This window comes from Dipodomys spectabilis, unplaced genomic scaffold, assembly GCF_019054845.1.
Source record: "Dipodomys spectabilis isolate Male_0828 unplaced genomic scaffold, ASM1905484v1 ptg000008l, whole genome shotgun sequence".
NCBI classification, from domain to species: domain Eukaryota; kingdom Metazoa; phylum Chordata; class Mammalia; order Rodentia; family Heteromyidae; genus Dipodomys; species Dipodomys spectabilis.
Window position 1 is genome coordinate 1,263,368 of NW_024870685.1, and position 72,089 is coordinate 1,335,456.

The 72,089-nt window shown below is 39.0% G+C and overlaps 1 pseudogene; it reads right to left on the minus strand.

Annotated features, from left to right (window-relative positions):
• Positions 1-29,866: 29,866 nt before the first annotated feature.
• On the minus strand, positions 29,867-31,417 carry LOC122124730 (annotated as a pseudogene).
• Positions 31,418-72,089: the final 40,672 nt, after the last annotated feature.

Sequence of the window (72,089 nt, forward strand, 5' to 3'; positions counted from 1 at the left end):
GCTTACAATTACATGGGCAAGATAATGAGTGCATTTCTTATCAAGCATTGTTGCCTCCTCCTTTGTTGCCGCTTACTATCCCTTCCCATCTCACACCCCACCCCAAAGTTGTAAAGTTCATTTTCGACATAACATCCTGTACATCTCATTGTTGCCATGGGTCCAACTGTATCTTTATTTAAACAATTTGATCGTACTCTACCATCTTGAGCCACAGGTCCACTTGTATTTTTCCAGTGTTTAATTGGAAATAATAATCTCTCAGACTGTCATGCCCAGACTGGCTTTAAACTTTGATCCTCAGATCTCAGCCTTTTGAATAGCAAGGATTATATGCACAATCCATCAGCAATCTGCCAGGATAAAAACTTATACAAATTGGCTATTTGAAATGATGGATGCCCTAACAATATAAAAGCACATATCAATATTTAAAACTGTTTTTCATTTTAGCACTTGCATGCATAGGTTGTTATGCAATGATGTGTGTATGAAAGATTGTAGTTCCGGGAAGATGGCAGAGGAGAAGCTGGAATCTGAACAAGCTTTCCCATAGAAAGCAGTTTTAGAGTTCCAGTGAACAGTCCTAAGCCAGAGAATCACACCAAGTGTGCAATCACAGGACAGAGAGTTAGGCAAGAGAGGGGAAGCCAAGGCAAGGAGACACATCTGAGCACTTGTCAGCCACCGCCACGGCGGCTGCAGCGGTCGCAGTGGCGACCGCAGGGCACCATACCTGAGCCACAGAGAGTCCGGGACAAAGGAGCCAGACGCAGCAGGCGAGCAGATTCTACTCAACACCAGCAAGAACCGACAAGGAGCAGACATCTTCATCCTGCAGTTTGCAGACCAGAGACGACCCAGGAACCAAGACTCGGCATGAGTAGAAACCCGACGTCCTCACTCTTTCTCAGGGAGCAGAGGAGGGAAGGCCATCCCTCCCCTCCCAGTACTGGAGATCTCCATCTTGGATACCGACAAAGCTCTGAGGAGCTGCTAGCTCCAACTCAGGCCTTGGAATAAAACGAGTCATTTAGCAGATCACAAGAACTTAACGGCAGCGTGACTTGCCAGACTCAGCTCCATCCAGGGAAAGGTCACCCAGCTCAGGTGCCAGCCATAGGAGTGGCTTTCCTCACTGGGTAATCAGAGCCAGAGGCTGCCCCTCCCTCTAGCAGCCTCGATAACCAATTGAAAAACAGAAACCCTGAGAATGGCTCCAGGCTGGGCTCTGTGAGTTTTTCTCAAAATAGCCCCAGGGAAAAGCTACTGTTTGTTGAAAGCCCTCAACTCTACCCAGAACCTAGCCTCATCACTGCATCCCTCTTTTTTGTGATTCTCAAAGCAGATCACCCTCCCATTAAACTAACCTGGGAGGGGGACCTCAAAATCTTGGGTAAAGCAGAGCATTTTTCTGCCTGTTCGAACAATCTGACTTAAGAAACCAATCAAGCCACAGGACCTCAAGCAGACCAGAGACTCCAACAAGAGATTGGTTACAAACACAAGGGAGATACAGGATTTTTCCCACCCCTCCCAAAAAAAAAATCAAAAAAGAAATCAAAGAACTTCTTTTTTTCTTCTTCTTCTTTTTCTTTCTTTTTTTTTTTTTTTTGGTACCTTATATATAAAAAAATTTTTTTTCTTTTCTAAAACTTTTATTAATCTTTAATTTTTGCCTTTTTTGAAAAAAAATTGTTTTCCAGTAACTTTTTTTTTTCCTCTTATAATTTTTATTTTAGGGATACGTGAATGTGCATTTTTCTTTCTTTCTTGTCTTCTTTCTTTTCTTCTTTTCTTTTTTTAATCATTTTTTTGTTTTTTGTTTAGCTCTACTGAACTTCTGATCTTTTTTTCTCCCTTTCTTATCCTTTTCACCTTTTCCTCTCTTTCGTTCTTCTTTATGTGACTTAACTCTTGTCCTGCACATCCTCAGATAAACCCGTAGTTAATTAGTAGACCCGATACCCCATTGTGTACACACTTAATCCACAAGTTTATTACTCAATTCAAAACCTCTGAGACTTAAATTCCTTAATAGCAGTACTACCTCTTTATACCTATATAATATTTTAAGCATTTTTATTTTTACATTTTTCACATCTACTCTAAGTCCCTACCATTCTCTCAATATCTTCACGTTCTTCTCTAAATAGATTGTTTTCGAAACGCCATAGTATTATTAATTTTTACTTTTCTATTTTTTCTGGTCTCTTTTCTTTTCCCTTTCCCTTTCTTCATTTTTTCTCTCTCTCTACTTTCATCCTATCCAACCTATTTCCTGCATTGAGATTAGGACTTAGTTAACTCTCCCTGTGCCTCCCCACACCAATCTATTCCTACTTTTTACCCACATCTCTCCCTAACTCTAATATTTTCTGGTTTTCCAAATTCTTCTCTGCGGTTCGAAGCCCATTTACATATAGTTGTATGATGTTGAATAGATGTATATGTTGAACTAGATTGTATCTGTAGACTATTGACTGTAAAAATTCAGACTTTGGTTGATGGTTGCCTTCAGATAGTGTTCTAGCACAAAACTGGTCCTATTTTCATCTCAAACGGGCAGAGTAAGCCGGAAAAAAACACAAGAAAATGGCAAATGCGGGTATCTCATTTCACAATCTTGATAATCAGGGGACAGAACATATAATGAATAATCCAGAGGAGAGTACCCAAATAGCTCTACAAACACTGCTGGTAAATATGATAAATGAAAAGATAGAAAACATACAAAGGACTCTGTATGGGAGTGATAGGGAGAGAGAGGAGGCAATCCAAAAATTTATACAATAATATAATAAGCGTGAGGAAGCTACTCAAAAACTGATAGAGGATTTGCATGAACAGCTTGAGAATACTCAAAGAGAAAGGCAGGAATGGCGTGAGCATGCTGAGAACACTCAAAGAGAACTGCAGGAATCCCATGAACGGGAGGAAGCTAATCAAAGAGTAATGCAGGAATTGAGAGAGCAGGAAGAGAATACACAAAGATCACTAAAGGCATTCATGGAATCCATTAACCAAGAGCTGAAGGAAGCCAGGGAGCCCGCAAAGGGAATGCTGAATGGAACCCAACAGAAGGAATGGGAGTCCAAATAAACCATAACCAATCAACTAAGTGATTTGAGAATAAATACTGAACACCAAATTAAGGAAGTAAAGAAATTCATACAAGATGTGAAACAGAGCTTCAACAAAGAATTTGAAGCCATCAAAGCTGACCAATTAGAAGGAAAAGAGATAAAAAAAAATGTAGAAAGTCTTGACAGCAGGTTAGACCATGCAGAAGATCGAATCTCGGGGATTGAAGACAGCCTAGATATTATAGAGAAAGAACATACAACCATCTAAGACAAGTCCAGGAAATATGATAGATCTATCCATCACTTGGAAGACACCATCAGAAGGCCTAATCTAAGGATAACGGTTGTAGAGGAGCACCTAGAAACAGAAGTTAATGGTCTAGGAAATTTGTTTAACAGGATCCTAGCAGAGAACTTCCTAAACAATACAAAAAGATAGGCCTATTCAGAAACAAGAAGCTTTTAGAACCCCAAATAGACCAGACCAGAATAGGACATCCCACCATCACATTATAATCCACACAGGATCAACTCAAACCAAGGAAAAGATTCTTAAAGCTGTCAAGGAGAAAAGATTATTCACTTATAAAGGGAAACCAATTAGAATCACCTCAGATTTCTCAGCAGAGACAATCAAAGCAAGTAGAGCCTGGAATGATGTATGCCAGGCCCTAAAAACAAACAACTATCAACCAAGAATACTGTACCCAGCTAAATTCTGCTTCAAAACTGAAGGCCAAATAAGAAGTTTCCATAGCAAAGAAAAATTGAAACAATACATCTCCACCAAACGAGCCCTACAAAAGATTCTTAAAGATGTCCTACACATAGAAAACCAACAAGACCATAATAAAGGTCAAGAAACTGCACCCAAACTGAGAATCCAAGAACCATAAGAAGAACCCAGTTTTCGCAACCCCCCAAGAAGGTGGATAACATGGCAGGAACTCCCAAATACCTCTAAGTCATCTCTTAACATTAACGGACTGAACTCTCCAATTAAGCGACATAGACTGTCTAGTTGGATTAAAAAACAAGACCCTTCTATCTGCTGCCTGCAGGAGTCACATCTTGCCCGTAAAAACAAACATAGTTTCAATCTTAAAGGCTGGAACAAAATCTACCAAGCAAACGGCCGCCATAAACAGGCAGGAGTTGCAATCCTAATATCAGATAAAATAGACTTCAAATTAAAATTCGTGAGAAGTGATAAATAAAGTCGCTACATACTAATTAAGGGATCTCTCCTTCAGGAGGATATTACAATTCTAAGTATCTATTCGCCAAACAATGGGGCACCCACATTTATCCAAGAAACAGTACTTTCCCTCAATTCCCATATAGATCCAAAGACATTAAATTTGGGGGATTTTAACACACCACTCTCCCCACTAGATAGATCAACTCGGCAAAAACTCAACAGAGAAATCGCAGATCTAAACAGCTGCATAGAACAAGTAGACTTAATAGACATCTACCGAACATTTCACGCAGCAACATCAAAATACAAGTTTTTCTCAGCAGCACATGGAACATTTTCTAAAATAGACTACATTTTAGTCCACAAAGCAAACTTGTCTAAATTCAGAAACATTGAAGTTATACCTTGCATTCGCTCTGACCACAAGGGAATAAAATTAGAACTCAACATCAAAAGCCACCAAAGAAAATCCGGTATTATATGGAGGCTGAACAACACACTGCTGAATCATGAGTGGGTCATGGAAGAGATTAGAAAGGAAATTCAAATGTTCATGCTATTCAACAAAAATGAACACACAAATTACCAGCTCCTTTGGGACACAGCAAAGGCACTGAGTACTCTGAGTACTCAGAGGCAAGTTGATAGCTCTGAGCTCCTACATCAACAAATTAGAGAGATCTGAAACCAACAATTTAATGACACATCTAAACCTCCTTGAAAAAGAGCAGCAAGATAAACCCCAATCCAATAGACGGAAAGAAATAATTAAAATTAAATCAGAATTAAATGAATTAGAATCCAAAAAAACTATATAAAGAATCAACAAAACAAAGAGTTGGTTCTTCGAAAAACTTAACAAAATTGACAGACCCTTAGCAAATCTTATCAGAAAAAGAAGAGAACACACCCAAATTAATAAACTCAGAGATGAGAATGGAAACATCACCACGGAAACAACCAAGATTCAGAACATTATAAGGGAATACTTGTCAAAACTTTATGCTAATACGTTTGAGAACTTGAAAGAAATGGACCTTTTCCTAGCAAATATTGACATGCCAAAACTAAACCAAGATGAGTTAAACCATCTTAACAGGCCCATATCAAGCATTGAAATAGAAACAGCAATAAGAGACCTCCCAGCGAATAAAAGTCCAGGACCAGATGGTTTTACAGCGGAACTTTACAAGGCCTTCAAAGCAGAGCTCACACCAATACTCCTCCAAATCTTCAATGAAATTGACAGAGAAAGGTCACTATCGAACACATTCTATGAAGGCATCATAACCCTCATCCCAAAACCAGGCAAGGACTCATCAAAGAAAGAGAACAATAGTCCCATTTCTTTGATGAACATTGATGCAAAACTTCTCAACAAAATTTTGGCTAATCGACTTCAACAATTCATCCAAAAAATAATACACCACGATCAAACACGATTCATTTCAGGGATGCAAAGCTGGTTCAATATACGCAAATTAATTACTATTATTCATCACATCAACAGGAGCAAGAATAAGAACCATGTGGTTATCTCAATAGATGCAGAAAAAGCATTCGACAAGATCCAACACCTCTTTATGATGAAGGTTTTGGAAAAACTAGGAATCCATGGAACATTCCTCAATACAATAAAGGCTGTATATGACAAACCTACAGCCAGCGTTATACTTAATGGTGAAAAACTAAAGAAATTTCCTCTTAACTCAGGAACAAGACATGGATGTCCACTCTCTCCACTTCTCTTCAATCTAGTATTAGAATGCCTAGCTACAGCAATAAGACAAGATGCAGCCGGGTCTGGTGGCTCACGCCTGTAATCCTAGCTACTCAGGAGGCTGAGATCTGAGGATGGCAGTTCAAAGCTAGCCCTGGCAGGAAAGACCATGAGACTCCTATCTCCAATAAACCACCAGAAAACTAGAAGTGGCGCTGTAGCTTAAGTGGTAGAGCGCTCACCTTGAGCTGAAGAGCTGAGGGACAGCGCCCAGGCCCAGATTTCTAGCCACACGACTGACAAAAAAAAAAAAAAAGACAAGACGCAGACATAAAGGAGATCCAAATATGAAAAGAATAAATAAAACTCTCCCTCTTTGCAGACGACATGATCTTGTATTTAAAGAATCCCTTAGAATCCACTCCCAAATTACTCAAGGTGATTCAAAACTTTGGCAAAGTAGCAGTATATAAAATTAACCCCCAAGAAACAATGGCTTTTCTGTATGCCAACAATGAGAAAAGTGTGGCTGAAATTAGGAAAGAAACTCCATAGTATTAGTCCCACAACAAATAAAATACCTAGGAATTAACTTATCCAAAGAAGTGAAGGACCTCTAGGATGAAAACTTTAAAATCTTGAAAATGGAAATCAACACAGGACTTAAAAAATGGCAAAACCTCCCATCTCCTAGATTGGAAACATTAACATCGTGAAAATGGCAATACTTCCCAAGGCTATCTACAAATTCAACACGATACCTATCAAAATTCCAACCTCATTCTTCAAGGAAATAGAAAAGGCAATCCAAAAATTCATATGGGACAATAAAAGACCCCGAATAGCAAAAACGCTCCTCAACGGAAAGAACACTGCTGGAGGAATATCAATACCAAATTTCAAACTCTACTATAAAGCTATAGTAATCAAAACAGCGTGGTATTGGCATAAGAATAGACCTCAGGACCAATGGAATAGAATTGGAAACCCAGAAAAGAACCTACAGACCTATAGCCATCTAATCTGCGATAAGGGAGCTAAAACAAAAGAATGGAAGAAAGACAGCTTCTTCAGTAAATGGTGCTGGCAAAATTGGTTAACTACTTGTAGAAAACTAAAGCTAGATCCTTATATATCCACCTGCACCAGAATTAACTCCAAATGGATTAAAGACCTCGAAGTCAAAGCAGACTCTGTGAAAACTTTACAGGATGGAATAAGAGAAACCCTAGGTCTGCTTGGCTCAGGCCGAAATTTTCTGAATAGAGAGCCGGAAACACAACAAATCAAAGAAAGGTTGGACAAACGGGATTGCATAAAGTTGCAGAGCTTCTGCATGGCAAAGGACATAGCTAGCAAGATCAATATAAAGCCCGCGGACTGGGAGAAGATCGGCACTAGCCAAATAACGGACAATGGCCTCATATCTAAAATATACTTGGAACTCAAAAAATTAAATCCCCCAACAACAAATCCTCAAAAAAACAACTGCCCAATAAATAAGTGGGCTAAAGACTTGAAGAGAAACTTATCTGAAGAAGAAAGAAGGATGGCCAATAGACACATGAAGAAATGCTCAACATCCGTAGCCATAAAAGAAATGCAAATCAAAACAACATTGAGATATCACCTCACTCCAGTTAGAATGGCAAAAATCAAGACCTCTAACACCAACAGATGCTGGAGGGGATGTGGAGAGAAAGGAACCTTACTTCATTGTTGGTGGGAGTGTAAACTTGTTCAACCACTTTGGAAAGCAGTATGGAGGTTCCTGAAAAGACTTCACATAGAGCTCCCCTATGACCCAGCAATCCCACTTTTGGGCATTTTCCCAAACGTTTACAAACAAGAACACACTAAAGCTACCAGCACAACTATTTTTATTGCAGCATTATTTACCATAGCTAAGGTATGGAACCAACCCATATACCCCTCAGTGTATGAATGGATCAAGAAAATGTGGTATATATACACAATGGAATTCTATGCCTCCATCAGAAAGAATGACATTGCCCCATTTGTTAGGAAATGGAAAGGCTTGGAAAAAATTATATTAAGTGAAGTAATCCTGGCCCAAAGAAATATAGGTCCCATGGTTTCCCTTATTTGCAATATCTAGTATATGTATGGGTCAAGAGGAAAAGGTCAGATAATTTGATGTTATGAAAATGAACCCTTAGATATGTATTTTAATGTTTTTTTCTTTCATGCATGTGTTTCTAATGCATTTATAAGATTATTTCTTTGTTGCTTTGTATGTCCCTCCCCCACAGTATAACCCCTGCTTCCACTATATTTGATATCAGTATAACTTGTGGAGGAGATGGGGAAAAACAAGTCGTTTAAGGATACAGGTATACCTGTTGCATCAATGAGAAGTACAAGTTTTCATGTCGAAAACGAGCTTTACAAGGTTGGTGCGGGGGTGGGGGTGGGGAAGGGTTGGGTGGGATGGGAATGTGGAGGCTGGAAGGGATGTGAAGGGTAAACAAAGGAGGAGGCTGCAATGCTTGATAAGAAATGTATGCATTATCCTGCCCATGTAATTGTAACCCCTCTGTACAGTATGTTCACAAATAAAATAAAAAAAAAAAGAAATCTGAGGTGATTCTGACTGGTTTCCCTTTATAGATGGTTAATCTTTTTCCTTGACAGCTTTAACGATCTTTTTGTCGGTCTGAATTGATCTTGTATGGATTATAATGTGACAGTGGGATGGCCTCTTCTGGTCTGGTTTACCTGGAGTTCTAAAAGCTTCTTGTATCTGAATAGGCCTATCTTTTTGCATGTTTGGGAAGTTCTTTGCTAGGTTCCTCTTAAAAAAAATGTCCTAGACCTTTAATTTCTGTCTAAAGGTGCTCCTCTACAACCATTATGCTTATGATGGTGTCTTCCAAATGTTGAATAGATCTATCATATATCTTGGATTTGTCTTCGATGGTTGTAGGTTCTTAATCTATAATATCTAGGCTGTCTTCAATCCCCAAGATTCGATGTTCTGGATGGTCTCACCTACAGTCAAAAATTTCTACTTTTTTTTGTCTATTCCTTCTAATTGGTCGCCTTTGATGGCTTCAAGTTCTTTGCTGGAGCTTTGTTATAGAACTTGTATGAACCATTTTACGTCCTTAATTTGGTGTTCAGTGTTTATTCTCAAATCACTTAGTTGATTGGTTATGGTTTCCTTGGACTCCTATTCATTCTGTTGGGTTCCATTCAGCATTCCCTTTGTAGTCTCCCTGACTTCTTTGAGCTCTCTGTTTATGGATTCCATGGATGCCTCTATTGATCTTCGTCTATTCTCGTCCCACTCTCTCAATTCCTGTATTACTCTGATTAGCTTCCTCACATGCGCCCAATTCCTGTAGTTCTCTTTAAGTGTTCTCAGCATGCTCACTCCATTCCTGATTTTCTCTTTGTCTGTTCTCAGCCTGCTCACACAATTCCTTTATTTCTCTTTTAGTCTTTTCAATCTGCTCATGTAATTCCTGTATCAGTCTTTGAGTAACATCCTAACGCTAATGAGATTCCTGTATTGATCTATGGCTTGCCTTCTCTTTCTCCGTATCATGCTCTCACTGAGTCCTTTGCAGGTTTTCAATCTTTTCATTTACCATGTTTACCAGTAATATTTGTAGAGTTTTTTTTGTAGATTATTCATTATCTATTCTGCTCCCTGATTATAATGAGTGGGAGTTGAGCTCCCCGGACTTGCCATTTTTCTTGTGTTTTTTTCCAGCTTGTTCTGCCCATTTGGGATAAGAGTAACACCAGCTTTGTGGTAGAACACTATTTTAAGGCAACCATCAACCAATGTCCTTAGTTGCACAGTCAAAATTCTGCAGATACAATCTAATTCAACAGATACAATCTATTCAATATCAAACAGTTATGTATTAATGGTCCACAAACAGCAAAGAAGAATTTGGCAGAAATTAGGGAGAAATGTGGGTAAAAATAGGATTAGAGATGTGAAAGGTAAAGGGAGAGTGAAATTAACCAAGTACTTATCTCAAAGAGGAAAATGGATTGGACAGGATGATAGTAGAGAGAAAACAAGAAGAAAAAGAAAAAAAAAGACAAGAAAAAATTGGGAAAAAAAAATTAAAATTAAAAAGTGAAACACTTAAAATTATGCAATTTTAAAGAAGTAGTATTCTGAGAACAGGGATAGGAAGAGAGGAGGTGAGGGATAGAAAGGAGACATGAAAAACTAAAAAATAAAAAATGTTTAAAGTATTTTGTAGGTATAAAGAGGTAATACTGCTACTAAGGAATTTACTTCTAAGAGGTTTTGAATTGAGTAATAAATTTTTGGATTAAGTGTGTACACAACATGGGATAAGGTCTAATAATCAATGTCGGGTATATCTGGGGATGAGTAGAACAGCAATTAAGTCATTCAAAAAAGAACGAAAGAGAAGAAAAAATGAAAACAATGAGAAAGAAAGAAAAAAGGATAAAAAATTCAGTAGAGCTAAAAGTAGCACACACAGATATACACCTAAAGTCTAAAATAAAAGTTATGAGAGGAAGAAAAAAGAGATTAATAGAGAACAATTTTTTCATACAATTAAAAAGTAAATTTTTTTTTTAAAATTTAAAAAGTTAAAAAAAAGGTACAAAAGATTTCTTTGATTTTTTGGGGGGATGGGAAGATCCTATATCCCCTTTTGTCCATAGCCAGTATCCTGTTGGAGTCTCTGGTCTGCTTGTGGTGTTTGGTTTTCCTGTGGCTTGATTGGTTACATAAGTCAGTTTGTTTGGACAGGCAGAAAAATGCACTGCTTTACCCAGGATTTTGTGATCCTCATCCCAGGCTAATTCAGTGGAAGGGAGATCTGCTTTGAGTATCACAAAAGAGGGAGATGGCTATTTCCTGTAGTTTGGAGATTCTGTGATGAGGCTATGTTCTGGGTAGAGTTGAGGCCTTTCAGCAAACAGTAGCTTTTCCCTGAGGGGCTAACTTCTGAGACACTCACAGAGCCTAGCCTGAAGCCTTTCTCAAGGTTTATGTTTACTGAATTTCAATTGATTGTCTGTAGGGAGTGACAGCCCCTGGCTCTCTTTACCCAGTGAAGAAAGTCCCTCCCACAGAGAAAGAGTTTTCTCTGCTTGGTCTGTGTGAATTTTTCCTGGGTGGAGCTGAGCCTGGCAGGGCTGGTTAGGTTCCTGTGACCTGCTAAATGACTCTTTTGTTTTCTTCCAAGGCTGAGTTGGACCTAGCTGCTCAGCCAGGCCTTTCTCAGTATCAAAGATGGAGATCTCCAGTAGTGGGGGGCGGAGAGGTGGCCTTCCCTCCTCTGCTCCTTGAGAAGGAGTGAGAATGTTAGTGTTTTTCTCAAGATAGTCTTGGTTCCTGGGTCTTCTCTGGTCTGCAATCTGCAGGATGAAGATATCTGCCCCTTGTCAGTTCTTGCTGGTATTGAATAGAATTCACTCACCTGCTGCCTCTGGCGCCTTTGTCCCGGACCCTTTGTGTTGTAGGTATGGCAGCTACAGCCGTTGCTGCAGCTGCCTCCAGAGCAGCAGCCATGGCCTCTGGCAAGTGCTCAAATCTGTCTCCTTGTCTGGATTTTCCCTCTCTGGCCAAACTCTCTGTACTGTAATGGCACACTTGGTGAAATTCTCTGGCCTACGAGTGTTCACTAGAACACTAAAAATGCTTCCTATGTGAGAGCTTGTTTATCCTCCAGGTTCTCCTCCCCCATCTTCCCAGAACTCCTTAAGTGTGTTTCTTAAAAATAGAAATATTTTTAAATTCGCATGCATACTTCTCATTAGACAGTTCAGATGATGTTAACTGAATTGTTGTCAGATTTATTTGTGTATATGTGAGATTGTCTTTGAATATGAAGTTTGGGCCTGGATGCTGTCCTCTGTCCCCACCCCTCCTTTTGTTTTTGCTTGCTCAAGGTTGGCACCTTCTCACTTGAGCCACATCTTCCAGCTTTTTGGTTTTCAGTTGGAGGTAAGAGTCTCTTTTTTGCCTGCCTGACCTGGTTTTCAACCATGATCCTCAGATTTCAGCCTTCAGGTGATCTATTGAGTGTTTTCCTCTCCTCTTTTGTGAAAATACACACCCACCTGGCATCAAAGGTAAAAGAACAAATAAAAGTTGTTATAATACTCCCAACCCAAAGAATATACCTGATATACTTGATTTAAGTGTTAAGATATAAAATTTGGATTTGTGGAAAGACTGAGTCTCTTTAGTGTCATTTTGGGAAAAGTGAATCAAATATTCATAGCATTCCTAGATAAAGGGAATAAAGTAAACCTCTTTTCATGAGGAGTATTAATGAGAAGAAGAGTAGTTTTTGTCATTACTGTAGCTTACTTGAAACAGTTTCAAAGTACAGATGCTCAAGTATATTTTCTGTGTAATAATCACTGAATTCTAAAATTATTTGTTTTCCTTAGCATTTTCTGTTTGTCCTCATCTGCTGTCTCATTTGAGACATACACCTTTTACAAGGGCCTTCTGTAGTCAGTTTACATTTTATAAATAAATAATTTTAGGTTTTTAAGAATAAGAAAAGCTAATAATAATAATAATAATTTTCTGATGTCCTTCACATTTCTCCACATTTCATTATATTGGTTTCATATGCTATCAGTATATTTATAGGCTATGAATTATGATTTTGGTTTCAGTTTTTGTGCTGGTATTGGGGTTGAAATCAGTACATTGGTCTGTCACTAATGCCAGCATTGATGGCTCACATTCCTGTGATTCAGGCTAATCAGGAGGCTGAGATCTGAGGATAAAGGTTCAAATCCATCTTGGTCAGGAGAGATTTTCTTGCTCTTGTCTTCAATTAATGACTAAAAAGCCAAAAGTTGAGTGTGGCTCAAGTGGTAGAGCACCAGGATTGAGCAAATAAGCTAAAGTGTAGTAATGTGTAGTTCCTAAAGGATAGTTCCCAAGTCCTGATTTTAAGTACCAGTACCAACACACAAGCGCACACAAGCACACAAGCACACACACACACACACACACACACACACACACACACACACACACACACACACACACACACACACATGTTTTCTTTGTCCCCAAAGAACTATGGTTCTCTTTATGTGCCCCTGAAATCCACTTTGCTTTATTTTTCATTCAGTTGGTGATGTTTCCACAGGGAGAGCAAAGAAATGGCTGTTACCTGAGTCTTGGCTGTCTGTGCTTTTGCTGGAATGACCGAGGTCTGCCTTATTGAGCATTGAGTCCCAGAGAAAACTCCATGAAGCACATGGAGGGAAACATATGAGAAGACATTCATTCAGGTAATTCTTCAGTCTATCTTTCTCCTGCCAAGGGTTTTTCTCTCTCTGTAGGGTGAGTTCCTTTTTTTTCCACGTAAAGCTGAACATTGTATAGCTTTCTATGAGTGCCCACATGCAAATAAGGCTTTTGTAAAATATCAGCCATTGAAAACTTGCTCTTTTTTCTCCTCTCACAATTAGTGAGTTTCTTGGCAGCCTTCATTGTTCTGAGAAAAATGGAATGATCTAGAAATTGTCATGGGATGTTTATAGATGTAAGTCAGAATTTATAGTTCTTTTGCTCTAGTGAATTGAGCAACATCTATGTGAATTTATAGACAGCCTTTAGGGAACTTATTTATATGGTATAGATGAAGTTTTGGATATGATATCTCTATGGAAGTCCAAAGATATCTTTAAGTACTTTGTCCAAATTAAACAGAAATTGAAAACCCTTTAAAGTTTTTTTGTTTTAATCAGAGTCTTCTATTAATTTGGGTTGTAGGATTTTAAGTGCTGGAATCAATTAATTTTCATTTGTAGGAAAAGTGGCAGAAAGGAATATACCTGAAGATACAGTATAAGTTTTCCCTTTTGATGAGTGACGAAGTTTAAGTTTGATTTCAGATAAAGTATTGTGAGAAGTATCAATACACAAATCTAGTTTCTGAGATTAATTAGATTAAATTAGTAGGAAAGGTACTTTGTTTGCAGTAACAATTACAATATGCTATATTGAAAAGTGTGTGACCAACATGTTTGTGTAGTTGTGTAGTTAGATATCATTAAGGTGGTGTTATAGATTTTAATAAATTTCTTCAAGCACAAGAAAAAGTGTGAGAGATGTTAGAGTTTTACACAGAGTAGAGAAAATACCAAATGGTCTTCAATAATTGCTCTCATTTTTCCATTCTTTTTTGTGTATGTGCTGGTATTGGAGTTTCAACTTAGGGGCTTGTGTTTTACTTAGCTTTTCCCTTAAGGCTGGTGCCATACTACTTAATCCATACTACCATTTCCAGTGTTTTTGCTTTTAATTGGCAATATGAATAACACAGATATTGCTGCTTGCTGCTTGAGATCTCTTCGAATCTGGATTCTCAGATCTCTGCCTCCTATGTAGCTGGGATTACAGGTGTGAGGCACCAGTACTCTGAGAAATGCATTCATTTAGTCATGATATGTGGCAAATTACCACAAATGTATTTGTTTTTCCATTAAATACCAACAATAGTAGGACATAATTTTGGTAGCTTGGGTGTAGTTTGTCTCTAGCAGCTGCTCACTTTCTACCATGGGCCACCAGGCTATAGTCTCTCATGGTATGTATGGATCTCTTCCAAGCTTAAGGGATGCCTGGTATGCTTTAGGTTCTGTGGTATTCTGAGAGATGCATTCATTTAGTCATGATATGTGGCAAATTACCACAAATGAATTTGTTTGTCCATTAAATACCAACAATAGTAGGACATAAGTTTGGTAGCTTGGGTGTAGTTTGTCTCTAGCAGCTGCTCACTTTCTACCAGGGGCCACCAGGCTATAGTCTCTCATGGAATGTAGGGATCTCTTCCAAGCTTAAGGGATGCCTGGTATGCTTTAGGTTCTGTGGTTGTGAGTCTGTGTTTCTGGTCCCCTATCATACAACCACTTTTGTCAGCTCCTAGACACCTCCGTACTTTATTGACAAACATATTCTCCTTACTGTTTGATTCATTCTGTTGGCGTCACTGACTTCTAGAAAGGCCTTATTTTGCACTCACTCCTTGGAAGTAACTCACACCCAAATCTTGTGGGAACTAATTACATTTGTAGAATCTCTTTAATTTTGTTGTCTAGCAGGGCATATTGTGGGGTTAGATCCTTCCCAGACTGGAAGATAAAAGATATCCCAAGGTTCTGACTTGTTGTGTATCACCTGATACACATAAAAACCTATTTATTAGCTGGGCAGCGGTGGCTCATTCCTGTTATCCTAGCTACTCTGGAGGATGAGATCTGAGGCTCCCGGTTCAAAGCCAGCCATGGCAACAAAGGCTGAGAGACTATTATCTCCCATAAACCACTTAGAAAACTGGAAATGGCACTGTGGCTCAAGTGGTGGAGCACTCGTCTTGAGCTGAAGAGCTGATGGACAGCGCCCAGGCCCAGAGTTGAAGCCCCACGGCTTAAAACCTACGTAGAAAAAGCTATTTAGTATTCTAAGTGTCCTCAATTTCAGACACTGCTAATGTTGAGTTATTCTTTGATTTTTAGCCAATGAAGTGTGAAATTTAAGAAAAGGAAAGATAGTTCCTTTGGTGGAGTGGAAAACAATTCAGCAGTTATAGGGAATGAAAGGCAGTTAGGAGTAAAACTGAGGATAGATTCAAGAGCAGTGGCAGTGACTTTAGAGATGGGACAGAGGTAAACATGACAGATATATTTTAAAAAGAGATTATGTGGCTGGAATGTGGTTTAGTGGTAGAGTGTTTGTCCAGCATGCATGAATCTCTGGGTTTAATTACTTAGTACCACATAAAAAGAAAAAGCCATAAGTGGCACTGTGGCTCAAGTCATAGGGTGCTAGCCTTGTGCAAAGAAGAAGCTCAGTGACAGTGCCCAGGCCCTGAGTTCCTGCCCCAGGATTGTCAAAAAATAAAAAGAGAGAATATGTTAATAATGGATGAGAGAGGGATGCAGAGAACAAATTCATCACTGAATTTTTCCTCTATTTCAAAATCAAGACATCATTGCAGAGACAATAATGGAGCATAAAGATGGTCCAGAGAGAACATATCTTATGAAGAAATACAAGAGTTTTACTGCAACTTTCCTGTACAGATAATCCATTAGACATAATTGTGACTTTAAATAGCACAAGAGCTCATTGTAATAGCACAAGTGTAATCTGTAGATTTTGTATGGGTGCTGGTCCTTTACCTTGATAAGAGCTTAGGTGCTATTCCTATTTTTTCCTCGAGAATATTACTCTATTACTTAAGCCACAGCTCTTCTTCTGATATATTTGGTGATTAAGTGGACATAAGCCTGCCATGGACTTTTCTTGACTCACCTGGTTTAACAGTGTTATCTCAAAATCTCAGCATTCTGAAGAGCTAGGATTACAGTTGTGAGCCACTAGCACGCAGAGAACAATTTCTTTTTCAGTGAAAGGAATTAGAATGCAGAATCATCAGGAAGATTCACCCTCAGTACAAAATAAATCATCAAGACCAGTTCACGAATACACACACACACAAGCACACAAACAAACACACATAAGCTTCTCAGGGGTCTGTATCTCTTTCCCCGAAGGAATAGTATATTCTAAGGGTTAAATTGTGGTGTCACAGGCTCTAATCCCAGATATTGAGAGTTAGAGGTATACGAGGATGGAGTAATGAAGGTGGCTTGAGTGAAGTTAGCACAAGACTATATGAAAAGCCAACTGAAAAAGAAAAAAAAATGGTTGGGGGAATGCAGGCACAAATGGTAACGTATTTGCCTAGTAAGTGTAAGGCTTTCAGTTTATTCCTCAGTTCCATGAAAAAGCCAAAAAGAATAGCATCTCAGTCCATTTTGTCATGGTTTAACAAAATCATTGAAGCTGTATACTTCATACGGAAAAAAGGTCTATTTCAATCACAATAATAGTGGATGCAATGTCTAAATAGCATGCCAACACATGGGCTATGGCCCCCTAGGTGCATCATATCACAGAGGACCTTGGCATCATGGCATGTGCTAGAATGACGATGATGTTAGTCCCTTCAGAGTTGATGAGATGACATTAATCTATTTATGACTGCAACCTCTCTTAAAGGTTTCACCTCCTGACACTGCTACATTGAGAAGTTAAGCTTCAGTGTGAGCTTTGATGGTGACAGACCATCAACAGGCTTCTGACAGAGGCAGGTGCGACCATTGGAAACCGAAGTCATTCATAAACTAGGCACCGTGGACAACTGCTTCAATCTCTTTGATTCTGATATTTTCTGTATTTGGGGCCATGTCACAGCTAGGATCCATCGAGTTCATGTCTGTTCCATGTGCCAGCTTGTTATGCTGAGTGTGATATATGCTGTTAAACAATAGGGAGAACAAGGACGGAGATGGACACAAAAATAGAGGTTTGGCATTCTTCATGACACTTAATTAACATTAATAGATTTTATAGGTAAGTCATTAGAAAGCTCTGTCATTATACAATACTTACATAGTGTCATGTAATACCTACTGTATGACATGGAAAGATACCTTGTAGAGCAGCCTGTTTACACATAATACAGACAATCCTATGAACACAAAGGATGGGGAAAATATAAGTTCTGGCCATAGCAAATAATCTCCTTCATACTGTCTTGTTCATTGAAAATCTCCTTTTCCTAAGAGCTTGAGGATAATTCACTGTGTTCCCCCATCTTTTGCTAGGATGGCAAAAAGTAAATCTACCTAAATTTATCTAAGAAAATAACAACCACAGAGCAATAACCAAAAGGAAATACTCAAACCCAAACAAAACATAGCCCCCCTCCAAATAAAAAAAAAATACCACACACTCAAAATTATCAATGAGTCCAGCAGGTCACCAGGAAATCCCAGCACTTTAATGGACTGCAGAGACCACTCACAATGGCTGCAATGGACCAATCACAGGTTGGCATGAACCCACTGGCTCTTTTAGTCTTGAGCCTGTAGGACTGTTGCCAAGGTTTCTACAGGTATGCGAGGTGCACAGAATGATGCCATTGCTACAGCCATGGCAGTGTTGCAGGAACTACAAGGGCATCAGCCAATGCCTTCTGTCCTTGGTGGCTGCCAGGTCCTAGTGTTTGATCCCAAAATTTTGTCCTTCAATACTATCCATGCCCTCATGTGTGATCCTGTTAGAACGCTGGTCATGTGCAGGAGCCAAACATACACCAGTGACTTCCATTCAACATATGTGGAGGTCTTGGAACTTGCTCCAACAATTTAAAAACAAAGTGAATTCTTATGTATTTTTAGGTGCAGAGGTTACATGACAAAGGGTCCAATTGGAAATTTTCACTAAAGTGGATCCAAATTTTTTTTAACTTGACAATAAAGAGAAAATTCAAAGAAGTAGTTAAGGCATATGAGGTGTCCGTATTTGTTGAATTATAACCCCCTTACACAACTGCTTAAAATAACATTAAAGTCTTTATTTGTTATGGACTTTATGTATTGTTGGAAATATACAATAGATCATTTTTGGTCTTTAAAAATCGTAATATCAGAGCCGGGCACTGGTGGCTCACGTCTGCAATCCTAGCTACTCAGGAGGCTGACACCTGAAGATCACGGTTCAAAGCCAGAACATGCAGAAAAGTCCGTGAGACTCTTTTCTCCAATAACCCACCAAAAAACCAGAAGTGGCACTGTGGATCAAGTGGTAGAGTGTTCTCCTTGAGCTGAAGAGCTGAGGGATAGTTCCTAAGCCCAGAGTTCAAGCCCCATGACCAACAAGAAAATAAATAAATAAAAAGTTATAATATCAATATGCACTTTGGTGTTTTCTTAATGGAATCCAAGATTAGCCCCATAGCTCTTGAGAGGAACTAAAACAATAACACACGTTTGAATAATAACATATAACAATAACATGCGTTTGAAAGAAGGCAGGAAGGATCAGCCTACTGCAAAGTGACTATTGCCAGGATGAATCCCCTATAGAAATACTTTTTTTCCTTTTCAGTATTTACTAATAAAATCCATCCTTGTATTAATGGCAATACATTACTACTTTAATATAAATTAAGCACGTTCTCTATTCAACTCAGTAAATTTTGACAACTATTTAATTATGTAATCCTGAGTCCCTTATAAAGTCAATAAGTTGGCACTTTTGTCATTTACCTTAAAATGCAACGTAACTAAGACCAAGAAAGTTTTATAGTTAGGTGAGTCATGAAAGCAGCTGTTTTCTCATTTAAAAATTAAATCCAGTAGGATACTTCATGGAATCCAAAATCTGAACAGCTGCTCTAACTTTTGGATTTTAAAGACCTCATCAATTTACTCAAGATATTCAAGGTCTTTTTCTTTAAATCTAGAATGATTGATGTTAAAAGAATAGTGGTATCACTTCAGAATCATCTGATACTCTAGCAAAATGCCTTATGCCATACAGCTCCATGAAATGGGTTATTAACATCTATAAGAGTGAGAGAAAAGAAAGCATCATCCTTTCCAAAGACAGATTCTTAACAGATAGTTTACATCTGCATTCTTGAAATCCATAAGGCAGTGTGCTGATATGCTCAAAGTGAAGAACAAAGGTTGGAGTAGGGGACTTATGTAATAGAACTCCTGCCTAGAATATTGGAGGTAATCAGCTTGAACTCTCCTACGGCCAAATCCATCAGTATTCCTTTAGACAAAGAGTTATAGCTGTGTATTTCAATTTCATTGTGATGTTATAAAAAATTCCTTAAGCCTTAAGAAAGCCCCCATTTGACCACAGGTGTGCATTGTAGGAAAAACGATAAATCAATAAAAGCAAATTCAAATAGTCTGAAACACTTACAAAAGTTCTGGACATCATTTTCTCTTGGGCTGCTGCTGTGCAGGCCTAATATTTGATCTGAAGTGAAACTTGGAATTACAAAAGTTAAAACCCAAAGTCTAGTAACCTCTAAATGGCATGTGTAACTCCTTAGTTCTCATACCTGACACTGTGACTTAGTGGGAAAGGCAGAGAGCAGATTCCCAGCTATTGCAGACTTCTTCCATAGTGAACAATGAGCTACCAACTTCAGTCATGTGGTTCCAGCACAGACTTGGTTCAGGTCTTTGAACCTGAGTGTAGAAGTTTGACTCTCCATAGTGTGAATTGGAAATTTGGCTTCTTAGTAAGATAGGTTTGGAGGACCTTGGGTAACTGTGGGCTAGTCTATTTTTAATAGCTTCTCCTTTGTGCACATTTGGTTTAGATGCAGAGATACATAACTAACTAGTAGGAGTGGTCACCCTAGGGTAGAGCAAGACAGCCACAGGAGAGGGACAGAGATCAAACTCATGCCGTCTGCCATTTTATGCTGCTTGAATTGACATGTTCTGCATGAATTTTAGTAATTCAAGAATAAAAACTATGGGTTGGGAAAGTGGCTCAGTGGTAGAGTGCTTGCCTTGCATGCATGAGGCCCTGGATTCCATTCCTCAGCAGCATATAAGCAGAAAAGTGCCCGAAAGTGGATCTGTGGCTCAAGTGGTAGAGCTCTAGCCTTGAGGTGAAGAGCTGAGGGACATCGTCCAGGCCCGGAGTTCAAGCCCACGACTTCCCCCTCCAAAAAAAGAATAAAAATTAACATTACATATAGATTTTTTAATTGCCTCTTTGCTTCTGACAAAAATTTAAAGTAAAAATGAATTTAAATGGAAAGGCAGTATGGTAAGAGCAGGGAAAAGTAATGGAGCAATGATCGTGGACAGCTCCTGAAGTCCAATCAGGAGGCTTTATTTACAAACAATGGGAAATAAAATGAAACTATGTAACAACAGAGGGCCTGCCTGCCTTTTCTCAGCAACAATGCATCCCTGTCTGCTTTCCTTAGCAACAGCCCTGTCTTTCCTCATTTATGCCAGAGCCAAAGGACTCAGTATACCATGACTAAGGGAGGATGTTAGAGCTGTCTTTGTAAGATGAAAATGAACAAGCCCTGGATCCCTGGATATGTCTGGAAACCTAGAAAGCCTCTGGAGCCTTAAACTTTTAGGCCTTTAGATACCAGTCTTCCACAGAAATTAAACATTTAGAGAGAAAGCCAAGATGTGCTCTGAAGTATGTAGATTCCCTTACTCAAAGAACATAAAGACCTACCAATGACACAATCCTCCCTGCAAACAACAGCCCTTCCTGGTGAGGCTCAGGGATTAGAAGGCACATTAATCTTTTCTACCTGCCAGAAACCAGCCCACACCCTGAGGGCACCATGACAGCAGGAAAGGAGGGCTCATCCCTGTCACAAACCAAGGATGAAGCTCAGAGGAACACACATAATCTCATAATGTACTCAGACCTCCTAAAATTCCAACACCTTCCAGAAGGTGTTGGATCAAAAAGATCAAGCTGTCATGCCCAGCTCTAAAGCCCAAACTTCCCACCCAGTGTGAGCCCAATTGAGTGACATACAAGCCAAGTACGGCTCTCTGATAAATTTCCTAAAACCATTAGACTCCATGCCAGCATGATGTTACTTGTCTTCTGGTGACAAAGCTTCGGGATCTTTCAAGAGAAAAGCTGTCATGACCTTAACTCCACCTGCCATGGGCAGTTCAGCAAGCTTTACTCTTTTGCTCCCTCAGCGACTGTTTAATTTTGGGATAATCTCACCAACACAGTCTCCTAATACCACTGTCCCCAAGGGGAGACCCCCCATCCAACCAAACAGTCAAACAAACTGGAGGTGTTCTCTTTGGGCAGGACAGACCAGCCTATTTCCAGGGGCTCCCCTTCCCCCCAGATGCCTTGGAAGGGGCATCTGCTCCCTCCAGCAGCAGGCCTGCCATTCCTCCCAGACCTGCACTGACCATAGCAGCTTCTAGACAGCTGGACACTGCATGTCCAAGTTAGGAGAGGTGCTGTCCAAAGTTCTATGATTCAGGAGATGCTAGGCAGTTTTTTTGTGCTGGCAGGTGTGCCAGGTTGAGGACTCTGCAAAGCCAACCAGCAAGGTTTCACCTACCAGCCTGCCCAGTGTGCAGCTGGCCAAGCCTGGTGTCTGATTGGGCTCATGTTTCCCTAGATCTGCAGAGTTAGGGAACCTTCAGATTCCCCCTGCCAGAGCCAGCATTGAATTGCCCACAAAGAGCGCCAACTGCTCCTCGTCCATCTACTGCTGTCTTTAGCAGTTTCCCCCCACTTGCATGGGACTCTCTGGTGCAACCAGTCTTAGTGGAATATGTCTGGGTAGCAAGCACGCATCACTTTTCATTTGTAAGCCAGCAGACTACTAATACAGGCTCATCATCTGCCCCGTGCCAACCTGGACAGCCCTGTCCCTCCCAGCTTCATTGCCCACCCTGTGTTTAGGGGCCCCCGAGCTCAGGTTCTGCTCCCGAACCTGCCCATATATTCTGAAAAGAGCCCAGAGAAATACTTGGCCTTTTTTGTGCCCGAGAAGTCAGGCCACAGTGAGGCTTATTCAACCCCTGCCTTGCTCCAAGCATATCCTCCAACAGAAGAACACCCCCAGGCTCCACTGCAGACTTCTGATAGGTAAAACAAGAGGCTGTGCTTGTGCTGTCCACAGTCACTAGCCAGCAGTCCTGTCAAAGGGGCATCTGCTAAGGCCTCCCAAGTGGATACAGGGGCTCTGACATCAAGACAGAGGCAGGCAGGTGCATCCATGCAGGTTGACTTTGGAACAGCTCCTCTTCCAGGTGCAGACCTCGTGGCCTTTGAATCAGATCATGACATTGCAAAAGATCACAGCACACACTAGAAGAACCCAATAAGAAATGACCCTGTGCTCAAAAACCTGACAGAGGCAGGAAATCAGAGAGAGAGAGAGAAAGAGAAAGAGAGAGAGAGAGGCTAGCTGTGCTTTGATGCTGTTTCAATATCCTTGCCAAGAAAAGCATATTTTTATCTAGAAATAAAGAGGAAAACTTCGAACTCTAATATAGATCAATTAAACTTCCTACCATAAACAATCACAAAAGTGGAAGCTGTGTGATAATAAATATATGTATATAAATGTATATGTAATATAAATATGTAGGTATGTATATGTATATTCAAATATACAATTTGAATATATATGTATAACGTATATATGTTTAAAGTACAGAGGGAAAAAAGTAATACATAGTATTTGAACGAATAATAACCAATACTTTCCCAATTTTGATTGAAAGCATGAACCCTTCTATGCAGGAATCTAGCAGCTCAAAAAGTCAATTAACATAATTACCCAGGTCCACACTAAGACACATTTTAATTAAATAAAGACAGAAAACCTCCCAAAGCACAGACACAACTCATCACACCCAAGTGATCTTCAATGTTATTATGAAAACTTTCTCATGAGAAAATAGGTTAACTATTAGACAGCAAGGGAAACAATTTAAGGTGCTAAAAGGACATATTGAAAACCCACCTTTCTAACAAATATACTTGTTCCAAATGTAAGAGATGAGCTAAGTACCTACCGATGGCTAAGGCCTATAATCCTAACTACTCAGGAAGGTGAATTGTGAGGATTGTGGCTCAAATCCAGCCTGGAACTTGTCTCTCAGGAGGAAGTTGTAGGACACAGGTGTCCTTGAGAAGGAGGGGGGCCTTGTGCAGGGCCATTGCTGGAATAAGACATAGGATAAGGTGGCCATCAAGAATGGAGGCTATTAGCTAGTGTCTCCACTGAAGCAATTTATAATATGCAGTAGTCCTCTAGAAAATCAGAGGATTTTGACCACTGTCCTAGTGGTTTCAGAAATGCCATGATAAATACCAGAGCAACTTCAAACCCACCTGGAGTCCTTAGTAACAGTCTTTGAAGCCTAAGAGCTAGAGTGTCAATTTTGGCAGGCTGTGATTGGTCCACTATTTCTCAGATCTCACTGGTCCAGAGTCTGATTGGTCCATTTCCTCCATGATATCACTATGCCTGGTTGTGATTGCTCCAAGGTGTGAGGCCATGCAGGATATATAGGAAGCCACCATGTTCCAACCTATGTCAGTTAACAGATCTGGGAGATCTTGCTTGATGACCCGCTGGACTGACTCAAAGCTGATTGTTTTGGTTGTGGGGACTGGTTGTCATTTGGATTTTGGTATTTCTTTTTACTTTTTCTGGGTTTTCCAATATTTTATTTAGTTTATTTTAGGTAGGGATGCTACCTGCCATAATAGCAGAAGGATGGAAGAACACAAAAATCAAGCTCAAGCTCCTTGAAGGAAGAGATCAACGAACAATACCAGATGAAAGAGCTCATCCACAAAGGTACCAATGGACAAGTGAAGCTGGCACATCCCCAACTCACAGACAAGGATGTGGCATTTAAAATACTCTAGAAGTGAGAGTCCTCATCATTGGATAAAGAATGAGGTGAACATTTTTAAGACGGTATGGCACAAACACATGATTAGGTTGTACTAAAGTGATGGAGAAGGAAGAGTATGTATGTCTCATCATGGAACTGGCCATTAGGGGATACCTCTTGGGGTGGATCTGAAAATCCTGCCATCAATATGAGGATTAAACCAGGAGGCTCATCATACAAATTGTAAGTGTTGTTCACCACCTATACCAAAACAGAATCACACACGACCTTAAGTCCAACAACATCCTATTGGACACCAAAGGCAATATCAAGGTCAGTGGTTTGAGTCTGAGCATCTGGCTCACCCCGGGGCAATTCCTAACAAATGTATGTGATGCTGTGCTATTCTATCCCCCTGAAATATTCCTCGAAGGAAGAAATGATGCCAGGTGCAAGGGAGACTGAGATCTGAGGATCAGGGTTCAAAGCCAGCCCAGGTTGGCTCTACCATCTGAGCAGATTCATACTGATACCAAAGACTAATTTGAGGAGGAGACTGCAGAGGACAGAGTTGGCTAGCAAAATAGCTACCACTCTTCTCAGAACAAGCTGCTGAATTTGGGCCTAGGAACAGAGCAGTTCCAGCCAAGAGTGGAGAGCCCTAAGAGATATCAAAGATAACCTCACTTGAAAGCCAGGAGGCTGTTATTGGGACGGGAGAGATTTGTAGGGGGTCTACTAAAAAAAGATTTGTAAGTGGGACCCAAGAATGGAGATCAAAATATTGTTTGCCTAGCAACGCCCTCAGTCCATCCCAGAAGACAGGTGCACCAACTGTCTTAGGATGGATTCCAGACAAGGGGCACCTTGTACTGCACTGATAAACTGACATTGTAGTTATTAAAGCACATAATTTTTGTGCATTATATCAGTTCCTTGCACATGCAAAATGATTTGAATTATATTTAAACTACACCTTAGTCTTTAAAAATGTAGTTTGATTTATTTTATTCTATGTTATTCAAGATGAGTCTCATTATGTAGCCAAGACTGTTCTTAACTTCATAATTCTACTGCCTAGGTACAGGTGTGTACCTCCATGTCATCCATCATACTATAATATGCACCTTTTCTTAAGTGTTAATATTTTATTTATCCCTTGGCAGTACTGGGGTTTTGATTCAGAGGCTGCTTGGCAAGCAAGTGCTCTACTCCTGCCCCAGTCCTTGCTCTTCATTTTACTTTAGATGAGCTCTTATTGTGTTAATTCGCTTGGGTCTTTATCAGACTGTGATTGTAATGTATTTTTCTGCTGGGAAGCTGACATTTAACTCAGATAGTTCAAACCCTTTTTGTCTTTTTATAGTTTTAGTAAATATATTTTTTCTTATAATAAAGATGGTACACAGAGTCATTACAATTATATGTCATTTTAAAATTCAAAACCTTATTTTAAAAGAGTTAACATGCATATAATGACTAAAATTTATCTCTAGAAAAAATGACTACCAGAATAAATGTTTTTGGAGGCTGGGTCAGTGGCATTTGGTATTGTTCTCACTTCAGCTCTAGACAATGCTACATAGTTCAAGACCTGCATGGCCTAAATAAAACCAAGTAAAAAGTAAAAAAAGAAAATGATCCTTTAGGGCACAGCTGTGGAAGATTTGAAGTACTTTTGTATATTTTATTGACCATTTGTACATTTCTGTGGTGATGAAAGTGATATAGCAATTATGTTAGAATTTGACACATTCTTCTAAGATAGCATAGCATTACCACATGACCCAGCAATTCCGTTGCTCATTGTATACCCAAAAAAACTGAAAACAAAAACCAATAGCTTACATGCCAATGATAACATCAGCAATGTTTACAATAGTCAGGAGTTGTAAACACCTGGAGTGTCTATCCGATGAATAGGTTTATAAAACGTGAGGTATGCATAAATGATGACTCATCCACAAAAGGCTGCAATTAATATATATCTGTCATCGATGGACACAAAAATAATCTATTATGTGAAATATATTGACTAAACCATTTCATAAGAGAAAAATGGAAGATTAAAAGTTTCTGGGGCAGGTCATTGGGGGTGATTAATACTCAATGATTATGTGGATTCCATCAGTATTGAAAAGAAAGTTCACGAACAGAGGTAATGGTTACAAAGTAGTGTGGATATAATTAATATCACTGAATTGTATTCCTTCCTAGCAATCATAAGGCCCTGTTTTCAATCCCCTGCACATCCAAAAAAAGAAATGCTAAATCTTCCTTCTGTTACCTGCCTTGAGTGGTCAGTGCTCTTCTACTGTGATGATTGTATTCCTCAGAGGATCTCTGGTGGATCTCTGATGTTTATTCATACTTTTACATATGATCCATCATTTGAATATTGAGTTTGAGTTTTAAAAGATTTGTGAATTAAAATGAGGGTAGTGGCTGTAGTTTAAATTCGAGGCTAAAGAAGGAAGATCCCTATTCAGACAAGGCTGCATAGAAAGGTCATTTCCAAATCACCATACTAGTGCTGAAACTGGAGGGACAATTGCTTGTAAGCAATTACAAGTGAGAGAAAAGTAAGAGATAAGTTTCTGATAACATTAGATTTTGGTCATGTCAGTTTAGATTTAATATTTGCATAATTTTAAAAATTTTCCTTTCCCCTTACTTTCAGTATATTATTTTGAAATTTTGTAGTGTGTTCTTGTTTGCTGCATTTAAAAGAAACATAGTTTTCCTTTGCATCATATTAACATTTTTTGTATTACATTGTGTTACTTATTTTTGAAAGTTTTTATGTTTTTTTTTTCTCAATCTAGAGACTGGCCACTGCCTCAGAGATTTTGCTCAGTTGTGCCAACTGAGTCACAGCACAACTTCCACCTTCTTTCTTTTTGAAAAGTCCAGGCAAAGCCCAGCACAACTAAGGAAGTTGAAATCTGTTGCTCTTGGTTTGAAGCCAGTCTGAGCAGCAAAGTCTGAGGTTCTTTTATTTTCCATTGGTTGTGGGGCCTGAACTCTAGGCCTAGGGGTTGTCCCTCAGCATTCCAGCTTAAGGTTAGTGCTCTATCAATTGAGCTGCAACACCATTTCCGGCTTTTTTTGTATATGTGGTTCTGAGGAAACAAATCCTGGGTCTCATGCACGCAAGGCAAGCACTCAACCACTGAGCCAACTTCCCAGCTGGAGTCTGAGATTCTTATCTCCAATTAATCACCAAAAAGCTGGAATGGTAGGACTCTAGCCTTAAGTAAAACAGGGCAAGTTCAATTCCTCGTACTGGTAATTACATGCACAAGTCTCATGGACATTTGGTAGGTCTGGCTTTGAACTGCAGCCCTTGGATTTCAGCCTCCTGGGTAGCTAGGATTTACAGGCATAAGCAACCAGCCTCTGTCTAATTTTAATATTTTTAACCAGCTCTTCCCTTCAACCTCAATGTTTTTTTATTGCGGTCAGTAGACCTAATCTCTGGGCCTCATTGCTGTTTCTTACCTATTTTTACGGAGGGTAGGGTTTGAACTCTTGGCCTGAGTGCTGTCTTTGAGCTCTTCAGCTTAAGATGAATGCTCGAGTTCTTCACCCACAGTGTCACTTAAGGTTTTCTGGTGGTTAATTGGACATAAGAGTCTCATGAACTTTCCTTCCCAGGAAGGCTTTGAACCGTGATCTTCATACCTCAGCCTCCTGAGTAGCTAGGTTTACAAGACAGAACCACAAGTGTCCTTGTGTTTCTTAGCTTTTTGGCTCAAGGGTGATGTTTTACAACTTCCACAGCTCAGCTTTTAGCTTTTTTTCTGGCTTATGGACATAAGATTCTAATGTACTTTTCTGTGTAGTCTGGCTACACACCGATCCTCAGATTTCAGATTCCTGAGGTGCTCCAATTATACACATGAACCACAAAACCATTGCTCATTTTAAAATGTTAATATGTTCTTTTTTCCATTTAAAATTTTTTTTTGCATTTTTAAAAAATTTTTATTGTATATGTGCCAGTCATGGGGCTACAAATCAGAGACTGGATACAATCCCAGAGCTTTTCCTTCAAGACTAGTGGCTTACCAAATGAGTCAAAGGAAAGCTTGTAGATATACTTGTTTTGTCTTGGTGCTTGAAATACGACCCTAGGTGCTGTCCTAAAAAGTGATTGCCCAGTTTGCCATTTAAGTCACAGCTCAACTTCATTTTTTTTTTAATTCTTGGTAGTTAATAGGAGATGAGCCTTATGCAAAGCCCCGAATGAATCAGTTGCCTGAAATCTGAGGATCATGGTTCAAAGCCACCCAGGGCAGGAAAGTCCATGAGACTTTTAGCTCCAATTAATCAATGAAAAGTTGGGAGTGGTGGAGCTCTATCCTTGAACAAAACAGTTGCAAGCCATAGGATAGCACATAGATGCACACAGAGAGAAAGCCTCATGGACTTTCTTGTATGGGCTAACTTTGACCAATGCACCTGAGATTTCATCCTCTCTTCATCCTCTCTCCGTTTAAAATGTTATTGATCCTGCGGCTTCGCCTCTGACTCTGGGATCTATATCTTAGCTTTCACAATCAATGCTCGTGTTTTTAACACCTCTGCCACAGCTCAAGGTTTTGTGCTGTGTAACTGGAGATAAGAGTCTCAAGCAGGTTCCTCCCCTGGCTGACTTGACACTGCAATCCTCAGATGTCAGCCTCTTGTGTAGTAAGGATTACACACATGACCAGCAACATTTGGGTCATTTTAAAACTTTAATATGTGCTTGCTTCCACCTCCTTTTATTTTTATTATTTTTTTCATTTTTGCTTGTCCTGGGAGTAGAAATTGGATTTCAGATGCTCTCTCAGTGCATACATGGGACTAACCATAACATTTGGCTTTTGTGGGGAAGTTAATTGGAGAGAAGAGCTATGCCAGATTCAGGAGGCTGAAAATTGAAGAAAGTCCTTAATGCTCTCTTCTCTAATTAACCACTAAAGGCTTACTTGGACTTCCTATCACTCTACAATCCCTCACGACGGACCTGGTCATCTACAGACACTTTCTTGTAAATGTCATCCTTTGAAAACATGTACAATTCTATTTGTTCCTCATCTTAAGATCTAAACCTACATAGCGCTGATCTCAATTAGTCATGGAATACCAAATACGATAGGAAGACAAACCTGAGAGAGACACATGCAATACAAAAGCAGAGCTTGCTCAGTTCCTCAGCACTCAAAGAGGGGAGGATGTGGAAGGGGGGAGAACTTCATGAGCCTTTCTACTCTTTATTTTAGCAGTGGGTTGTGGGAAATGTGTGGTTTCATTTCAACATGAAAATATCTCAATGCATGGCGATCTTGCCTGATGGGTTTATATTTTCTGCATAAATATTATGGAAATTCATACATAACTCTTTTCATCCTGCAGTAAAGGTCAAAGCAGCAGCAAATGGAGATGAAAACAGATGATCTCCAGAGTCACAACTTAAGAAGGTTTCAGAGGATGGGGATTTTCCCTTGACTCCTTTTCCTCTTTCTTCTGATAGCTCGTAACTGTAAGGGTGATGTTGACAGTTGTTTTTAGGAATTTTTGTTTTTCTCCAGATTCAAGTCTTATCTCTGCTTAGTTTGTTCTCTATGCAGTATTTGACTTGCTCAGCTTCTGCCTGATTGCATCAACGAACTCCTCTTTCAGCTTGGTTAGTTCTTTTCTCATCTCATCTAAAATATCCTGCTTCAGTCTGTCACAGTCAAGGCTTTCTGTCTGGATCCGGTCGGCACTGGGCTAGGACAAGGGTGTGGACTTATAATGGCTCATAGGACCTGTTGTCAAAAACAATCTGATTTTTCCTTGGAGAGTCTCATCTGGAGATGACGGGTGACTTGCTGCCATTCATTGTATTTGTTCTTTCCCAAGGTTTCCTGGTTGGTTCAGGTGTACTTGTTGATAAGACCTTAGAAGTTACAGGTTCTGATTCTTCATTTTTTGCTTCTATTGTTGATCCCTTTTCAGCCATTCTCCTCCTTCTGGCCAGCAGGAGACTCATTTCCTCCATTAAGCTGCTACCTGCCAAGGGAACGGGTCCATTTCCACCACCCATGTCTGTTTTAGCTGACACGGAGTTCACATCTGTGAACACCGGGCAAAGAGGCATCTTCCACATGTGACAATTTCCTAAGCTTGGCTCCAGCAATCGCAACTGCAAGTCCAATTAAAGGAAGATTGTCTTCTGAAAAGGATCCTGAAAAAAAATCTGGATGCAGGAAGGGCCGGGCAGGAGGTGGTACAGGAGAGGGTCTTGATTAGGAAGAGTGCGTGGGGGAGGAGGGCTAATGGATAGCAGTGGGGTGAAGGAGGAGGTTCTGGGGGAGGAGAGAATACAGAGGCCTGGGCTGGACCTGGTGGGAGTGTTGGAGGAGATGGAGGTGCACGTGGTCCCAAGATAACACCCTGGGGGGCTGGAGCCTCCTACAGCAGAGACTTCCTGAAAGCCTGACTCAGAAGCAGAGGGGTCTCCCAGCTCAGAGTTTACAGGGGTCTCCACAAAGGCAGAGGTGGCATTACTCGGCACTCTGCTCTCTTGATCCCATTCCACTTGCTCCAGCTGCTCCAGCTGCTCCCCCTCCAGCTGCTCCACCTCTCTCTTTCCAACCTCTCTCCAGCCTCTCTCTCTCTGGTCTTTCCCTCTCCATTCTTTCTCTCTCCAGCCTGTCCCTCTCCAGCTCCTTCTGACGTTTCTGTTCTTGCAGTTGTCTTCTTTGGATGTCCAACTCTTCTTGGGATGGGCCATTTTGAACTTGATCAGTCAGTTGTGAATTTTATCTAGGCAATTTTGGTCCTGCCTCCTGTGAATTCAGCACTTCTAAGGCATGCATCATTGCACTTGCGAAGACATTAGCATCCTCTTTGCTGCCATAGTTAAGACTATATACCTGCCTGGCATCTCGCCACTGGTGGAAGGTCTGTGTTGCTTGATTATACTTTAATCCTTTGGGGATGGCACAACTGATCACCAACTGATGATCCTGGATCTTCCTGCCCAGCACTCTGAATGTGTTGTTGCATGTATGGTGATAGATATGAACTCTGCTGAACCCAGCTGAACCACAGCTGGCACCCACTTTTATTGGCATCATCACAAACCAATGCAGCAGCTCTTCCCTGACAGATACTCTGTTCACTCATTGAGTCGGTGGGACTGATGGATGCGGCACGGGATTGGGCTCCTCTGGAACGGCAGGGTTGGCTCATTCAGTGCTTCTCTGCTACACTGGCAGCCAGCTACTCCATCACCTGCTGTTGCGCCGGCCAGGCCTGGGTTGCAGGGTAGGTGGGCCGCTTTGGCTGCCTGCTGCTGCCGCTGCTGATGCACAGGCCCCTGAGGACCGCGAGGACCAAGAGGACTGCAGCTGTCCCAGCCGTGGGAGGAGAGTGGGGCGTGCCACGAGGCGCTGGTGCGGGATGTGTGGAACACTCAGGCTCTGCCCTCCCCCCCGCCCTCCCCTACCGCTGTCGCACTCCCCCTCTCTTCCCCCGTATAAGTAAACTTTTATATCTTACAAAAATAACTTTTAGCTGGGGACTGGTGGCTCATGCCTGTAATCCTACTCAAGAGGCTGACATCGAGGATCACAGTTTGAAGCCAACATAGGTAGAAAAGCCTGTGAAATTCTTATCTCCACTACACTACCAAATATACTAGAAGTGTGGCTATGTATGACTCAAGTAGTAAAGTGCTAGCCTTCATCAAATGATCTCAGTGCCCAGGCCACGAGTTCAAGCCCCTGGACTGGTACAAAAAGAAAAGTTTCATTAGTTTACATTATACTAGGATTATGGTGTGAGACACCAGTGCTGGGATTAAGAAACAACTTTTGTAGTAGCTACCACTTTTGATCTTTTCCCTAGGAGTTTTTATGATTGTTTTTATCCATGCCTTATATTTACATTCCACTAATGGAATTATTTTTTTGGTTGGAGGCACATTTCAATAATTCAATAACATATCAAAAACACATTTTTCGTTATTTTAAATAGAGAAGGGAAACATATGATGAGTCTGAGCCCAGCAGAGAATGAATGATGGTTTGATTGCAGATATGTGGAATGTATTCCAGGATGTAGGAACCTACCAATTTGGGTGCTTCAGTTATCAGGTCTTCCTGAAGCTTCACAATAAACTTCTATGATGTCATAGCTACCTTTGCTATCACAACCGATAGGTGTCAGGCACTGATCTCACCCTTAGGTGGACTTAGATACACAGGGAGGAAAACATAATATTTAGAAGAAATGACGATTTACCATAAGACCACAGCTTGATGAGCTTTCCTGATTGAACTTTGAGATTTCATGAGCAGAACAGGCTCATCTCCTCACAAGACTACTAAGCACTGAGGACCAGGCACTATTGTAGGCAACTAGAGAGACAGATGTGAATACAGATGTGAATGGCCTGCCTCCATGCACATGTCATGCTGTTGGAGAAAACCATAAATCAAAATGATAATGTCAATAAATCAGAAGGATGGTCATGTGGGGAGACAGCTTCACTTTGAGGATTGGAGGAAAAGACATGATATAATAGTAGGAGGCATCATCCATGCAATTATTGCTTTTCCAGGTTGGCTCCAATCTCAATCACAGATCTCATCCTCCTGAGTTGCACACTATAGGTGTCAGGCACCTGCAGTGGACTCTTTGATATAAATATAACAAATGTGTGTTAAGTTTCTTGGAAGTTTTTTGTGAGAAAGGTTAAAAATTAAACATATTATGCACCCTAAACTTTCTTTTCACTATCTTCTAATTATTTCAGTATGAGCAGTCTTACTCACTTTTTGGAAAAGTCAAGACATTTTTTTTTCATTGTTCAAATCCTGGGGAGGGAATAAAAATGACAGCTTCTTTGCCAAAGTACTAGAATGTACTAGTCATTTTAACTGACCAGTTTTGCCAAATAATATGTCTTGCCCTTCATGGATTTTTCATCTTCAATAATGTTAGATGAATAAAACTATAAATAGGAGAAAAGCAACCACATAGTAGCAAATTTATCACAATGACATATATAAGCTGTCCACTTTTTACCAAATGAAAACAGTTGCCACAAGCATTAAAAATTTGAATAAAAACTTGGAGATTCTTCCTCTTCATACAGTTGGTTTTTTTTCTTTTTTTCTTCTTGTTTTGTTTGTTTGTTTTGGTTGGTTGTTGGCCTTGACCTTTTGGTCTGGGGACAGTCCCTCAGCTATTCAGCTCAAGGAGAGTGCTCTACCACTTGAACCACAGCACCACTTCTGGTTTTCTGGTGGTTTTTTGGAAGTAGGTCTCACAGAGTTTCCTGACCAGACTGGCTTTGAACTGCAATCCTCAGATCTCAGCTTCCTCAGTAGTAGGATTGCAGATGTTAGCCACCAGCAACTGGTCAAAATAGTATTTTTTTCAATTTGGCTAGCTTGAATGATTGCCAAGGAAATAAATAGACCGTAAAATTGTTAATTTGTGCTAAAATTTGCAATAGTTTTATCTTGACGAGTAGTGAAATATTTAGAGTTACATATTTTGAGAAAATGTAGCTGATTAGCTTTTATTGATTTAAAATACTAATATACATCTCTTTTTTATTTAAAATACTAAAATATATCTCTCTTTGTAGACACTGAATTCTGAGTTCAAAACTTGTACTTGTTGGCAGTCACTCTGAGAGTTAATTCTGTCAGCTCATTTTTAAATCAATCATAGATTAAGTAACTTGAAGCTTACAAGGTGTCTTTTGGTAAGAATAAGTGAAATAAGCCTAAACTCCTGCCTTTCGAGTAACAGAAGAAATCCTAACGTCTAGAATGTATAGACTCAAAATATGAAACACACAAAGAACATTAAGGGAAAAGAACAAATAATCTTATCAATAAATAGGTAAGTGAATTGACTAGATAGGTCCCAAATTAAATATAGATGTCTACAGAATACACGAAAAATATTCAATGTCTTTAGCAATCAAGGAAATGCAAATCAAATATATGTTGAAGTTCCATCTCTGCCTAATGAGAATGCCTATTATCAAAGAATACACAAATACTGGCAAAGAGGTGGAGAAAGACACTCTACACAGTGTTGGCCATTAAGTGAATCAATGTAGCCACAACAGAAATCAGTGTGGAAATTCCACCCAGGAAATCCTACATATACACCTGAAGAAATTTAAGTCAGCGTTATAGTGGAGCTGTGTGCACACACATTTTTTACAGCAGGATTCAAAATAGTCATGTTTTAGAATAAGCCACCACAGGCAGGAAAGTATGTACAACTGTTATCTCCAATTAACAATAAAAACAAATCTGTGAATAGAGCTGTAGATCAAGTGGCAGAATACCAGCCTTGATGGATAAAAAGCCAAGCAAGAGAAGAAGACCCTAGGGTCTAGCCTCAGGACTGCCAAATGTGCATGTACGCATGCATTGCCCCCCTCCCCCGCACAATGCTGCCTATATTTTTTAGCCAAGCTTCTTATTCCCCTATGATTCATGCACCTATGACAGAGCTAAATATAATGGGAAAGTGATATTTAAAATGGAAAACTTTTACTGAATACCCAGGTATATTTCTCATTATTTTTTGTAGTCACTGGGCTTGATCTCACAACCTGAGTGCTTTCCTTGAGCTTTTTCACTGAAGGTTGGCTCTCTACAACTTGGAGATACAGTTCAACTTCCGGTTTTGTGATGGTTCATTGTAGATAAAGAGTCTTAAGGACTCAGTCCTCCACACACTTTCTAACGGCAATTCTCAGATTTCAGCTTCCTGAATTGATAGAATTACAGGCTTGATCCACCAACACTGGGCTAGAACCTGAGTATTTTCACCATTGCTCATTGGAAGAATTCAATTCTTTTTCCTCTGGAATGCTTGCCATGCATATTTCTCTCTGGATAGCAATTGAGCAAAGAGAGAGGTTCCAGTAGCTCACACCTATACATCCTATCTACAGAAAAGTCTGATATCTGAGGATAGTCGTTCAAAGCCAGCCCAGACAGCAAAATCTGGTAGACTTTTCATCCCAATTAACCACAAAAAAGCTGTATGCTGAGCTGTGCCTTAATCAGTAGAGTTCTATGTTGATCAAATACCTCAGGGATAGACCTCAGGCACTGAGTTCAAACCCCAAGATCAGTGAACACGGTTACACACATGATGTGCATAGACACACACACACAATTTTATAAAAGAGTTCTCAAACCTAACAAGGTGCCATTCTAATCCCTTAATGTCATGCTTTGCTTGGGCTGCAATCCATGCTGGTAAACAGCATCTACAGGGATTAAGAAGCTCAGAGCCAATCTGGACCCACCCAGACCGGAAGCAGGAGTGAAGTAACACAAGCATGAGGACCCCACTCACTCACACTGGAAGGAGGAGTGAGGTGACACAGGCATGCGGCCCCCACTCATCCAGAGGGGACATAGGAGTAAGGTGACACAGACAATGGCAACTACCCAGCCAGACCAGAAGCAGGAGTGTTGTGGTGAAAGCCCACAGCCCCCACTCACCCAGACCAGAAGCAGGAGTGAGGTGTGCAGTCAAATGGCCTTACCCACCCAGACCGGAAGTGGGAGTGAAGTGACACAGGCATATGGTCAGACTTATCCTTCCAGGAAGCAGAAGTGAGGTGACGGTAGCATGCCACACCAAAGGAGCCTCACGAACCATGGTGGCCCCCTGAGAAGGAAGGTAAGGTTCTATGTCAATCCAGCCTTCTTTCCTGGCCTTTTATGAAGGGCTGCTGGGTTCAATGGTGCACTCAGTAGGTCATAGGGCTCAAGCTATGGACACTGCTGTCCTCTCCCAACTGGTACTGCACCTGCTGCAGCTTTGGCAGCAAACTTAATAAGTTCTAATTCACAGAATGTATACCATGAACCATTAGTGTCTTCAGGTACCATGTGACACCTGCTAGTCACTTAATATTACAGTTGCCAATGTCTTAAGTGCTTTCTGAAGAGAGGGAGAAGGGGTCATACATCCAACTGTTCAAAAATGCCTTTGGATGACACTGTATTGGCCCAAGAATGAGTCGACACAGCTGGTATCCAGGTATTTTGGGAAATTCTTTTTGGCCATGCTTTCTGTTTGGCCTTGGAGAGTCTTAGGCTTTTCTTTGTTGACACAGAAGATGGGAAAGTAATTGCTAAGGCTTATATAGTCAGGAGCCATTTCCTTCCTGCCCTTCTGAGATGGCATCTCACTACATAGCCAAGACAGCCTTGAACTTAATGTGTTTCTGCCTCAGCCTCCCAAGTGATGGAATTACAGGCTTACACCACCATGCCCAACTATCTGTCATGGGCCATTTGAAATAGAAAAATCATGACATGTGTTCTATATCTACTAACACTCTTGTGCAAAGATCAAATAACTTACAGCCTGGTTGTTAAGAATATAGACTCAAATTCAAGTGAATTTCAAATAAAATTCTGGTTTCTTACCTGCTTTTGGTTAAAGAGGAAGACACTATATCACTGAGCTTTATTCACTTGTATACAAATGTGAATGGAGCCAAGAACAGGTGGCTCATGCCTACAATCTTACTCAGGAGGCTGAGATGGAAGGATTGTGTTTCAAAGCCAGCATAGGCAGAAAAGGCCATATGAGATTCTTAGTTCCAATTAATCCCTCAAAAACCATAAGTGGGCTGAGAAGGTGGCTCAGTAGAAGTGTGCTTTCCTTGCATGCATGAGGCCCTCGGTTGGAATCCTCAGAATCACATAAGAAGAAAAAGCCGGAAGTACACTATGGCTCAAATGGTAGAATGCTACCCTTAACCTGAAGAGATGAGACACAGCACCCAGTCCCAGAGTTCAGGCCCCATGACTAGCAAGACTAACAACAACAACAAAATAAAACATAAATGGAGCTGTGGCTCAAGTGGTGGAGTGCTAGAAAGTGGATCAGGGAGAGCACCCAGGCCCTGAGTTCAAGCTCCATGACCAACTAAACAAAAACAAAAACAGAAATGGAGCTGTGGTTCAAGAAGTAGAGTTCTAGAAAGTGAATCAGGAACAGGACCTGAGTTCAAGCACCACAATATACAATTGGATACTGGTATTTCCCATCTCCTAAGGTTGTCATGATTATTCAATGAACACAATTTTTTGAGCATTTCCTATTGAAAAGAGGGGTTTTTAATGACCAGCAAGTGATTTATGATGCTGCAGAGCATGCAATGGATACCCTCTACTTCAGTGGAGAATTGAATGTTAATTTTGAGTCCAGAAGCCAAACTGATGAGCCAGATACTCTTTTGGAAAATGGTTTCATATGGTAGACTCAGTTTCCCACATGTCAGTTTGCTGTTCTGCTTCTAGTCAGAAGATCTCTAAGACTCAGGAAAGGATTCATGCTCTCTGTTAAACCATGCTGTAGCCATTTTATTTTTATTAAAGGAATAAGTAATCTAGATATTGCTGGCTCATGCCTATTATCCTCGCTGCTTAGGAACCTGAGATCTGAGGATCATGATTTCAGACCAGCCCACGCAACAAAGTCCATGAGACTTGTCTCCAATTAAGCAGTGATAAACCCAGAAGAAGAAGTATGGCTTAATAGAGTATCTTTCCTAAGAAAAAGTTCTATTTAAGCTGTCCCATATGTTGGGACATTGCCACCTACAATACTTCCGGACCATGTCTTCCTTTAGTGTGTTGGCCTATGGCCTGGCTTTCACTCCTGTGGATATAGGCTGTTTGGCCATCCACCCTGGGGGTGGAATGATCTGTTTATCGAAAATACTGCCCAGAAAAAACAACTATGATGTAAACAATGTTTGACAAGTTGTTAAGTCCAAAGTTACAGTGGTAAGGATGATTATTGTTTAGCTTTTTTTCATTAAATAGTTAATTACTTTTTAAAGTTTATCTGCTTATTTAATGTTATGTAGGAAACCAAAAGTTAATACTTGGGTTTTTTGGTGAAATTTGAAACTAGGCAAGTAAAAGCACTCATTGTCCCCAAATTCAACATTTAAAAATATTAAAACATTGTTCATATGTTTTAGTCACCAGAAATTTAGGACAGGCATGGTAGCTCACACTTGAATTGCTAGCTGCAGAGAGGATTATTAGGATTTAAGGCTAGCCTAGGCAAACATTCACTTTATTGGATCTCTGGGACAGACCAGCTCGGCCGGAGCACTGGGACCGATGGGACAGTGATCTCGGGATAGGTGGGCAAAGGAGTCGGCGAAGTGACAAACAGACACAGACTCAAAAGAGTTGCATCTGAGTGTATCTTTATTGAGGAGAATTAACATTTTTATACAGTGTGTGATTGTGACATAGATTCTTTGTTTATTTAAGCACGTAATCAAATTTTTTTAAAGGCAAAGCATTGATGAATTACATGAAAATTAATGACTATCCCACCAACTGTTTAAGCTAAGTGGTGCGAAACAAGTCTAGCATATTGTTTAATAGAATACATCATCTATTCAGCCTTTTTATGTTTAATAATTAACAAAGTTAAGACAAGGCTGTACTTACATTATACTCTTTTTAATTTTATTTTTATCCAACTAATTTCATCTTTATAAGCTCCTCTATAAGGAAATGGTTCTTGGTTGGTTCAGGAAATATGTTACTAACTTTATATTTTGTGTGAAAACACCATCTATTCCCCATAACGTAAGTTGGACTAAACTTAATCATAACTGTTGAGAGAATCTTTCTTTTTCTTATCTAATCAGAGGTCTCTTCTTTTTTAGAACTCTCTAAACTACTAGGATAACTCTTTCTAACTTAGTTTAATTTATTGATTTTGTCTGTTGGACATATCTGAAAAATTTAAGTCTCTATATTTACTATGCGTGAGCTGTAAAACCGCTTGTGAAGTTGTAGGAGTTTCTGGAGGCAACGTCACATCAGATGATAGATTGATTGGGGGATTGCCCACATTTAATATTTGGCCTTAGTCTTTATTACTTAGAGAAGCCATCTCTATTGGACTGAAAAAATACAACATGCTCTGTTCGTGGATCAATAAAAAAATAGCCAAAATGAGAATAAAGGCAACAAATGTACAGCCAAGAAGAATATAGTAAGAATAAAGGTAGAGGCTATAAGAGAAGCCTTGAACCAACACCCCCTTCCTGGTGGCATGCTTCCTTGAAGCTCTTTGTCCAACACAATCTCTCACGCAGACTCCGCAGAAGGTGGCGTGACACCCACTGGTCACAGAAAGATGTCCACTCAGCTGGAAATACCAGGAACCACTGGAAGTACAGAAACAAGCGTTTGACCTTGTTTCTCTGGCCAGAGACTATTCATTGAACTTGCAGTCCCTTATTCTGTTGTCGATGTCAAATCAGAAGCCATCTATCCACCACAGGCAGCTTTATGGAAGTGCTCTGCCCACCTGCGCTGGCCTCTCTTTGCTGAACCCAGCTAAGGACTCCTTGCAGACACATCTTCATGGCTGCTTTGCCTGCTGTGATCTCTGCTCCTTTCCAAACGCTTGCTTCGGCAGCTTCTTCTCCATTGTGCCTCTCGGACTGAGTTCCAAAGGTGGTTGGATACTGAGCTGCTTGTTAGAGGAGGAAACAAGAGGTATTGTATACGATGGCAGGCCTGAACTGGCCTGGAGGCAGGACAAACGCTCTCCCAGGTGGGACTTGTCAGGGCACAGGGCAGGCATCCTGCCACTGGGCCCTGGGTCACTGTGGTGAGCAGCAGTCACACTGGAACTTCTCTTTCTCAGAGAACAACGGGTTAAGTCTGACCAGATTGTCTTTTTTAGGGAATCCAGTTCTCCACCAACTCCTGGGGGATGCCTGGGGCTTGAGTCTATGCCAGGCTCCACTCCTGTCCAGAACTTTTCATTCCAAAAGTTTCAACCAAGTGTATGTGGCGTGGCAGATCTCAATCAATATCTGAACCAAAATCATTGTGCTTTTAATTTCATTTACTCAGAAAGGGTAAAGAGAAGGATTGTGATCCATTCTGGCCTGCTCATAAACAGAAAACCCTGCCATAAAAATGGCTAAAGCAGAGCTGGGCACAGGTGGTTCATGCCTGTACTTTTATTTACTCAGGAGGCTGAGGTCTGAAGATCACAGCTCAAAGCCATTCTAGGCAGGAAAGTTTGTGAGATTCCTGCCTCCAATAATCCAATAGAAAACCAGAAGTGGAATTGTGGCTCAAACAGTAGTGCACTCGCCTTTAGCTGAAGAGTGCAGGTACAGTGTATTGGCCCAGAGTTCAATCCACATGACTAACAAAACAGAAGTAACTAAAGCAAAAAGCGCAGGTATATGGTTCACCTTGTAGAGCACCTACATAAAATGCATGAAGCCCTGAGTTTAATTGCTAGGATAGAAAGGAGGAAAGGATGTGAAGGAATGGAATGAAGAAAAGAAAGAAGGGAGGACTTATGATATAATCAAATACTAGAATGACCTGAAGTATTAAAGGGATTACTAGTAGTTTATATAAAAATATACTGATTGTTTACTAAAAGGCAAATTTTAAAATGTGGAATTCAGGTTAAAATACATGTACAACTTTTGTTTTTCTGTAAAATGATACTTATGTGCTCCTTTAGTTTAAAAGTAGTAAATGAGTTTAAAACAATACAAGAGTGGTTAGAATGAATAATTATTTCTTATCACTTTCTCTGCTACATCCACCACTTACAAAATCAAAACAATGTTGATCATTTTAATTATTAATTCATTCGTATAATCTTTCATCTTTAGTGTATAGTCTATTGTACACACCATTTAAATGTTTGAACCCTTTTTGTTGTTTGTTTGTTTTTTGTGGGTCATGGTTCCTAAACTCTTGCCCTGGGCACTGTCCCTCAGCTCTTCAGCTCAAGGCTAGCACTCTACCACTTGAGCCACAGTGCCACTTCTGGCTTTTTCTGCTCATGTGGTACTGAGGAATCAAACCCAGAGGGTCGTACATGCAAGTCAAGAACTCTACCACTGAGCCACCTTCCCAGCACTGAACTCTTTTTTTTTTTTCCTTCAGATATGGGGCTTGAATACAGGGCATGGGTGCTGTCCCAGAGCTCCTTTGCTCAAGGTTAGCAGTATAGCATACCAGTTTAAAACACAGTGCCATTTCTTGCTTTTTAGGGATTAATTGGTAATAGGAGTCTCATGGGAACTTTTCTGCCCAGGCTGGCTTTGAACCACCATCCTCATTTCTCAGCCTCCTGAGAAGGTAGGATTACAGGCATGAGCCACCTGCACACAGCTGCTCATTTTTTTCTTTTAACAGTTATACAAGTTTAGTTACACCCCAAATAAGTGCAAACTGAGATGCAAATTGGCTTTAAATAAACCACGAATTGAGGATGTTGAGATCACAAGCGATTGCAAATTCGTTTTACTTATTTTTTTTATGTGGTGCTTGAACTCAGGGCCTGGTTGCAGTCCCTGCTCTTTTGTGCTCAAAGCTATCACTCTACCAGTTTGAATCACAGTGCCCCTTCTGGTTTCTTGGTAACCAGTTAATGAGATCATAGTCTCACAGACTTTCTTACACAGGTTGTCTTTAAACCTCCGTTATCAGATCTCAGCGACCTGAATTGCTAAGATTACAGGCATGAGCCACTGTCACCAGCTTGTTAAAAAAAGAACGACAATTCATAAGCCAGGTACCTTGGCTCATGGCTGTAATCCCAGAGGATGAGATCTGAAGATAATGATTTGAATCTAATGATGGTAAAACGTCTCTGTGATTCTTTTATCTCCAGTAAACTGCACAAGAAAATCCAGAAGTGAAGATTTGCCTCAAGTGGTAGAGTGCACTCGAGCAAAAATAAAGCTCAGGAACAGCACTTAGATCCTGAGTTCAAGCTCCATTTCTGGCACACACACACACACACACACACACACACACACACACACACACACACAAAACAAAAAGTAAATAGAAAATGTGAAGAAATCAAGGGAAAAAAATGGAATATTGTAAGGACTTTTGGGTTTAGAGGTATGACTCAGTTGGTAGGAAAAAAGCTAATGATTGTAACTCTCAGGTACCAAGGACTTAAAAAAACATAATTATCTGCTCTTTGTTTCCCTTTTCTCGTATGTTCTCATTTGGGAGCTCTCTTCTTTTAGAAAAAATATTGTTGTTTTAGCGGTGATATACAGCAAGGTTCTCTTTCTGTATGTCAGGTAACTAGTATATTTCCTTCCTTTTACATAGTCTAATCTGTTCCCCCATTCTGTTCCATTCCCTCCCTCCCATGTCAATCCGCAAGTTGCATGGTTTATTTTCATCAATGTCCAGTAGAGCCAGTGGGCTCCGCGGCTGCAATTTTTCATCCACTTTCCACTGATTCTGTGCCCTTCTCCCATCTTCTGTCAGATATGCATGCATATATAGTGTATATTGGGTAAAGAATACAGAGTCATCAGAAAATGAAAAGAGAAATTAAGAAAAGTTCCTTGTTTCTTTATCTTTACAATTCAATTTAGTATATATATATATATATATATATATATGCATATGCATATATATATATAGTTTTATATACATAAGAAGAGGTGCTTGTGTATCATAACTTGGTGATTTTCTACAAAGGCTTTCCCCTACTGTACTCACTGTACATGATGCCTAGAATCCTGTACAGTTTTCATATCCCATTGTGTTTTAAATCTAACTTCCACATAATCAGGAAGAAAATGTGCCATTTGTCTCTTTGATCTTGGCTTAACTTTATTAACATCATTTATTCTACTTCCTTCCATTTCCCTGCAAATGACATTATTTTATTCTTTCTAATGGCTCTGTCTGTAAAATTTCATTGTATATAGATAGCATAATTATTGGATCCATTCATTTATTGTGGGGCATCTGGGTGTGTACATATCTTGTCACTGTGAATTGAGCAGCAAGGAACATGGTTGTGCAAGTGTCCTTGCCATATTCTGGTTCATGATGCTCAGGGTAGATGCCTATAAGTGGTATGGCTGTAGGGAGGGTATTAGGGAAGGTCTGTGTTGCGATTTTTGAGCAACTTTCAGACTGCTTTCCAGAGTTGCTGTATTAGTATACATTCCCACCAGCAGTGCAGTAGGATTCCTTTTTTCTCCACTTCCCCATCAGCATTTGTTGTCAGAATTCAGAATATTTGGGTAAGATTGTATCTCAGGATTGCTTTGATTTACATTTTCTTTATGGCGAGGGATGATGAACCTTTCCTAATATGTTTCTTTCCCATTCTTTACATTTTCTCCTGAGAAGTCTCTTCTTGGCTCCCCTGCCCATTTAGTAATTGGTTTATGAGGTTTTGGAGGGGTACTTTCCAGAGATCCATTTATACATTGAATATTAGCCCTATGTCTGATGTGTTGCAGGTAAATATCTTTTGCCAATTCCTTGGCTGTCTTTTTAGTTTAGTGACTATGTCCTAGCCTGTGCAGAATTTTTTTTTCCTTTGATGTAGTCCCATTTGTTGGATCTATCTCCTATCTGTTCTGCCCCAGGAACTCTATTCAGGAAGTTCCTGCCTGTACCTATAAGTTCTAATATCATCCCTATTATGTCTTACAGTAGTTTGGCTGATTTTAAGGTAGTTAATCAATTTTTAGTTGATATTAGTGAAAGCACAGATCCACTTCGAGTTTTCTGCATATGGCTGCCAAGTTGCCCCAACAGGAATATTTGAAGAAGCTCTGATTTGTGTATGTGTGTGTGTGTGTGTGTGTGTGTGTGTGTGTGTATGGTCGGTCGTGAGGCTTGAACTCTGGGTCTCAGCGCTGTCCCTCAGCTATTCAGCTGAAGGCTAGTGCTTGAGCCACAGTTACGGTTTCCATTTTCTTGTGGTTTATTGGAGATAAGAGTCTCATGGACTTCCCTGTCCCTGGTGGCTTTGAACAATTATCCTCAGATCACAGCAGTTACATAAGCTAGGTAATAAGTATATTTCTTATCATCATTGTTACTTCCTCCTTTGTTTTTTCCTACCATCCCTTTCCTCCCATCACCAAAACTACACTCTCACCCCACCCCCGGCCTAAATTGTAAAGCTCATTTTTCCACATAGTGTATTGTGCATCTCATTATTACAATGGGTCAACCTAACCTATATCTCTATTTAAGCATTTTGTTTTTCCCTTCCCCTCCCCAAATTAGAAAAGTGTATATAAAAGTTGCAAGGCACCAACATAAAATACAGTGAAAACAGGGGTTTTACGATGAGGGAGGAACATACAAAGAAACAAAAAAAAAATCACATGGTATATTGTGAATACGTTAGAAACAATAGAAAGAAAAAAAACACTTCTGTCCCTATCTTGAGGTTCATTTCTCTTAACATCATCTTATTGGGTCATAAGTACATAGCTTTTGAACTTTTCTGATTGTCCCTCAGATCTCTGCTTGATGTATACTAGTTATTAGAAATGAGGGAAACCATGAGACCTATGTTTCTTTAGGCCTGACTTACTTCACTTAATATAATCTTTTCCATTGGTCTTCGGATCTTTTTTTTTTTTTTTTGTATTTTTCTTTTTTTATTGTGAAAATACCGTAAAGAGGAGTTACAATTACATGGACAAGATAATGAATACATTTATTAACAAGCATTGTTGCCTGTTCTTTGTATCCCCTTCCCCATTCCTTCCCATTCTCCCCCCCACCCGCTACTACCCCCCCCCCACCAAAGTTGTAAAGTTTGTTTTTCGACATAACTACTTGTACATCTCATTGTTGCAATGGTTATGCATGTATCTCTAGTTACATGATTTGTTTTTGCCCTTCCCCTCCACAAATTATACCACCATCAAATACAGTGAAAGCAGGAGTTATATCATTGGGGAAGGACATACAAAGCAACATGGAAATCATTTTATAAATATGTTAGAAATAATTTTTATACCGATAACAAGCTGTTTTTGTTATTGTGGCTCTTTAGTAGAACTTGAAGTCTTGTATAGTGGTACTGCCTGAATGGCTTATTTTGCCAAGAATTGCTTTGTCTGTTTTGGTCCGTTTTTTTTTTCCATATGAACTTTTGGATTCTTTCATTTATCTGAGTAAAGTACATCATTGGGATTTTGATGGGGATTGCCTTGAATTTTATATCAATTTTTTGCATTATGGCCATTTTCACAATATTCTACCTATCCATGAACATGGAAGGTCTTTGCATATTCTGATATACTCTTTGATTTCTTTCTTTAGATTTTTGCAATTTTTACATCTTTGGTTTGGTTAATTACTATTTTTTGAAGCTTTTGCAAATGGTGTCATTTTCATTATTTCCCTTTCTGCTTGTATATTCTTTGCCCAAGGAATGGTTCAGTAACCATTTGTTGTTGTTTTGGGTCATGGTGCTTGAGCTTTGAGCTGGGCGCTGTCCCTCATCTCTTCACCTCAAGGCGAGCAAAAGCGCCACTTCCAGTTTTCTGGTGGTTAATTGGAGACTCATGGACTTCCCTGCCTGGATTGGCTTTGATCAACGATCCTCAGATCTCAGCCTCCTGAGTAGCTAGAATTACAGGCATGAGCCACTGGTGCCTGGCCAAGGCTACTGAATTTTATGGATTGATTTTGCATTCTGATACTTTGCCAAAAGTATTAATTAGCTGTAGGAGTTTGGGAGTTGAGCTTTTGGGTCCTCAAGTATAAGAAATGGTCATCAGCAAATACCGTTAGTTTAAATTTTGCGTACTCTGTGTGGCTCCTTTAATGTCCTTTTCTTTCCTTATTGGTCTGGCTAAGAATTCCAGTCTAGATTGAAGAGGAGGGGAGTGAAGGGGCAACTTTGCCTTGTTCCTGATTTTAAGGAAAATAGTTTTAGTTTTCCCCATTTAGTATGACCTGTTGTCTATGGCTCTTATTGTTTTAAGGAATGTTCCTTCTATTCCTTGTTTCTCCAGAGCTTTTAATGTCAATGCGTGGTCTTTTGTCGAAGGTTTGTTCTGCATCTACTGAGATGAGTATGTGGTTCTTGATATTGGCTCTACTGATGTGAATTATTGATTTGTATATATTAAATCAACCTTGCATCTGTGGGATGAAGCCTACTTGATCATATTTTTATGACTTGTATTTGTTTCTGGGTTCTGTTGGCTAATATTTTATTGAGGAGTTTTGCATCTATGTTCATGAGAGAAATTGATCATTCATTCGCTTGTTTTGTTGGATCCTTACCTAGTTTTGGGATGAGTGTAATATTGGATTCATAGAATGAGTTTGGGTTTGCTCCCTATTGCATCTATTTCACTGAAAAGCTTGAGGAGGATTAGTATTACTTCATCTTTAAAAGCCTTATAGTGGGCTTGGAAGATGGGTTAGTGGTAGAATGCTTGCCTAGTATACATAAAGCCATGTGTTCCATTCCTCAATGCCACATACACAGAAAAGCCAGAAATGGCATGGTTGCTCAAGTGATATAGCACTAGTACTAAAACTAGCCTTGAGCAAAAACAGCTTTGGGACAGGTTCAGACCCTGAGTTCAAGCCCTACGACTGGACAAAATAAAATGTTTTATAGAATTGAGTAATGAATCCATCTGGGCTTGGGCTCTTTCTTGTTGGAAGACTTCTGTTTACTTTTATGTTATTCCTTTGTTTAGTTTGTTGATATTTTCTTGGTTCAGTATAGGAAGTTTGTATGGGAAACTCTATTTATGGTCATGGGTCGCTGTCCCTCAGCTCTTCAGCTCAAGGCTAGTGCTCTACCACTTGAGCCATAGTGCCACTTCCAGCTTTTTCTGCTTATGTGGTGCTGAGGAATCACACCCAGGGGCTCATGCATGCAAGGCAAACTCGCTTCCACTGAGCCACCTTCCCAGCCCAGAAACTCCATTCTAGGTGCTGGCACCCAGACAAAGAGGTTTGTTGGGCTTTTTGAACTGATGATGGAAAAGTGGGATTGTATGACAACTATTTCAACAAGTAAGAACTTGATAATGCTTACTTATTACTCAAATGACTGAGGAAAATATCAGCATTAATTCAATTTTGAGTTAATAAACATATATGCACATCATTATTATCTGAAAGACTTTCAAAAAATCTACCATGCTAAGATTCAAAACTCAAAAATAAATAAATTTACTTATTTATTTTGGTGCCAATCCTACGACTGGAACTGAGGGTACAATGGTAAGCACTTACTACTTGATAAACCACTCCCATTCCAGGTTTTCATGGATAATTGGAAATAAAGATTATTAACAAATGTTTTGGCCCAGGATGGTTTTGAAAATCTACGCCCAGGTCTTAGCCTCTTAAGTAGCTAGGGTTATAGGTAATTGGCCAGATATATTTATTTATTTATTTGTTCAACCAGTCTTGGGACTTGAACTCATGTTCTGGGTCATTACCTGGACTTTTGTGCTCTAATACTTGAGACAGAGCTACAATTCCTGTTTTTTTTAAAATAATTAATTGGATATAATTGCTCCCTGAGTTTTCTTCTGGGTCTGGCTTTAAACCTAGATTATGTGATCTCAGCCTACTTGCTAGCTAGTATCACAGGCCTTAGCCACTGCTGCCTTGCTCAGAAATTTATTTTTAAAATATCTCTTCATTGGGCTTTAGGGGGAAACAGAGAAATGTATACATTTCCTGAATTGTGAACACCTTACAATACCTTAATAATAACAATAAATTATGGTTTTTTTTTTTCATTTTGTAGTAATTTGGCATTTGCAAACCACCAAAATGAACTCATTCTCTTTCAAAAACTATCATGCCTTTATGAAGTTGAAAGTCACATATTAAGTTAGGTTATGGTGGCTCAAATCTGTTATCCTAGCTACTCAGGAGGCTGGGTTCAAAGCTAGCCCAAACAAGAAATTCTGTGAATTTGTAGGCAGGGGCTAGGTCTTCCTCCTTTCTGATCATAGTGAGCACAGTCCTTCACACACTTGGTTCTTAAAAATCATACTTAGGCCAGGCATTTGGTCACTCATGCTTGTAATTGTCACTGGCCAGGATACTGAGATCTGAAGATAAAGGTTCAAAGCCAGACCCGGCAAGAGTTAGAGTCTTATATTGAGCTAAGCATAAAAAGTTTGAAACAGAGTTGTGTTTCAGATAACAGAGTGCTATACTTGAGTGACAAAACCAAGCAGGAGAAAGCAGACCTGAATTCAAGACCCAGTACTGGTAAAAAAAAAAAAAAATATATATATATATATATATATATATATATAATAAAATAAAATAAAGCCACCAAAAAAGTGCCTTCGTTCTTTTTAAATTTTTTGACATTTTTTTCCTTACTTTTTTATCTGTATGTTCCTATATAAACACACAGAAGCTTATGGAACAAAGTTAAATTTTAAGAATATTCTTCCATTATAGACCATTATACCTTCATTATACTTAAGAAAATTAATGATATTTTCATAATACTGTTATTATATCAAATACAGATACACATCTCCTTGTTTGAGACAGATATTATTCTTGCTATTTTTCAAATTAAATTTTCAAATTAATTTTTCATTAGGGTTCATTTCATGTTGTTATGTCTCTTTTGTTTTTAGTACTCTAAAATATCATCCCAGCCAGGCATTGGTGGCTCATGCCTATAATCCTAGCTACTCAGGAGCTTAGATTTGAGGATCGTGATTCAAAGCCAGCCCAGGCAGGAAAGTTCGTAAGACTTTTTTCTCCAATAAACCACCAGAAAAGCGGAAGTGGTGGTTTGGGTCAAGTGGTAGAGCACTAGACTTGAGCATAATAGCTTAGGCACAGTGCCCAGCCCAGATTTCAAGCCCTATTCCACACCCAAAGTAAATAAGTAAATTAAAATAAAATAAAATAACATGCCACCCCAGTCTTCCCTTTTCATGATACTGCCCTTTAAGTCAAAATATCCTAATTTAGTTTTTTAATAAGATATTCTTTATATTTTACTCACCTAGCTATTTCTTTAAGGTGGATTCTCATTCGTTTTCCTTTTTTGTTGGTTGTGGGGTTTGTACTCAGGTCCTAGATCCTGTCCCTGAGCTTTTGTGCTCAAGGCTAGTGCTCTACCACTTTGAGTTACATTGCCACTTATGGTTTTCAGTGCTTAATTGGAAATAAGAATCTCATAGATTTTCTTCCCAGTCTGGTATTGAACCTTGATCCTCAGATCTCAGACTTCTGACAAGCTAGAATTACAGATGTGAGCCATTGGCTATGGGCGCCGATTTGTTTTTCTTTTATTTAATTTTTTGTCAGTCTTAGTGCTGTCCCTGAGCTTTTCATCTCAAGTCAAGTGCTCTATCATTTGAACCAATGCCCACTTTTGGTTTTCTGGTGGTTAATTGGAGATAAGAATCTCATTAGCTTTCCTACCTGTGCTAGCTCTGAACTGCAATCCTCAGATCTCAGCCTCACTAGTAGCTAGGATTACATGTGTGAGCCACCTGCACCCAGTTTCCTCATTTATTTTCTTATGGTGCGTTCTATCTGATTTCTCTACTTCTTGTATTTCCTACCAACTACAAAGTAGGCCTAGAGTTCCTCATCCATTACAGTAGTTCTTAGGTCCAAGTGATGGCTGAGTGCAGGAATGGAGATGAGTCCAATATAAAATACAATGCTGTCTTGGTATTTAAGAAAACTAACAATCACATGCTAGTCCTTCACATCTGTAATCCTAGCTACTCAGAATGCTGATCTGAGGATTATGGTTTAAATACAAGATAATTTATGCTGAATTTCGATAAAAGCTCCCTTGGTGTTTTTAAATGTAGGCTTTTATTTATTTCTTATTCTAGTTTTTCTTATTGTGACTACCAAAAAGCTGAGAGACTTCAATGGCTTCTATTGATGGCTGACTTTTGAGGTGCTTTAGAGACTTCATCAGAAGCCAGACATGTTATAATCAATTGAGTAGCCAGCCACAAAGCTGTAAGTGACAATACTTCAAGTAAGCAAAATACATAAAACTAAATATTCACTCAGTTTCAATAGCCATATTTCAAATAAAAATAGAATTCAAGTTTCAGGGAATGTTAGTAAAGTTTTAATGCATTCATTCTATCTGTGTCCTCTGTCATACTGCTACAGCAGAATGGAATAATGACAGCTTACCATGTGGCTCCCAAAGTCTGGACATACTTACTCTGATCTTTACAGAAAATGTTTGCCTGACCATTTTCCCTAGTGAACATCATTTACTATGCAGAGCTACCCTCTTTTCTATATGCAGTTATCTCTCTCCTTTCCTCCCTCCTTCTCTCTTCCCTCCCCCAATCGCTTCCACAATCCCTCCCTTTCGTTGTTTTAGGGATCAAAACTCATGCATGTTAAGCTGCTAAGCTGAATCCCAGCCCTGTGTATGATTTTGTTTTTGGTGAGGGTATAGCTTTCCAGGGGCTTAAACTTTGGTCCTGGACACTTTCTCTGACCTATTGTCCTCAAGGTTAGTGCTCTGCCTCTTCAACCATAGCTTTACTTTTGTGTTTTTGATGGTTAATTGGAGATAAGAGTCTCACTGGCTTTCCTTCTTGGGCTGCGTTGGAACCACGATATTATAAGCTTGTGATTACAGGAATGAGAATTAGCATCCACCTTACATTTTTTTAAGTTTTTAAGTAGAACCTATATCCAAACAAATTCTATACCTTCTTTTAATTTAAAAATGGACTTGTGGGAACCATTCCACAGAAGTAAACAACTTAAAACTGTGTAAATTTAAATAATTCTGTGAATATGTTAGAAATAATGGCAAGAAAGAAAAAAAAATTGAATACTTATCTTGGGGTTCATTTCACCTAACATCAACTTATCTGACCTTTTCTGCATATGTCTCAGACATATGTTAGTTATGGCAAATAAGGGAAACCATGGGACCTATGTTTCTTTGCACCTGGACTACTTCACTTAATATAATTTTTCAAAGTCTTTCCATTTCCTAACAAAGGGGCAATGTCATTCTTTCTGATGGAGGCATAGAACTCCATTGTGTATATATACCACATTTTCTTGATCCATTCATCAAATAATTCTGTATCATCACAAAATTGCTAAATAATTTTATTACTAAAATATTATACGGTGAATTTTCAGGACTAACACTAATAATGTAAATGGGGAAATGATATTGCTTTATTTTTAGGCATCCAATCCAGATACTTTATTCTATGTCTTAGCTGAAGAAAATCTGGGTCATTGTATACAATGATTCCTATCAATTTGTGAAGTACATAAAAATAATGACAGAGCTGGTTTAGTCATTGATTTTAGAGTTCTAAAACGATACCTACAAAATACTCTGTATTTTAAGTCATATAGTATAGCGATTTTGTCTAAAGCATGCTTTACTGACACACATCACTAGAAAAAATTTCCTTAAAAAGATAGTCAATTTGGAAAATCAGTCTATACTCAAATCTTGTCAAATTAAAAATATATTTGAATACTGATGATGTATGGCTAAGCAATAACTTAAAATAATTATCACTGTCTTGACAGGTAGGATTTATAGCTTCTTAAATTTCTAGTTGTCATAGTATTTATACTTCAGTAATGCTAGAGCTGTATTAGAATACTTGGCAATTTTGAAATAGGCTGCCTCCAGGGACAGATAAGCCAGACACCAGTGGCTCACACCTATAATCCTAGCTACTCAGTAGGCTGAGATCTGAGGATCGCCATTCAAATCCAGCGCAGGCAGGGAAGTTTGTGAGACTGTTATCTCCAACAGACCTCTAAGAAAACAAGAAGTAAACCAGAAGTGGTGTTGTGGTTCAAGTGCTAGAGCACTAGCCTTAATCTGAAGAGCTGAGGGACAGCACCCAGGCCTAGAGTCCAAGTCCCATGACCAATAAAACAAACCAAAACAATACAAAACAAAACTATCCCACACTGGTTGAGAACTGACTATGTTTTCTAGATAAGGTATATTTAGGGCTAGTTTTTCTATATTTTGGCTTACTTCATATATTAAATATTTTTTCCAATCAACTGAAGAAGGTTCTGAAATGATTTTTAAATGAATAACTGAGTTTGTAGTAAAATCATTTTTGTAAAACATTGTTTATTTTCACTATTGCTTTTTAACTTTTAAATCTTCCTCTGTTCTGCACCACCTTCCACTCCAAAGACGTCCACAGATTTCCAGGGTGTACCATAAGAAGTCTGTGTACACTTTAGCCTGGGGTTCACCAGTGCCTCCCATTTCGTTTGGTAAGGATATGCATCATTCTTTAACAAATATGTAGGGTGTTTCTTTCCCTTTAATCCAAATGCATTTAAATTAGAAGAAGTTAAAAAAGTTCTAAATCAGTGACTGCACTTGTGTTTTGCTGTGTACCCAGAGATCGATGGAAGCAGTAGTAGCATGTGATAATGGAGCATCTAGGAGTTACTATTTACCTGTAAGCTCCTCTAACCTCTAAAGCACTGATAGGACAGATATTTTTCATTTTACACATGTTTCATTTTAGTGTCCTGACCTTTGATTAATACATTTGGTCACTTTTTCTCTTCTAGCCAGTGTAAACATTGTTTTTGTTTTTTTTTATTGTGAAAATACTGTACAGAGGGTATACAATTGCATAGGCAAGGTAATGAGTACATATCAAGCATTGTTACCTCTTCCTTTGTTTTCCCCTTCCCATCACTTCCCACCTCCCCATTCTGCCCTATACTCCCGCATCCACCCCTTCCCCCGCCAAAGTTGTAAAGTTCGGTTTTTGACATAACGTCTTGTACATATCAAAGAAATAAGTCAAACAGAGCATCAGTAGCTCATGCCTATAATCCTAGCAACTCAGGAAGCTAAGATCTGAGCATCATGGATCATGGTTTAAAACCAGCCTAGGTAAGAAAGTCTATGTGCTTCTTATTTCCAGTAAAATTATGGTATTTCTTTATTACAATGAAACATCTTAAATATCTATAGTTCTTTTCTTAGATAGAGGAGCTAGATTATTAAGTCATTAAAACTTAATCAGTTAGTTTTTTCCAGCAATATAAGAATTGCTGTATATATGAGGGAAATACATGCTTTAGAAATGGTATAGTTGCTAGGCACTTGTGGCTCATTCCTCTAACACTAGCCACTCAGAAGGGTGAAATCTGAGGATCATGCTTCAAAGCTAACTTGGGCAGTAAAGTCCATGAGACTTTTATCTCTAGTTTACCACAAGATAACTGGAAGTGGTATTGTGGCTTACATAGTAGAGCACTAGTCTTGGGCTGAAGAGCTGAGGGACAACGCCTAGGCACAGAGGTGAAGTCCTATATCCAACAAAAAAAATCTTATTGTTTAGTCATAGCAATTTTTGCAGTTCTGTATATTAAAATACCCAAAGGGTAGAATACTTATTTGTGTGTGTGTGTGTGTGTGTGTGTGTGTGTGGCCTTAGCGGAACTTGACCTCAATGGGCTCCCTAATTTTTTTCCAACCAAGCCTGGTACTCTACCCCTTGAGCTACACTTCCAGTTCTGGTGTTTTTGCTGCTTAATTGGAGATGAGTCTCAGGATTGAGTTTCTTGCCCATGCTAGCTTTAAATTTCTGCCCTCAGATGTCAGCCTTCTGAGTGGTAAGGATCACAGACATGGATTTCTGGTTCCCAGCTTAGAATGCTGATTGGTTTTCTTGTAAATGAGAAAATTAAAGCTTGGTTTGCTAAAATTTTAGATTTTTTATGAAAATTGAAATAACTATTTTAGAAAGTCTTAAAAGTTTTAAAACATACTTTTAAATAAAGGGAATGCTCAAAGACTGGTTAATTTATGAGCAATGAAATTTTATTTGGCTTATGGTATTAGAAATTTCAAGAGCATGGTGTTCACATATGTGACTGAGATATTTTTTCTGTCTCTCCCCATGAAGGAAGGTAGAAAGGAAAAAGAGCATAAATGAGAGACTGAGAGGATAAGATGGAACTGATTTTGCAATAGGATCATTTTCATAATGAAGTCGTCTGTCTATGAGGGCAGCATTCTCCTTCATGATCATCTCTTAAAGATTCTACCCCTTTTTTTCTGTTCTTTTCTTTTTTCTGGATATAGGGCGAGAATTCAGGGCCTGGATGTTGTCCCTGAGCTCTTTTGCTCAAAGCTAGGACTCTACAACTTAGAGCCACAGTCCACTTCTGAGAATGCCTGGGCACTGATGTCTCACACCTATAATCCACGAGACTCTTATCTCCAATTAATCACAGAAAAATCTGGAACTGGCACTGTGATTCTAGTGGTGGAGCACAAACTTTGAATAAAAGCAGCTTAAAACCCAAGACCAGAAAAAAAGAAGAGAATGCTAGACAGATACCATGAAGGAAAATATAGGAATGTCTAGAAATAAAGCAATGCTTTCCAAAAGCAGTGATGATTAGGCTATGATCTAATATATTAGATATGAATTATCTGACTTAATACTGAAGCTGTCTAAAATCCTAGACTCTTTTCCCAAAATAACAAACAAAATTGAAATAAAAAAGGCTTTGATATTAAATATGATATGATTTTAAAAGTATGAGTCCTTATATATTGGCTGATAAACCTGCATGACCAAAATAATTGATTTCAGGAGATGTAGAATATGGGTTACAATTCTCAATTTTTGCTTTAGGAACAATGTCTTTTCAGATTCCAGCTTTGATGTCCCAGAAAAAATGTTTAAAGTAATCATTTTCTGTCATAGAAATTATCACAGAATTAAGAATATCTCTTTTAATCTCTCTCCAACTGCGCAGAGCATCGTAAGGATAGTTTATTCCAGTGTATTAGATTACTTCAGATTTTTATTTTTTGATTTTCCTAGTGTTATACTCTAAAATCAAATCCTTAAGATGTTATAAGCATTTTTTGTGCTACAGGGGTAGGACACAGAATTTGCTTCACTTTATATAGCTGTGGAGGGGAAGGGATTGTCCTACATCATAACTTTTGATAGCTTAGTGGTGAGGTCTTTGACATCAACATTCACATCAGGGACACCAATTCAACCAAAGTGAGTTGCTGTGATCTGAATTCTCCCCTCCCCTTCCTCTGTTGCCATTTTGCAAGCTACATTTCCCATGTGATACCCTTCATGCTAGCCAGACTACTTAAGTTTTGTTGAAAGGCTATGAGTGAATGAAGGTGTTATCTTATGGTACTTTATCATTGAGTGACATGAACAAATTAAACACAATAGAAATCAATCCTCAACTGCAGTGATTTATGAAGAGATTTCATATCTTAAAAATAAAGGTTTCTTTTATGCCAAGTACTTTAACTTGAACCAAAATTATGTCATGGCAAGTAGAAACTATAACAGGGTTTTTAAATCCAACCAATAAGTTTCTGCACATGACAACATACAGTGAGCTAGCCTCATTTCCAGATTTAATAATTGTTTGACCATATGAAAATTCTTTATTATGATTAAAATTTTAATCTATTTTTAAAAATAAAAAATAATTTAAATTCCCATATTTGCATCCCATTAGGAAGTTGAGGTGAGGCCCAGAAACACTCAGAACTGAATTTATGTCACTTAGATTTTTTTATGTGTGCTAGTCTTCTTTTTGTTTGTTTTGTTTTGGTTTTACTTTAGGCTAGTGCTCTACCACTTGCCATAGATCTACTTTCAAATGTCATTTTTTCTAGTGGAGGTATAGAATTCCATTGTGGATATATACCACATTTTCGTCATCCATTCATCTACTGAGGGGCATCTAGGTTGGTTCCATATCTTAGCTATGGCAAATAATGCTGCAATAAACACAGTTGTGCTGGTAGCTATAGTATGGTCTTGTTTGTTTTAATTTGGCTAAATGCCCAAAAGTGGGATTCCTGGGTCATAGAGGAGCTCTATGTGGAGTCTCTTGAGGAACCTCCATACTACTTTCCAAAGTGATTGAACAAGTTTACACTCCCATCAACAATGCAGTAGGGTTCCCTCCTGGTCACATCCCCTCCAGCATTTGCTGCTATTAGAGTTCTTGATTATAGCCATTCTAACTTAGGTGATGTGATATCTAAATGTTATTTTGATTTGCATATCTTTTTATGGCTAGAGAGGTTGAGCATATCTTCATGAGTCTATTGGCCATTTGTATTTCCTCTTCAGAGAAGTTTCTCTTTAAGTCTTAAGCCCACTAATTTATTGGGCAGTTGTTTCTTTGATGATTTGTTGTAAAATGAAAATTGCGGTTATGAAATGGTAGCCATTCTATACAACACATTAACAACATCATAAAATTATTATTATTATTAAGAGGAGAAGTAGTAGTAGTTTGTATGGGGATTGAACTCTGGGCCTGGACATTGTCCCTGCACTCAAGGCAAGTGCTCTTCCATTTGAGCCACAGCGTCACTTCTAGTTTTCCAATGGTTAATTGGAGATAAGGATCTCATGTACTTATGGGAAGTTGGCACAGTGGTAGTGTTTGCCTGGCATGCATGAGGCCCTGGGTTCGATTTCTCAGCACCACATAAGCAGAAAAAGCCGGAAGTGGCAATATGGCTCAAGTGGTAGGTCTCTAGCCTTGAGTTGAGGAGCTGAGGGACAGAGCCCAGGCCCGGAATTCAAGCCCAGGTCTGGCAAAAAATAGTTTCATGGACTTTCTTGCCAGTGCTGGCTTTGAACTATGATCTTTAGATCTTAGCCTTCTTAGTAGCTTGGATTACAGCCATGAGCCACCAGTGCCAAGCTAAAATTATTTTTAAACCATAATTAAACTTTCTTTTATCATAATGTGGAAATTGCTATGTATAATGCTTGTGGAGCCTGATGGATGGCTTCTTGTTCCAAAAATGCAGTTGTTTCTGTGCCCAATCTAAAAACTTTATTTCATCTTGGATTCAGTAACTTCTCATTCTGAGATTTGGTTTTTAGTTCCTTTAGGCATTATTATTTCAAAAATTACATTTGTTTTACTTTAAAATTCACGCATGCCAAAATGGTTAATGTAGAAAGTAGTTGCTAGTCACCAGTGGCTCATGTTTTTAATCTTAGCTGCAAGGGAGTCTGAAATTTGTAGGTTCTCATTTAAAGCTTGCTGTTCAAAAAATTTGAGACACAATTATATCTGATTAACCAACCAAAATCCAAAAATAGAGATGTGACACAAGGGGTAGAGTAATAACCTTGAACAAAAACACTAAAATTACTGAGAGGACTAGTTCAAACTCCATTTCTCACTTATGGCAAAGTGCATGCATGCACACACACACACACACACACACACACACACACATACACACACACACACAAAACACATTTCTCTTATAATCTCATCCTTTAGTAGTAATCAATGGTATAAACAACACCAATTTTCTGCAACTTTTTCAGATATTAACCTAAATATATACATATAATCATATGTAGTTTTACCTTTCTGTGTACTAATGTAAGAGAACATTCTGCTTCATTTGATGTAGAAGTCAAGGAATTGTTTTGTCCTTAACCTGTCCTTAACCCTGAGGTTTCTTTCCTATACATTCAAACCTAAAAACTAAGGAAACATCAAATTCTGTCTCCCTTTGGCCAGTTATGGTCATGTTCTCCCTCCCTTCATGTCATCAGCTCTGAGCTCTAGAAGCCATTTTGCTTCTTCCAAACCCTTAAAGTAAGTCTGGATTTTATACTTAGAAAAAAAGGAAGGTTGTGATAACTATAGCATCCCTGTAAATCATCTTAAAAATAAAAAGAAATTAGAAAGTATGCTAGAGCTGGAATTTCAATAAAAATCTGATAACTGCTAAAGCTAAGAGGATAAACATTGTAATTTATAGATATTCAGTATGGATGCAGAGGACTTTTATTCATCTACAAGGAGATATCAATCAATTTTTCAGTATGTTGATAACATTGTATAGGTTCACACACCACTATTGGGTATAGATGCTCCAAATCACTTGGATATATAAACTTTAATTGTTTCTTTTTTCATCTTCTCATAAAAAAAGTAACGTAGTGATAAAATATTTTTACACATTTCATTCTGATTTTCTTTTTTGCCAGTGTAGGGGCTTGAAATTAAGGTCTGCACACTGTCCCTGAGCTTCTTTCACTGAAGGCTACCACTCTACGACTTGAGCCCCAGCTTGGTTTCCAGCTTTTTTAGTTTATGTGTTGCTGAGGAATCAAATCCAGGACTTCAGGGTAGAGCCCCAGTGGGAGCAAAGCAGGAATGGAAGACAAAAGCTACATCCAAGAGATGCTGGAGGCAATGACTCAAGAACTAAAGCGAGAAATAGACCAGAAATGTAAAGAACACTGGGTCAAAATATGGAAAGAGATGCAGGATATCAAAAAGGAGATGCATGCGAAAATAGAGGCAGCACACACTTCACTAAGAAGTGAGATTCGTGTAAAAATAGAGGCAGTACACACCTCATAAGAGGGGAGATTAGTAGTTTGAGAACAAACATCGAATGCATAAATGAGTCCATTTCCTCCATGCAAACCACAATGGAAGCCATAGATAACAGAGTGAACGAATTGGAATTTAGTGTCAGATACAAAAGACAGAATACACCAACTAGACCAAAAAATGACAGATATGGAAAAATCACTTAAATTATGCCAAAGGAAATCCAAGAGCAAGTGGATAGTGCCAAGAAATTTAACCTTTGTATAATTGGAGTGGAAAAAGTTGGGGAATATCAAAGCAAGGGACTGCAACACCTATTCACCAAGATAATCGGTGAAAATTTCCACCATCACAAAAAAGAATATCTTACCTACATAACAGAAGCATATAGAACACCAAAGATGCAAGATCCCAGGAGAAACACTCCTAGACATATTATAGTAAAAATGATAGATCTGAATAATAAGAAAACAATTTTGCATGCAGAAATAATGTAGAAGGAGCTATACTAGAATGGGAAAAAAATTAGAATCACTGTAGATCTCTCCACAAAGACATTGAATGAAAGAAAGGCCTGGGAAAGTACCATGGGCCCTGAAAGCCAATAACTGCCAACCCAGGCTGATATACCCGGCAAAGCTATCATTCACATTTGCTGGAGAACAGAAAAATGTTAATAGCAAAGAAAAACTAAATGAATACATAAACATTAAGCCAGCATTACAAAGAATACTAATGAAGGGAAACACAACCTAAAGAAAGCAACCAGGAACAGGGACCCGCACCCAGACAATCATTAATAGAAGTCTAACTGAGCAAGCACAGGAGGAAAGGTAAGAAGAAAAACTGAGGAAAACAGGAATGACAGGGACCACAGTGCATCTCTCCATACTATTTCTTAATATTAACGGTCTTAATTCACCAATCAAAAGAAAAAGAACTGCAGATTGGATAAAAAAAAAACAAAAAACAAAAAAACATGACCCATCCACCTATTGCCTTCAGGAGACCCAATTCTCAGCCAAACATACAAAGAAACTCAGAGTGAAGGGTTGGAAAAGGATCTACCAATCAAATGCCCCCAGTAAGAAAGCAGGTGTAGCAATCCTGATATTGGACAAAATAAACATTTCACTAAAATAATAAAAAAAGACAAGGAAGGACACTACATATTAAAACAGGGAACAATCCAAGAGGAGATATTACCATTATTAACTTATATTCCCCAAACATTGGCACACCCAAATATGTTAAGCAAATACTCTCAAATTTACAGAATAAAGTAGATCCTAACACAAAAATACTAGGAGACTTTAACACCCCACTCTCACCAAAGGACAAGTTTACCAACCAGAGGATTGGCATAGAAGCTACCGAATTAAATGAGGATATACTTCAAGCAGAACTGACATCTATCGAGTATTTCCCCTAAAACAAGACAGTACACATTCTTCTCAGCAGCTCTAGGAACTTTATTCAAAATAGACCATAACATAATTCATGCAAGGAACTCAAGCAAATACAAGGGGATTGAAATGATCCCCTGTATCTTATCTGACCACAGTGGAATCAATCTAGTTCCTAAAAACAAAGCATACCGCAGAAATTACTCAAATACATGGAAATTGAACAGCACACTTCTAAGTAATACCTGGGTAACAGTAGAGATTAAAGAAATAATTAAAAAATTCCTACAACTCAGTGACAATGAAAACACATCACAAAGAAACTTGTGGAACACAGCAAAAGCAGTCCTGAGGGGCAAATTTATTACCCTCAGTGCCCCCATCAAGAAAATAGAGACAGACCAAGTATATAATCTCATGTTGCAATTAAAACAGCTAGAAAAACATGAAAAAATGGAATCTAAAGTTACTAGACGGAGCCAGAAAACCAAATTAAGAGTGGAAACTAATGAAATAGTAGGAGAATCATAGCTAAAATTAACAAAACAAAAAGCTGGTTCTTTGAAAAAATAAATCAAATTGATGGACCATTGGCAAGATTAATTAAGAAAAGAAGAGAGGAAACCCATATTAACGAGATAAGGGGTGCCACGGGGAAAATCACAACAAGTACCCAAGATATCCAAACAATTTTAATGGACTGCTTTCAAAAGTTATACTCTCTAAAGAAAGAAAACCTGGCAGAAATGGATGCATTTTTAGAGAAATACAAGTTGCCCAAACTGAGCAAAGAAGAAGTAAATCAATTAAATAAGCCAATATCTTACAACGAGGTGCAGGAAGCAATCAGAAGTCTTCTAACAAAGAAAAGCTCAGGACCAGATGGATTCACAAGGGAATTCTATAAGACCATGAAAGAAGAACTAATATCCATACTCCTTAAGCGCTTCAGAGAAACAGAGAAGCAGGAAACTAACTCAAACTCATTCTATGATGCCAATATCACACTCACCCCCAAACCAAGCAAAGACCCAACGAAAAAAGAGAACTAAAGGCCAATTTCCTTGAATACAAATGCAAAGATCCTTAACAAAATGCTAGCTAACAGAAGCCAGAAACATATAAAAAAAATCATACACTACGACCAGGTAGGCTTCATCCCAGAGATGCAGGGATGGTTTAACATACGTAAGTCAATCCAACACATCCACAGAGCCAAGGTCAAGAATAACATGATTGTCTCCACAGATGCAGAAAAAGCCTTTGATAAAATTCAACATTCATTCATGCTAAAATCTCTGGAGGAGATAGGAATAGAATTTTGAATAATGAGATTCATCTACTCACTCTTATCTGCTCAGATTCCAAATAAGGAAGCAGAAGTTCTCACAAATATGGTGATAAAGTATAATCAAAGTGAAGAAAGTTCCATTGGATCCTAATTGCATGCCTGTGAATTATCTTAGCTTTGTGTCTTATAGAATTCAGTCATCACTCACCGAGCTTCTCTGTCTTTTTTTTTTTTGTCGGTCGTGGGGCTTGAACTCTGGGCCTGAGGGCTGTCCCTCAGCTCGCTCAAGGCTAGAGCTTTTCTGTCTTATAGAATTCATTCATCACTCACTTAGATTGACAGCTGGGACGAAAGGGGTGGAGATAAACACAAGCTGCTTGGGATACAGAGAATTGCTCCCTGAAGGTGAGGGTTGAGCATGAATTTTTGTATATTTAGTGGACAGCAAAATGTGAAGAATCCTGTAGGTAGAAAAATAATGTTTGTATTTCAATATGTCAAACAGGTGCTTAGTTTATCAAAATGGAGAGAAGTCAGAGAGGTGAATTCTATAAATAACAAATAAATATAGAAAATTTGCTACATTCTATTCCATAATAGGGCCTGGAATGAACTTTGATTCTTTGCACATACTCTGTAAATATGCACACACTAAAAAACAGAAATGTAATCCTTTATTACCGTTAAAATGCATAGAATATCTTCTTAAAATATATTTGTGGATGTATTTTTCCCTTAATTTCTTCCACACCTGCATTAAGAAATGGGTCTAAGAGAAAAGTTTCTAGATGTGTAAAATTTGAACTCCATCAATTTCTTTTGTTGAATTGTACTCTGGATAGGATTGATGTCCCTATTTCAACTTAAGGCTTAGAACTAGAAAAAGAATAAGTATTCTCAATAAATTGTCATGCCTCATTTTTAAGGAGAGCTTTGTATTTAATAGGAGAAATATGTATTGGTCTTGGTAGCTAGGAACCTTAAAGAAACAAAAGAAAAAGAAAAATTCCATGGCAGTCTCAAGTACTTGCATATCTAGAAGTGAACACTAACTCCTCTATATTCTATATTACATTTTCAAAAATATTTTTACAAGCTATTCCTCAGCTATTGTCATCCTCTAATGTAAAGTTCAGGCATGCCAATTGCTCATTATAGAGATCGTAGTTGCTCAAAGTCACAATCCATTGTTTGTATAGGTTTCACATGGCTATCTTTACTTAGTGGCACTGAAGGCTGGGAGATTCACTTCAAATATATAAATACACACACAGACACAAATATACACACATCATAAATCGTCTAGCATCTTTAAAAATGTGACAAGTTCATTATTAACTTTCAAGTAGCTTAGATCTCTAGCTTCACAAAATTCTAAATACTCATATGAAGAAAAATATATACCTAGAATTTTGGTGTGATTCTATATTATGAAGCTCTTACTTTTCATTTTATTTGCCTGGTGGAGGCAACAATGTTCCACAGGAAATGTACTCATTACCTTGCTTATGTAACTGTAACTCCTCTGTATTTTTACAATCAAAAACTTACAAAAAGGAAAAAAATGTAATTGAAAGTCACATATTTCCCATTAGAACTAACTAAATTTTAGGGCTGTAACGTTCTACAGGTTTTTAAGTACCTAATAATTTGTGGATATTCCCCAAGGCCTTTACTAAAAGCTGAAGGAGAGAGATCCAAAAGTGGAAGTAGATTGGCGACCAGAGCATAATTATGTAGCTTTAGTTCACTGTTACAATAACAGAAGTGTAAATCAATATGATGGTTAATAGTTAGAGGACCAGAAGCCATACAGGAAACTGACATCAGAGAAGGGTTATTCATTGCAGGGAAACACAAATAAGAATGCACCAAAGGATTTAATCAACAGTGTCCCAAAAAGAATTTATGTTGTGACAGATGATACATTATGGATTAATCTTTGGGACACTCTGCTAAGTGAAATAAGCTAGTCATAAAAAGATCAAATATTACATGATTCTACTTATATCATTTACACAGAACAGTAAAATTGATAGATACAGGAAGCAAAATCGAACTTGATGCATATCTTGAAGCAGAGGAGAGTGGAAAATTGTTTTAATGAATATAGAATTTGCATCATGGAAGACGAAAATAGTGTGGACCTTGAACTTGTACAATATTGTACATTTACTTACTACAACTATGCAGTATTCTTAAAATGATTAAGATAATAAAACCTGGGAGAAGAGAATGAGAATGATGAAGGGGTTAGTATAATCAAGGTACGTTGTATGTCTATGTGGATATATCAAAATGAAATCCACTTATTTATCTAGCTAATGCTCATACAGTGTTTATAAAAGATAATAAATTCTAAGTTGTTTGTGTTTGAACACAAATATGGATAAAAAGGAAAAAAAAAAACAACCACAGGCTGGGAAAACAATTAAAATTGCCAGCATTCACGAAACCTGAGTTCAAAATTATATCTTACTTAATTGTGTAAGACCATTTGTTTAAACATGTTTTTATTTTTATTATCTTTAAGCAGTTGCATAAACAAGTTCCCATTCTACAAAACAGCCTATGAATACAAGGGGGCTGACAATATTATCACCCATCCTTCTTAAACCAACCTTTCTCCCACTGTTTTTTTTTTTTTAATTGAGATAAGTAATTAGATTTTACTCATATATTTCACAGTATTGTGGAAGCATGATAGTTAAAGTCATAAACATGTTTTAAACTACACAAGGAAAATTATCATTTCCATGCTCAATAAAGTTTGTGAATTCTAAGAGCTTTGACAATACAAATTATTATTCCACATCACATAATGTTTACGTTTCTTGCCTTATGCTTAATGTAGGCTATTCCTTCTTTCACTCTTATTCCTCCCTTCCTATCAGTGTTTTTGGATTGCTTAGTTCTTTTCCTTCTATGAGCAGTGCAGCTGATGGGCCTCTTGGTTGTATGTTGTTCTGTTTCCCACTCATCCCTCCTCCTGGCTTCCCTCCATAGAGTGCGGTGAGATTGTTTTTTAATGTAATGGGAGTTGGCTCAAGGAAAAAAAAATCACCTTTTGTCAAAATACATTGTAAATTTGCTGTAATTTGGATGTTATAATACACATTTTCAATATATTATAACATATGTAACATATAAGGTACCTTCCTCTTTTTCTTATACTTGAAAGTAGTTTCTAATTGCAAATAAAATGCATCGTCTATTCCCTATGAAAAATAGTAAAATATTACATATTAGGTCTAGAGCCCTCGATATACATAGCAAAACATCTCAGGTGCCTACCATAATATCCACTCTTCTTTTCTGAATCAATAGAAAGACCTTGATCGATATCACTCCTTTTATCATTTTTCTTTCATTTGTTCATCAAAATGTCATTACCAGTTATATATTGAACATACTGTTCTGCTACTAAGAGCTTGCGTCATCTGCAGTTTAGACTCCTAGGTATATGCTTTCAGATGCACAAATATGATCTTTTGCCTGAATGCAGCTCAGAATATACCTTCTGGAGAAATTACTTCCCACATCAAAATATAGGACTATGAAGATAATACATGCACTCTGGGAATGGGAATACTTCAACGGACTTTAGAAATACAGTCCATTTATTTCTCTGCCCTAGATTTGCTAAAGGTATCTTACTATGTTGGCTAAAACATGAACTGAATTTGCCTTCTGCAAATAGAAATCAAATTGCATTCAAAGTAAGTGTGCAATTTTAATTCAGAGGGCTTTGCTGCTTCAAAACAGCAAAGTAGACAGCCAATCTCTTTGTCATCATAGTGTTTCATGGGATACCACAAGGTACAGTGCCCTGTGAGTGACAAGTGGAGATGTGCCACTCAGAGGGAGTTAAATCACTTCAGCTAGGTAGTTATGGATAAAAGATGATGGTTAGAACAGGTTCCAACCAGGCGTGGCTGAATGACACAGCAAAAAATACACACCTTGCTCCCATCAAGCTTTAAGAGCTAACACATGCACTGTTTCTGACTATGGTCTGGGGAGTGTCCCTCTACTTCCCATCCAATCAAAAGTGTTTTCCGCACTTGTGCTCTGAGATGGGGCATCCAATAAGGAAAATTCTATCCTTATGCTTTGAGACTGGGAAACCAAATATGAAACGCCATGTAGCACAAGCCCACCCATTGACCAGTCAATCCAGGAACATGCCCTTAGGAGCAGAGACAAAGGGCTCTACATGTACCTGACGGATGTGGGCCCCTTCCAACCAGCTCTTGTTCCTCTTTTCCCTGAGGAGTCTGTTTCACTGCTCTGTTTTCACTTTGATGAGGAGTCTGTTGCACTGCTCTGTTTTCTGTTTGAAGGAGACGGGCTTTAAAAACATTTCTGCTCTCGAATTCTTTAAAGAAAACAAAGGCCAGACATAGACAATACTGCTATTCTGAAGATGTTGGTTGGAGGGAAGCCTTGGTCTTCAGCTTTGAGACTAGATTTAGAATTTGATAACTTAGATGGTGTGGTTTCAAATTAATTTGAACCAAGCTAATGTCTGCATTGGCTCAAGTCTTCTTATTAGAATCTCTAAAAGAATTAGCAATGAGATGTACAAGATGTTATGTCGAAAAAAGAACTTTACAATTTTGGCACAGCAGGAGGGGCGAGGAGGGAAGGTGGGAGATGGAGGCAGATGGGAAGGGATTGGAAGGGGAAACAAAGAGGAGGCACAAAAAATAACATTAAAAACAATTAGGAAAACAAAACAAAACGAAAACAACAAGAACCCAGTACTAGGGTAGCAAAGGGTCCAGAAATTATCAGCATTTCTTTTTTTTCTTCTATGAATCTAACAATGAAAACTTAATGCAGAGGCTAGTATGTTTAAGAAGTTAAATTCTGTAGAATGTGATTTCTTTTCTTCCTCTTGTTCTGACATATAATTTTATCTATTCTAAAGCCGAAAGATATGCTTTCCTCACCAGCTAGATCACCAGCTAGACCTTTTTCTGTCTTAGAAACTGCTTAACTCCTGTAAGAGCAAATTGAAGACTGCCAAGCAGGAGGGATTGAGTGTAAGTTGTGGGCAGTGTTCTCATCCTCTGCAACTAGAGGGCTAGAAAACATGTTGATCTGCTCGCTACCTCAAGAACTCAGAAAGTGGCTTGCATTTTCTAAAATCTAAATCCAAACTTTCACCTTCTCCTTCCCACCAAGAATTCTCCCTCAGGCCTCTTCCTACCATAGTGTCTTAGCAGCTTAGAACTGCTTTGCCTCAGAAATGTGGCATCAGAATTGTGCCTTGTGGTCAACCAAGAAGCTGGGATCTGACTGATTCATCTATGGCTCTGAAAATGCTGCAGCCCAATCTGTGCTCAGGGTTCAATATGTGTCCTCCAGCTGCGTGCCTCCAGAGAGAGCAGACTTTCCTCTTTCTATTAGCAGTAGGAGCAGAGGTACAAGACCGGTTCTTTGTGATGAAGCAGCCACACATAGCTTTTGGTTTCATAACCACTTGCGAGGTGAATTTGCCTAATGGAGTCAAGGCAATATATGAATAAGTTGTTTTTACCTGGAAGCACGTAAGCCTCCATTCCAAAGAGGGAGCTGCTGGTAATAAATTCTGTCTGAAAATGGACTGTGTAGGAGAATCTTTTTTCTCTGAATGTGATTGCTTGAGGGAAAGCATTAACTAAGAGTAGCCATCATCTTACAAAAAGCTATTTTAAGTAAAGTTTATCCTGTAACTAAAATCGTTCTAGAGACTTAAGGCATAGTTTAATCCACAGTGCACCTGCTGAACAAGAATTTTCTAGCAATTTCTGGTCTGGTTGTCCTGGTTTAGTGGAGTGCTCTGAAACTGTTGACCCCTTTCAAACTGGCCAGCTGAACTACAAAAGAGACAATTGAGCAAGTTTGTGAACACAACTTACGATCAATACCAGAATTAGTAACTCAATATGGGTAAAACCTGGGCAGAATTACTACTAAGAGTGGTTGTTTAATTGGCTTCCTGTCAATAACAAGCCCTTGAACAGAACTAAACTTTGCCGTGCTAAGTTCCTTTCAAGCTGGTGATCTTTCTTGGGATATTGGATTACACTGTGAGAGTAGTCGAACAATTTGGGGAGTTGTCATGCAAGGGGAATGCGGGGAGCCCCTCAGGAGGAAACTCATTTTGCCTTGTTGAAGTAGCTCAAGGTTGGGTTAAACACCATCCATTATGGTTAATGATGGAAAGCGTATCAGCAATGTCAGGCAAGGGCCCAAGGAAGAACACAAATAACAAGCAACTTCATGCATTGGCTATGAGAGGAAAAATTGGACTGGAGCATATTACCTTGTTGTTTGGGATTTTCATGGGCTGAGTGAGCCTTATGCACAAATAGAACATGAGTCTTGATTTGTGTTTTCATTCTCTGACCCAAGAATAAAAATTTGGGAGCTGAAGGAAGCCATTTTTTAGAAATCTCCAGTATGGGGAGAGTTGAGTATGAGAGGGGTGCACAAGAAACGTACAATAGGGAGGATTAAGTGCGTCAAAAAATCACAAGAGACTTGCTAAAATGGGGGATAAGAAGTCTAGGCCTAAAGAACCCAAGAAAAGGGCTGAGAAGATGGCTCAGTGGTAGAGCACTTGCCTTGCATGCTAGAGGCCCTGGGTTCGATTCCTCAGCACCACATAAGAAAAAAAAGCCGGAAGTGGCGCTATGGCTCATGGGAGAGTGTTAGCCTTGAGCTGAAGAGCTGAGGGACAGTGCCCAGGCCCAGAGTTCAGGCCCCACGACCAGACCAAAAAAAAAAAAAAAAAAAAGAACCCAAGAAAAATGATCCAAGGACAGGATTCTGTTAATCCATTGGGAGAATGGTCAAAAAGGTCTGAGAACACTATTATTTAATGGATGATTTTCATTATTGAGCTCCATAATGTGCACTTGTCCAAACGAAAACTTGCTATGCATATGTGCTTGCATGTGTGTGTTTTTCAATCTTATATCCTGAAAGGGGAACTCAAAAAAGTTCTACTCACTAAACTCCTTCAGCTGCCCACTTTGACTCTGAAGCCTGGATTGATCCTCTAGCTGATCCAAGGATATATGACATTGCAACCTCAGTTTCAGAAGCAGACTCTCTGGGTAGACTTGCAATTCAAGTCCAAAGTCGGGAGCCAGTGGCTTGCACCTGAATTCCTAGCTACTCATGATCTGAGGATTGGGGTTCAAAGTCAGCCGGGCAGAATAGTCCTTGAGACTCTTACCTCCAATTGACTGCCAGAAAACTGGAAGTGGCTCTGTGGCTGAAGTAGTAGGGGTTTCACTTTGAGCTGAAGTGCTCAAGGACAGCTCCCAGGCCCAGAGTTCAAGTCCTATGACTAACAAAAAATAATGCTTGTGAGAAATGGATTAAATATTCTGCCCACCATTACTGTTAAGATTGTGTGGCACAGAGACCAGAAAAACAAGTGGTCCACTTCCCAGGGAAAATATCTAATGGTATTGTGGAGCACCAGTGCTGGAGACCTTCCTGGCCAACTAGAGTAGAACCTGTGTTTTGGTTCAATTTACCATCACTTACATCCTAGCATTTCATCCACCTGTCCATTCTCAAACATTTTATACTAGTTAGGAGAGACCCCTTCCCTAGAGGGTCATTCATATTTCATATTTACATAGGTACTATTCAGGATCTTCCCCCAAAAGTTTCCAAAAATTCAAGCCAGGCCCCAGATAGCAGCATATGAATCAGTATAATTAGTATAAATAAATTAGTATAATTAGTATAAATAAAATGTAGTTTGGAGGCTAGGAATATGGCTTAGTTTAACTTGTTTGCCTAGCATGCATGAAGCCCTGGGTTTTATTCCTCAGCACCACATAAGCAGAAAAGGCTGGAAGTGGCACTGGGTCTCAACTGGTAGAGTGCTAGCTTTGAGCAAAAGAAGCTCAGGGAGCAACAGGACTGGCCAAAATAAAATGTAGAGTAGAACAAGATCAACAGAGATTTGTTAATTATACTAAAAGATTTTTTAAACCCATAAATTAAATGCTCTAGTCGGATGCCATTGGAAAATTAATTCTAGAAACCTTATCTGTAAAGGGTAGAGTTTGTGTGGTGATTGGAGGCAAAGCTGCACAAAGGCCTTAGAAGAATTCCACATTGGCAAGTGAGTGAACTAAAAACTCAGATAAAGCGCTGAGAAAGTGGCTCAGCGGTAGAGTGTTTGCCTTGCATGCTTGAGCCTCTGGGTTCGATTCCTCAGCAACACATAAGCAGAAAAAGCCAGAAGCAATGCTGTGGCTCAAGTGGTAGAGCGCTATCCTTGAGCTGAAGAGCTGAGGAACAGTGTCTAGGCCCAGAGTTCAGTCCCAAGACTGACCAAAAAAGAAAAAAAGGCAAGCTACACATAAAGGGTTTCCTACCAAGAGAAACGGAGGGTTTCCTACCAAGAAGGAAGGAGTTTGGTAGATTTCTATCTAGCAAGAATGCAATTTCCCCTTCTAGTGGGAGAAGGATTGCCTTCTAATAAGGAGGGTGTTAATAATCAAATTGGTCAAAATCATCATTCAGTTTCATAATGCCCAGATAAATGTCTAATGTTTGTCAGGTATTGACTTGTGATAACATCCTGCTTAGGGAACTCCAAACAGTCTTAATGCCCTTAATGTGTCCTTGCTTAGTTCCAGGGCCTCAATGGACCCTCTAGTTAATGCTACAATATGATTGCAAATTCAGTCATGGAGCAGACACTCTGAATGACTTCCAATTTTCAGTCTAGCCAGATTGAAATTGTTACTGGATAAGCGAGGTAAATATTGTGGTGATTCTGTCCACATACTGAGTACTGCTATGACTGTGTGGTAGGGAGGCCACACAAAAGGTTCTCTTTGTGCTGTCATGGGGCTCAGACCGATGGGAATGAAATTCATGATAGGTCAGCAAAATATGATATGAGACAACTTGGAATACACTGTTGCTCTTATCAAAAGAAAGAGTCTATTTCAAAAACCCTGAAACTGACCAGCTCCATTCTTTCAAGGTCAACTATACCTGGGGAAAATTTGGCATTTCTGGGAAATTTACCTGGATGTAGTGAATGCCAACCCTTTGAGATGAGCAATAAGTACCAATAGCCAGGGGAAATGTCTGGTGGTATTTCAGAAGACCACTATTGGAAAGGTTACTGGCCAACTGGAATGGAATCTGTGCTTTGTGTCAATTGGCTAACCCGCACCTGACCATTCTCAAACACATAATTTAAGTAAGGAGAGACTTCAGAGTTAGGTGGTCATTCAAACTTCATATTTACAACTGTGTTATTTAAGGGCCCCTGAAAATTTCCCAAAGGACTGAAAACTAGAAACCAGAAACAGCAGCTCAAATTACTTTTATTCTGTTGATCTCCACAATCTATGATCTTCACAATCGAATTATGCCCATTAGTGCTTTTATTTATCATCAGGGTTTGTTAGTTGGAAATGCCACCATGGAAAACTAACTAGGAATCACTGGGAGGATTGAACAGAAAAAATTAGGTCAGATAAGATGATGGTGTGAGAAATGAACCCCAAGATATGGAAATGAGTGGTTTTTTCATTCTTGCTATTGTTTCTAACATATTTATAATGTTCCTTGTGATTTTTGTTTCTTTGTATTCCCCATCACCACCACCACGGTATAACCCCTGTTTCCATTGTGTTTGATGTTGGTGCCCTGCATCTTGTATATACACTTCTCTAATTTGGGGAGGAAAAGAGGGGAAAAACAAAATGCTTAAATAGGGATATGGGTTGACCTATTGTAACAATGAGATGCACAAGACACTGTTGAAATACAAACTTTACAATTTAGGAGGGGGTGGTGGCGTCTGTATAGTGTAGTTGTGGAGCTGGGAGGTTAGGGATGGTAGGGGGAAAACAAAGGAGGAGGTAACAATGCTTGATAGGAAATGTACGCTTTACCTTGTTCATGTCACTAACTCCTCTGCAGTATTTTACAATAAACGTAATACAAAAGAGAGTAAATATAATTGAAAGGGAATCTGTGTCGTGGTTGGAAGCCAATGCTACAGAAAGACTTACAAGGATTGAATACTGGCAAACAAGTAACCTAAAAACTGAGATGAAGTTGAGTGTAATCCTAGATGTACAGTTGGCTGAGTTCTGAGGATTTGTGTTTGAAGGCAATGCAAGCAGGAAAGAGGAGACTTTTATTTCCAATTAACCTGCAAAAAGATACTTCTGGAGTTGTGGCTAATGTGGTAGCCTTGAGCAAAAATGCTCTGTGACAATGCCCAGATCATGAGATCAAACCCAAGACCAACCCAGAGTCACTTTAAAAAAAGGTTCTGTGTCTATGTGTCATGGCAGATCTCGTTACTAGGTTGATGATGGAACAAGCATTTTAAAAATGAGTCATTATGTCAATATTTACCTCTTTAGCAATTGTATTCACAGTAATGTGTGGATGGGTGCATTATCGCTTATATAAGTTTTGTTCAGTGACTCAAAAACTTAACCAAACATTTTTTTAACGAAAATATCCTATTGGATACTGCTGGATAGGAAAGTCAGTGCTTACTAGGTTGGAAGAAAAGAAAGTAAAATCACATGGGAGAATTGTAGAAGGTAAATCATGAAGTGGTTGACTGATATGAGCACTGCCCTTGTAAAGGTATTCACAACTTTACCAATGCTATTTTGGAGAAGTGCTAGAGGCTAGAGGGCATGGCACTAGTGGTAGAACACCAGCTGGGTAAAAGTTGGTTATTTTTCTTTTACTATGGCCAAGTGTTCTTGATTTGGTTGATTATTAATGCTTTTGACTAGTTGAATGGGGTCAAAATTTTGAGTCACCATGAAAGACGATCCCAAATTTCAAATTCGTGGGAGGCAGTGGTGTGCTTATTTAAC